At 42.4% G+C, this 70,403-nt stretch overlaps 4 protein-coding genes and 3 pseudogenes across 6 annotated transcripts; 6 read left to right on the top strand and 1 right to left on the bottom strand.

The window, feature by feature from the left end:
- Positions 1 to 7,572: 7,572 nt before the first annotated feature.
- HSBP1L1 (heat shock factor binding protein 1 like 1) lies at positions 7,573 to 10,114 on the top strand. Its single transcript, XM_077785480.1, has 3 exons — positions 7,573 to 7,662; positions 7,748 to 7,815; positions 8,681 to 10,114. The coding sequence occupies exons 1-3, from the start codon at positions 7,618 to 7,620 to the stop codon at positions 8,787 to 8,789; spliced, it is 222 nt and encodes a 73-aa protein (XP_077641606.1). The 5' UTR covers positions 7,573 to 7,617; the 3' UTR covers positions 8,790 to 10,114.
- Positions 10,115 to 10,369: 255 nt separating this feature from the next.
- On the bottom strand, positions 10,370 to 21,157 carry TXNL4A (thioredoxin like 4A). 2 transcript variants are annotated; one of them, XM_077785471.1, is made up of 4 exons: positions 20,985 to 21,157; positions 20,641 to 20,813; positions 13,202 to 13,305; positions 10,370 to 12,587 (listed from the first exon to the last, which is right to left on the bottom strand). In XM_077785471.1, exons 1-4 carry the CDS (start codon positions 21,121 to 21,123, stop codon positions 12,416 to 12,418), a joined length of 588 nt encoding a protein of 195 aa, XP_077641597.1. In that variant the 5' UTR covers positions 21,124 to 21,157; the 3' UTR covers positions 10,370 to 12,415. The 2 variants fall into 2 exon arrangements, with proteins under 2 accessions (XP_077641597.1, XP_021409039.1); XM_021553364.3 differs by lacking the exons at positions 20,641 to 20,813; positions 20,985 to 21,157 and adding an exon at positions 19,281 to 19,356.
- Positions 21,158 to 21,423: 266 nt separating this feature from the next.
- Positions 21,424 to 30,324, top strand: LOC144245915 (putative 2-ketogluconate reductase; annotated as a pseudogene).
- Positions 30,325 to 38,043: 7,719 nt separating this feature from the next.
- On the top strand, positions 38,044 to 45,393 carry LOC110483460 (putative 2-ketogluconate reductase; annotated as a pseudogene).
- A 3,785-nt stretch (positions 45,394 to 49,178) lies between these two features.
- LOC110483439 (putative 2-ketogluconate reductase) lies at positions 49,179 to 54,033 on the top strand. Of its 2 annotated transcripts, none has more exons than XM_021553370.2 (7): positions 49,179 to 49,256; positions 49,686 to 49,739; positions 50,218 to 50,602; positions 51,334 to 51,505; positions 52,493 to 52,671; positions 53,175 to 53,271; positions 53,680 to 54,033. In XM_021553370.2, the coding sequence occupies exons 3-7, from the start codon at positions 50,221 to 50,223 to the stop codon at positions 53,831 to 53,833; spliced, it is 984 nt and encodes a 327-aa protein (XP_021409045.1). In that variant the 5' UTR covers positions 49,179 to 49,256; positions 49,686 to 49,739; positions 50,218 to 50,220; the 3' UTR covers positions 53,834 to 54,033. The 2 variants fall into 2 exon arrangements, with proteins under 2 accessions (XP_021409045.1, XP_021409046.1); XM_021553371.2 differs by having other exon boundaries at positions 49,219 to 49,256; positions 49,480 to 49,739.
- Positions 54,034 to 54,354: 321 nt separating this feature from the next.
- On the top strand, positions 54,355 to 62,848 carry RBFA (ribosome binding factor A). The gene is made up of 7 exons (XM_021553384.2): positions 54,355 to 54,478; positions 55,477 to 55,519; positions 56,186 to 56,362; positions 57,613 to 57,725; positions 58,923 to 59,007; positions 61,107 to 61,177; positions 62,204 to 62,848. The coding sequence occupies exons 1-7, from the start codon at positions 54,369 to 54,371 to the stop codon at positions 62,595 to 62,597; spliced, it is 993 nt and encodes a 330-aa protein (XP_021409059.2). The 5' UTR covers positions 54,355 to 54,368; the 3' UTR covers positions 62,598 to 62,848.
- Positions 62,849 to 67,943: 5,095 nt separating this feature from the next.
- LOC110483461 (NADH-ubiquinone oxidoreductase chain 2-like) lies at positions 67,944 to 69,132 on the top strand (annotated as a pseudogene).
- Positions 69,133 to 70,403: the final 1,271 nt, after the last annotated feature.

The following is a 70,403-nucleotide window of genomic DNA, read 5'->3' as shown; positions in this document are numbered from 1 at the left end:
GATCAAGGTGGGAAAATGGGATCCCTGTAGCGTGGTCAGTGCCATCTTGGGGGGGTGCCGGGTACACTGCATCTCGCCCAGGGAGGCACAGCCAATGCCACCCCTAAGGGAGGATAACAGTGTCCGGCAAGGCGCTTGGGGTGGCTCAGACACTGCCATCCCCAAGGGAGAAGGTTTGGGGAAGTCCGTGGGGAAAAGGGAATGGGGAGCTTCACAGAAGCCGAAGGGGAAATCTACAGGAGAGGGGCCTGATGCGGCTGGAAGTCGACGAAATGCATGGATGTGAAGGGCCTCCCTTAAGATATTAACAACTCTCCCATAGCTGACATGTTGCCATCTACAATTCTGTGCCATTGGTGTCCTTTTGACCCCTTTCGGGAGCTGACCGCGTGGCAAGGGGAGGGGTAGGAATGCAGGGTCACAGGACAAAGGGGAACACGTGGGGAGAGGGAGGGGGAAAGGGGGGGAAGAAGAAAAATTGCAATTCCCCACAACCATCTCCCTCTCTCATGCACTTCACTCCTCCCTGGGGCAAAATGCTCGCTAATTACAGGACCCATTGTGTTCCACAAGAAGCTGCTGATACCAGAGATCGAGCTGGTAAAGAAGGAGTGTGGTGGGTTGATCCTAGGCAGCAATGAAGCCCCCACTGCCACTTGGTCACTCACTCCTTCCTGCAGGATGAGGAAGAGAATCAGCAGGGTGAAGCCATGGGGAGAATATCTATGGTTTACATAAAAGTCTTGTTGTGAATAAAAAGAACATAAATAAGTGATGCAAAGTCAACTGTTGGGAAGGATGGATAAATATAATTATTCACAATAGTACAGCCAGGATGAAAACAATCCTCTGTACTGGCTGGACAATACCCTTACCTACAGATAAGTCCAAAAGTCAAACGGACTGTTCCATCTCACCCCCCAAAATGTATGGTTCATCCCACACCTGTAACCCTCCCCTGAAACATCAGGTGTCTGTGACCCCATTGGCCCAAGCCTTGTTCCAGCCCACCTTGAAGCCCCCTGATAAGGGGTCTCCGAGGGGCCAGAGGCGCTCTTGGAAATTCCCCCCTCTTGGAACTTCCACCCTCTCCTAGAGCATCCTCTCTACCCCTTGTCTCTCCCCTCCCCCATCCCCTCAGGCCTAGCCACATGCTGTGTCTGGCAGCTCCAAGCAAGACCTTTCACCATCCCTAATAAACCTTATATCCTAAGAGCAGCCTTCAGAGATCTCTCGTCTCCATTCATTTAAGCCGTCCTGGAGCGCAGCGCTCTCTACAGTCAACCATCCCACTAAGAGACCCATCCCTAGCCAGTCTCCAAGCAACAGCTACTTTGGAAGAAACCTCCTGCCCGCAGCCTGGTTTTATTGCTGAGTGTGATGTTATGGGTCCAGCATGTCCCTTTTATCACCTGGGTCAGCTGTGCTGGCTGCTTCCCCTCTCAGCCTCTTGTGACTCCCAGCCTGTTTGCTGGAGGAGAGGGCAGAGTGAGTAACTTGATGCTGTGCAACCACAGTTCAGTGATGGCTAAAACACTGCTGTGCTGCCAGCGCTGTTCTAGTCACAAACAGCACCGTATGGGCCACTCTGGAGAAAGCTGACTCCATCTTAGCCACAGCCAACACAGGGTATGAAATGCAATTTGGGAGATCCTCAAGCTGGCTTTTTTGCTGAACAAGTGAGGGTGCAAATGGAGCATCCAAAGTGTCAGGAGAACTATCCCTAGCCTACTCTGACTCATTTTCTCTCCACTGTGGAATAAATAAGAAGCAGAGAAAGAGAAGAAAAATGACAGAGCAATTACAGCTTCATCATGATTCAAAATACCACCAGGTGACCTGGAATCAGTAGCATTACAGCACCCAAACTGTTTTTCCTTTTTCTGGTCTAGGACAAGGACAAAGTGCTCCTGATGGCATTTACACACTGTAGCACACACCTGGCTTGTTTCTGTTAGATAAGCTCAACATTTCTTGTACACTTAAAAACAGAACAAAACTAAATTTATGATCTCCTTACCATGAGCAAAAAGTGCAGAATGGGAAAAAAAAAACCCCAAAGACCATCCTTATTACAAGAGTAATACTTGAGTCAAAGATAATTTAGACAAGACAGAGACACACACTGCAGACTGACTTTCCCGAAACCCCAAGGAGTTACAGTTACAGGAGTTTTTGCTTCTGCTTAATACAGAATCTGTCCCAGAGAGAAAATTATCATCCACTCTGGCCAGCCCCAAAAGTGGGAGTAGCCTTAGGCCCCATGCCACTGCACCTCTTCCCCAGATGTGGAAGGCCAAATCTCCAGCGCTCTTCTGCTCAGCTGACACTTGTGCTACCTATGCTGCCAGTGTCTCTTGGCACCCTTGGCCCCTCTATGCCCTTGTAATTTCAGATACCTTTTGCTAGGCATGCTTGGAATATGCACCCAAATATTTCCTGCTGGCAAACACCGTGTGGAACACTAAATGGAGCTGATGTGGGAGGGCTTCCAACATTACCCAAGCTGCATAAAATACCTGTCATAACTCTTAGCACCTCCCCTCTGCCACAAATGTCTCACAGAAGAAGCAGGCAGGCCAATGCCAGTCAAGGTTTCAGTCTTAAGAGCATATTTGCAGAAGATATTTGTTTCAGATGAGGAAGGGCAAGCTTTTTCTTTCCCCCTCCCAAAAAAAAAAAAAAAAAAAAAAAAAAGAAGAAAAAGCAAAAAGTGCCAAAGAATCAGCTTACCACAGTCTCACAGTCTTGGCTTTTTTTATTACTGTCATTGCTCACTGAACCACATCTTGCTGTTAGAGCATGCATCCTATGCCCAATGTTTCCCAGTCTTATTGCCCATATTTGCCCAAATCAACTCACTTTTTATGCAACCATATTAAGTGCTTTCCATTAATTCAAGGTGAATTTAAACTGCCTGTACCAGGGAGACAGTCCAGTTGCCTCCTCTGAGAAAAATTGTGTCTGAAGCTAGAAGGAAACATTAGCATAACTGCAGTTTGGTCACATGAAACTTTACCCACAGTTCTTTACACCTTCTGGAAATGCAAAATGGGCATTTTCCAGTGAACCACTCCCTCCTTTGTTCAGCTTCCAGCCTCTTCAGCACAGACCCTCTTTATCAATTATTTTAGAAAAATACTCTTTCCATCATACAGCACAGCACATGCCATGTTTAATATCTGCGCAAAAAATGCACATGCTGCGCTGGACCATGAGTTCCCTGAAAGACAGCCACACCAGGCTGTGGGATCTGAACCCATGAGGTCAGCTGCCTGTCCTTGTGCTGCAGGGTCTGCCCACCCTGCCCTCATAGCAGAGGTGTTACACACTGTGTTTGCTTCAAGAAGCTCTTCTGTGCACGCGTGAGGAGCAAAGCCACCATGGGGTGGTTTTAACACAGCCCCCAGCAGTGCCAGGCATGCCAGCAGCAGGCCACCAGGCCAGAGAATCAGACCCTACTCCCTCTCCCACCAGGGACAAACACCTCCAGCTCCCTCCTGCAGCCTTTCTGGAGGGAAGCTGAGTGGTGAATATTCCTTCATCCTCACTATCCAAAGACAACAGAACAAGGCTGGAGCAGAAAAAAGCATGGGAAGCAACACCTCTTACCAGCCATGTCCAGGAAACATAGCTGGAGATTTCCGGATCACCAGATAATAATGCAGTCAACAGCAGCCAGGTGGGTGATTTCACCTGTTGTGAATTACACACAGCTCTTCACAGAGCGAAAGGATGCCACCACCACCCATCAGACCAGCCTCCAAAGCCACCTTTCTGCTGCTCCTGCATTTATCCTGGTGCAATACACTTACAGGGAAAATTACACCCTGTGTTCTGTTACAGCTACTTAGCAGTACATGATGCCCACAGCACACACTGAACATCTGATCAAGATTATCCTTAATCCTTTCAGTTTTCTTTCTATAGATACTTGCAGAAAGGGGCTGGCTGAAATATTTCACAATAAGGGGATTTTTGAGCAGCAGTGACAAATCTTTTATTACTTTTATTAAAGTTTATAAAGAACACTTTTATTAAAGGCAGAGCACCTCCATCAACGATCAGGTTTCCAACGGCTGGAATTACCCTTTTTCTCTTCAAAGATACAGAACCTGAAATTTGAACCATGAGCAAACAACCAGGCTTTTAATATTCATCTCAAATGACTTCATCTACCAAAAGAGCACCAGCTGTCAGACACCATTGACCTGAATGCCTTTTCCCCTGCCCGAGGCATTTGCATTTCACTCACCACATCTTTCCGTGCTTTTAAATAACAGCTTGTTGGTCTGCTGATGTGACCATATGAAAGGAAAGTAATGCCTTTACCACACTTTTAATTTACCAGGAAGTACTCCAGTGGAGCAAGTTTTCAGTGAACTGCATTATGCTGAATCAAAAGATAGGGTAAATGCCAAAGTTCGCTAAAAGAACCATCAGCACCATTTGGGATTGCTGCACATAAAAGCTGATGACCTAGCAAAGCCAGATCTTTTTCTAGGCATTGTGTTCCTCTGAATAACAACTGCAAAGTGACATAAGAGAAGCTACCTGAGAGGGAAGGACCAAACTCAAAGACCCAAGCCAACAATCTGTTAGCAAAAATACCCTGATTGTGCTGCAAGCACGGTCTTGTACCTAGCCCTTTTCTCTTCAGAGAAAACTTTTAGTGTTGACCATGCCTCTGCCAGGAAGAAAAAAAAGCAAACCTGCAATATTTACAGTACCGTTTGCATCCTGCCTTCTGATCTGCAGTCAAACAAGCTGCCATGTTGGTCCAGGAGCACTTGCCTCCTTGTCTTCTTCCAGGACTAAATTCCTGTTTTCTTTCTTACTACACATTCCATATTCAGCTTCTCTTTGAGATGTCCTCTCTCTGGCCTCACCTCCATTCCAAAGCAACCCTGAGCCAGACATGCTTGGAGTATACAACCAAGGGATTCCTTACCCATTGTATATTTATTTGTTGCCAAAAGGAGGAAAAGAGGTTCTGTGCAACATCCAAACAATAAGAGTAATGCATTTCTACAACAGTTCTTCTACCTTGCCACACCACAGCCTTTTACAGCATGGAAGTGAACTTGGAGCTTAGGTCTTATAAATGTTTCAACATGCTTTTATGTCCTACCCTGCTACTCTGACTTCTCCTTCCAGCAGTGGAGGGACTGGAATTTCCCTAAGAAAGAGCAATAGAAGCATGCTTTGGACACCATTTCAGCACACACTGTGAAGAGTTCACAGCACAGGTCTGCAATACTGAAATAGGATGGAAGCAGATGGTACCTCAGCCTCAAGGTCACCCCAGTTTTATTTTTACTTCATGTTCTTCATATCAAGAAGACATATTTAGACTGAAAGTGACTAAAGTCTAAGCTTTTTTCTGAAAGAAAGTAGCATAGAGCGTATTTTGGAATGGAAAAAGAATTTGTTGTCAAATCTTCTCTTTTGCTCCTTTCTCAAAACTCCTCATGACCTGTTTTTGTACTCATTGTCAAAATGAACATGTTATCCTTTTATAAAATTAAGCATCCTTATTGCAGTAAATACTCTTATGAGCACTGGTGGTTTGGTTCTCAGCTAGCCTTCTTCTTTTGAAACAAAACAAAACCAAAGGGTCTTCACTCAGCTTCCCTTAGCCCATGGGTGCTTGCCCAACATGGACTATGCTTTTAAACTATGGCTCATCTTACATCCCCCAGATTTCAGACCCTGGAAATGTATGCAACAGCTCAAATCTGAACTTCTAAAAAGCCCTGTAAAAAGGGAGAGATTAGAGAACAGCAGAGTGAAAACCAAGCATCCTAGTTCTATTATAAGTAAATACATTTTTAAGCAAAGTCTGTTTGGTCTTGCCATTTGTCTCTTCTATTCTTAGACTTTCTGAAGTTTGGAACTTTTCCATGGCTACTTTTAGCTTTAAAGACACTTATGTTTTTATTTCATAAACCCAGCTGTGCACCATTGGCCTAATTCAGCTCCAGATCTGAACTAAGAGGGCCGTTCACATCAGCTGCTGAGCCCACAAAGTAAAAGAACCAGACCTTTGAAGGGGGAAATGCATGGTAAATATTTTTCAGTCTCTTTCACGCTTTTAATTGCCTTTCCTTCATTGGTGTGCCAGCTAGATAGTATGTTTTTTTTTCTTTTGACCACACCTACCTACCTCGCAAAAATGAGGAGCTAATTACAGAAAGCCTTTATGGCGTTGTGTTTGTTTTCAGTTGAACTCTAACCTGGCCATTGCTAAAATGTGGCACTACAAAGATGTAGTGAGATTCCTGCAAATTGGTTGGTTGTATAAATGCTTGCTCCTCTGCATTTCCAGCTGGTTCTTTATCCTTGCAAACTCTTCACTACAAATAGGACTCTGTGGCTTTGTTCAACTGGGCACAAGCAGACAGAGCCACTTTGCCTCTGGGTGAAAAATACTCTTGCTTGAGAGAGATTTTTAGCTCTTCTGGAAGGAGGGAAAACCAGGAAGACCGTGGCTCTTATCAGAAGTAAAAATGCAAAAATACTACAGCTCTACTTACTACTACTACCTAGCCTTAAAGGAAAGAATATTTATTGACAAAGAAACAGGTAAGGAGCACCATTGCTCCTTATGCAACAAAACAAAAAGGCTGTATGGTTGAAGCTAGTGGCTACATACAAAAGCAAACCCTATCTACATGCATAATGTTGTTCAAATTGTTTATCTAGAAGCTTTCTAGAGCTGTAATACTGATAGAATGCTCAAGCTTTGCAAAATGTGCTTAATTTTTTTCTACAACAAGGACTACCTGCAAGAGTGGGAAGAAATAAGGCTGTACAGAGACACTACAATTATGGGAATCAGGTAGCAATGCGGAGGTTTGCGTTGATGCCAGAATTTTACCTCAGAGATTAACACACCCTCTCAAATGAGGTGGGGAAGATCACGAAGGAAAACAATTAAGTTTATTACGAAAGATTCTAAGTGGTAGGCTTACAGCAACTGAAGTAATTCCCAGCTCAGAATTTTTTTGTGGATGAAGACACGTATTTGGCATATCTAGTGTATGTAATTACTCAAAAGTCATTTACTAAGGTAATTTATTGCCCAACAGTGATATGCTCCTAACCCTACAGACACAGTAAACTGAAAACCTCTTCATTTACATCGGGCAACAGTACCAGCATCCAGAAGAAAGACATCTCTGCAATAGATGCACCGGGAGCTTTTTCACGCGGTGCAGCCCAAAAGCCAGGGATGACCTAGATGCTGGTGCTGCAAGAGGCACCATACGACTCTTGTCGATGCCTTTGATGTTGTCTCGCTCGATACTGCAATGCAAGGAACTTCAACCACCACAGTATTTTTACCACTCCATCTCACAAAACTAACTGCACGAGGGAAAAGGAAGAAAACCTTAAAAAAAAAAATTGTAAGATCTCTTAAGATCAAACCTCGCCATCCATATTTAGTTACTGCCGCGCGGAACGACGATTGCTTCAGCAAATAGAGGGCCGGCAGGTAAGGGTTTCCCGGCTCCCCTCGGAGCGCTGCGGGCGGGGCCGTGCGCTCTGCCCGCCCCGCCCCGCCCCGCCGCGGGGCCGGAGCCGGGACCGGGACCGGGGCCGGGACCGGGGCCGATGGCGGCCGCCGAGCTGCGGGGAGCCGCGGAGCTGCCGCAGCTGGTGAGCGGGACCGGCCGGGGGGCCCTGCCTGCGGGGCCGCTGCCTTCTGCTTCCCCCGGGCTTATATTCCCTTCCTCCTCCGCAGGCGGAAAATCTGCTCTGCCGGCTGCAGGAGAATTTTGAGGCTCTGACGGAGAAGCTGACGCTGAGAAATATCCTCTTTGGAACGTGGGGTACCGCGGCTGGGTTTGGAATCCCGCGGGTGGGGCCCCCCGCTGATGAGTGTGGGCGAGGTCTTTGCTTCTAACAGTGGGATGGGCTTCTTTCTTAAACATCAAATTAGCGTAAAATGTGTGATGTGGGTAAACACCTATGACGTAAAGGCACCTGACTCTCGCCCGCCTGTTTATCGATCCCTTTGTCTAAGAAGGAAGTCCTAAAAACTGTTTCACTACAAGTAGTAAGGTAGCCTCTGTGCAGCAATTCTGGCTTTCAAGTAAAATAAGCATTGAATTATGTGTAAAGATTTTGAAGGTGCATTTTAAAAGCATCAATTTCCAAAAATGCACTCAAATGAGCCACGGTTTAAAAGCAGCTGTTGGCCTAAGTATAACAAGGTGAGCCCTCAAAAGACGAAAATCAGACCTGAAGGGGCTCTGAGCTTTCTTGTCAGATGTGCTTACAGAAACTACCTCTGCTTTCTGAAGCTATTATTTATTTATGTATTTTTCAGAAACTTGACCATGTTCGAGTAGCACTCATATCCTGATTCTGTAGGTTACCTGTATGGTATCACCTAAAAAAGTTCCTCAGAAAGAAAACAATCTCTTAACACAGTTCACTCATGAGTACTTGCAAAGGCTTTTGATACTAAGAATTTGAATGCTTATCTGTCACAAAAGAACGTGGGATTGTGTTCTAACAATACCACATTGTGTGTGCTTCATCTTGCATTAACCATGAACAAGTAAAAGGCTGACATATCTGGAAAAAAGCTGCTTATTCTTCTTATGGAGGAAAAAACCTGTAAAATTGTAGAACTCTTAGTTATAGAAGTTATCTTTAACTTTTTACCAGAAGAAATGGGCAAGCACATCAGTGACCTTGAGAAGCGTGTTGCTGACCTGATGACAGAGGCTGGGGTAGAAAACAGTGATGAAGACTTGGGAGTAAAGACATTTACTTAAGTTTTTCTGTGTTTTATAAATTTCCATTTAGTTTTGAGTGATGGGCGAGTAATGGTGTTTACATATTTAGTAGACCTGCATTTTCTTGGATTTGAAAGTGTACTCGTTAAAAACATATTTAATATACCTTGGAATTTTTTTTTGCCAAGAGATAAAGAATGTGATTATTTTCACAAAAGAAAAACTGCATCTTGCTGCCTCTGTTCCAGCTGAGTGCAATATATAAGGGGGCAGTGCTAACTTACCAAGTATGTAAACTGAGGCTGTCCATCCATGTGCGTGGCTTGAAGTGTTCCTGCCCACCATTCCTGCCCCTCAGGTATGCTGACCTAGCTGAGGATTCTTGCTGGTATAAGTTTATGTACCTGTGCTTTTAAACCTGCTACAGCTTCCTAGTGTGGCCTGGAGCACATCTCTCACATGCACTCACCCTAAACACAGCAGTAAACTATTGTCAATCACTTCATAATATAAAATTTCAGGATTGTTTTGGATTTTATAAGTCTGTTGCAAATGCCAGCCGTCTCCCTGATAGATGCGCAACTCTGTGTTCTTATTATTTAACAGACAACACTGCTTCCCTGTTCTGTGGATGCAAGTGACATTGTCTTCCTGTTGTTGCACACTTTCCTAATTCAAATTGAGACACATCAATTATTCTTGTCATTGAAATTCTTACCCAGTGAAAGACAGAAATGTCTGCAAACATTCTGAAGTAATTTAGGTATCTGTTCATTCTCATGCCTTTTGCACAAGGTACGCAATAATTTTCAGAAATGCAGAAAGACAATCCACAAAGGTGTATTTAACTGTACAGAGATCTTCCTATCTCCATGCTGAATCACATTCATTAATAAATCACTATCCTACTTATTCACTCGATCTTTGCAGCACTGAAATGAGGATGTGTTCAAGGAAGATTAAGGGCAGAACAGCATAGCACTGACCCCAAGATTTTACAGTCAAGTGTCACACTGACAAAAAATGTTAAGGGAAAACAAATGTGTTTGTATCATAACAGAACCTTGAAAAAAATTTTTAACTATTGCACCAGGAAAAAAAAAATAGAAAGCTGTGTTTGTTCATCTAAGCGGACACTATTTCCTGGAGCTGAAAAAGAACTGTTGGTTTCAGAGAAGGCAAAGCCATTATTTTGCATAGAAAACTATATCCTATATATGAACTTACCCAATCACAAATATTTTCAATGTATGAAAATGTATTTATTTTAAAATTAAAACAGTAATATTTGTTGCCTTTTTAGCTTATATGTTCTTAGAATAAATCATTCTGTACTAAAAAATGGCAGCATTTGTATGCTACAACTGCTCGGTTTTTGTTCTTTTCACAAGCCCACCTAAAGCTGTGCACACCAGTGCAGGTAACATCACCCAGATATTTATATTGTGACAATTTCAGTTCTTTAATGTTACCTGTTTTGATGAAAACAGTTTATTTTATTTAAAGACCTGGAAATAGATGGGGAATTCTAGTTGCCAGGCATGTCCAGAAGAAATTGGTAGTCAGAAAACAGGCTATCTGCACTGAAGTTAAAGTGATTGTACACCAAAACACTGTAGTCTTTGCAGGGAAGATTTAATTTGAAATATAATGGAAACTTTTTACCATAAATTGAAATTGAAGCATTGCCAGGTTAACAGAATACCTCAGCTAATCAGGGCAAAATGCTTTTATTACAGCCTTCATTAATACCAAGAAATCATTCCAATTAATGCTTTAATCAGTGTAGACTTGCACGTACTGTCAGACTGGGTGGAGTAGTTGGTATGCTGGAGGACAGGCTGGAGAAGCGAGCCAACAAGACCTTGCCAAGCTGGGCAGGTGTGAGAGGCTAGCTGGCACTGCTTTGCAGGAAAGGCATCTGGAGGAAAGGTTGACTAAGTGAGCAGGGTGCCCAGGCAGCAAGGGCTGCAGCAGCACACTGGTCACAATGAGCACAAAATGGGGCCAGCAGGTAATTCCCCCTCCATTCACCTCACCAGGAGACTACACCCACAATATTCTGTCAGTTTAGGGGCTGCCCAGTTCAACAGATGCAGTGGTGTGAGGGAAGTAAAATAGCGCCACCAGGATAGAGTATAGCAGATACATGGCTTGGAAGAAATCTGTTAGTCCAGCCTTAAGAACGGACCATGGCTTCTTGCTGTCAACCAGGACACCCACAGCAGAACACAGTCTTGTTGAAGGTGGTGTACACCAGGGTTACTCAACACAGAAACACAGAAAATTCCAGCTAGGTGCAAGGAACACCTTTTTTAATTATGAAGGTGCTCAAAGCAGAACAGGCCTTCCAGAAAGGCCAAAGAATCTCCATCTTTAGAGAACAAGGAATCATCAAAGTTGGAAGACATCTTGAAGATCTTCTAGTCCAAGATGCTCAACACTGGACACAATTCTGGGCAATCTGACCATGTGAAACCTATTATGACTAGGAGGCTGACATTCCTTTCCAACATAAATTATTCCAAAATCAAGAACCACTCTAAACCAGATTAACTTCAGCAGAAATTTAGACCCTTTTGTTTTACTTTCTTCACACTTTCTAAATCCTCTACAACACATTTGGTAGTAGAAGTAAATTCTTCGTCTTGTAACAAATTGGATTTCTTCTTTCTGGAAAAGCAGCTAGCCTGGTTTGGTTTTAATTAATCTTGTAAACATGCATGTATCAGTCTAAAAAACAAACAAGTCCCCACACAATATCAACTCCATTACCATAAAAGTTGTCAGAAATGCAAATGGAAATTTCAAAAGCTATGCCACAGTGGAATCCAATCCAAGTCTCCCAAGTCCATGTGCATTTTGGTATATTATTAGGCAAACTGGAGGTCAAGTGACAGCACAGGTTTTGGTTTCCTCAGCTGCTGTCTACAGCCAGCTCCAGAAGTGCAGTTATGCTTTGGCACTGCAGAATTCACCAAGTGCTTCAAAGTGAGTGCACAGCCACCATGAAAAAGGAGTCTGGCACTACAAGTCCATCAGGCTGATGGGGGTGTGGCAGTGAGCAAAGTCACAGGAGATGTTTTCTCTGGGTTTTGCTAAATACTAATAAATGTACCTTGTTTTATTCACATTTTTAATGGATACAGGGGACTAGTAAGATATACAAGGAAATCCCAACAGAAGTCATCTTCAACATTATGGACTTGCACCCAATTACATATGTATTCATTGTCAAATTTCATTAGCTGAAAAAAATTAAGGTGCATAAGTGGAACTCACTTTATTCTTTGAAAAAACTATAGTATAGTTTTCCCAGCTATTTGTGTAATAAAAGCAACTTAAACCATTTGAAATGTTTTTCTGCAAACAGACTTTTTGTGTACAAAAAATAGGCAATACCAAAGAGACAACAAAGGAGAATCTTTAAAAAAGAAAACCCAAAAATTCAGCTACAATATTACTGCAGTAATATTCAGGACAGTTCCAGGCTTTGAGTTTTGTACTTCTCAAACAGAATTCAAATCTTTTAAATAATTCGAATTATGCTCAATATTCAAAGACTTGTACTTTTTTTTTCTTTTAATATACATATATGTACACACATACACAGAAATAAATGTAACTGAACACAGGATTATGAAAAAAGGCAGCCCAAAGAAACATCAATATCTGTATTTAGTAGAATAATCTTTTGGTGATACCACCAAACCTCGACCTTTGCGGGCTCCTCTGTAAACAGTTTCTATAATGTCAATCATCTCCTGCTTATCTTCCATTGCCCAGTTGATCTTGTTGTTATTACCTGTACCTAAATCAATCATGATGTGTTTGTTCCTTCAAAGAGGAAGAACAAAAAAACAAGTTAATATGGTATTATAATTCACAAAGAAGTCTTATACCCCACTCCAAATGCTTTGTATGATCAAAGGAAGTCCTTATAACATAAACAGGCTTGCAAAACAAGCAGTAGTCCTCTCACTTAAACTGACATTTTACTGCCAATTTTTAAAGCAAGAATAAGGACTCCAAACAACTATCTGAGGGACATTTTGAGTTCCAACATGTCCCCAAAATGGTTACTCAATGCAAGTATCCTTCAGCATATTCCTTACTGTTTGTATTTCTTTCCCACTACTGTCTATCTCCAGAGAGATGTCCATGCTTGTCAGTAGAACATTTTATCTCATCAATGTAGAAACCTTAACTCCAAAAAAACTATTACTTTTGATTTATCTTGAAAGTAAGATTGTCAAACTTGACTGCTATGTTACTATTGTTACCAGGCTAATTGGAAAACAAGCCATTTTCCTATAAAATCAGTTTACTCTTCTGTAGAGCAATGTAAATATAGGCATCAGTGTGCTATTACGCATTTGGAAATGATCTGCTGAGACACTCTATTTGACAAACAAAGTTTAAATTAGTTATATTCCATAACCATCACATACCTGAAGAAAAACATAACGGTACAGGGATCATACAACTCGTACATCTTGTTGAAGTCTGGTACTTCAGTGATATCCACAAGATAAATAACAGCAAAGTTTTTAACCTAAACAGAAGAAAACAGAAAATACAAAAGCAATATATGTTACCAATTAAAAGACACAAGTTTTCATTATTGTAACAAATATTTTCAAAATTATTAAGTCATAAAATCAGAATAAACTGCCTTGCTTTTATTGTTAAATACAAAGACCAATTAACATGAAAAATATTTTTCAATACAGCCAAGAAGTTTATTTCACATCCAGTGTCAACTGGAAAGATACTATGCTAAATCAACACCCAGAGAAACAAATGCCCTTTATATAGAACTGAGAACTCACAGTGACATGCACAGCTCTAAACAAGTAGAACAGTTGCTTTGTGCAAGCCAAGCTAACACATTTTGCCTTTGTCATCAGCTGCTTATAAACTTCAGAAAATTAATGATCTACAATGCCCTGGTGCCTGCCTCCAAGCATTTTCCCCCCTCAATAACATCCAATTTGTCTAAAAAGACTCATTAAATGAAGAGGAAACTTATAATTTAATTTAAAAACTGATAGCTTTTTTGCAAGGTGCAAAGCTGAAACTTAAGTGTAATTGCTAAAGAAATAAGACCTTGGAAAGAAGCTACTGTCCAGACAATTCTGGTAAAACTGGCTTTCATTTTGCAGTATTACTCAGATGCAAAAGAATCCCTCCCCTCTACTGTCAAAATCAATGCCTTCATCCTGCAAGAAAACCATGTCACATTTTTGTTTCCTAGATGTAGCATACTTGTCATTAAGTGGAATCAGGGGAAGTTTAGGTTTCTAAACTTAGCTCATAAGTGCACAGTAGAAATTAACACACTCACACACATTACATTCTAAGTCAGAAGTCACCCAAATTGCACAAACGTTTAACTGTAAGGTATATTATCAAATGCTTTTGCACTACACCAGGAGTGCACAATTGTGCCTCTCCATCCTCAGTTACCTCCTAACAAAATTTTGGTCCCTTCCATTTGCCTGCCCAGAATTACCAGCCTGAGGTTAACACAAAGGTCTAATATCTATGACGAATGCACTGTTCATGACAGTACTTCCCACTTGTTAATTTTGCTATCAAAAGTCTGGAAATGCTATGATGAGTACAATATCTGCCTGATGAAACAATATTTTATTTTAATTCACAGAGGAGGATTCTTTTGTATGATATGATAGATAAAATATGATAGATATTGTGATTCTGTAAGTAGACATCCTAGCAGGCACTTTACTGAGAAAATACAGAGATGTTTATTTACCAAAAAACCCTCAGAAAAGCAGAGTAAATAAATGTTTATGAACTTCTGCTTCGAGACAGTTTCAAAATTATAAAAAATAATCACATTTCAAGGACGTAAGTATTACTAGCCAAAAAAGGAAAATCTCTTCTAAAGCATTTAAAGTTTTTACTGTGCTTTTATGGAGCCAGTTATAGTCCTAAGTTCAGTCCACATTCTAATGAAAGCATCCTTGTTTAAGCCATGTTCTAAATCAGGAAGGAGGTAAAGCCTTATAAACTAAAATAGTCATAATATTAAACCCTCTGAAGGGATCCTTCACACCCATTTCAATGTTACATTAAAGACTTCTAAGAACCTTAATGGGATGTTCAGAGGCAACACAATTTAGCTGAGAAGTGACTGAAGCTACTCCCTGGTGAGCTCTGGAAGGCAAAAGACAATTGTGGGGGTTTTGGTTCTTTTTTTAGAAAACAAAACACCTGAGGAGCCATTTTCATTTTATCCTATCATTACTTCTTCCATCCTGCTGGCATTTTTAGCATCAGCAGCACACCTTCACCATGTGGGGAAATGTCTACAACACACTCAGCAATTTTCACAGAGCACACCATCTTTGAACAAGTACTTAATTTGTAATTTTCAAAATTATTTTAAGGTAAACCTAGCATTAATAAAACATTCTTAGGACCTGTTTTGTTCGGTAAAAGATTAGTCCAAGGAGATTTACATGTTGCACCAGAATACCACTCCATATGCACTCCTAAACCAAAATTTTACTTCCAAGAACTCTGTACTTCAGATAATACTGGAACAAAAAACCTTTCAAAATTAGTTTGACATGATATACATTTAATTTAGTTGAGCTGCTGCAGAAGCAAAAATGCATTGATCATCAACAGCTTACAATTTCATACAGGAGAAACAGACTATAGAAGTCTTAATTTGTTACATAAATCTTACTAAAAAAAGAAAATTGTTGGAGTCCAGAACATCCCTCTAGCTGCCCCGGATGCCTCAAGACCCTAGCAAGGGGCTCAGGGACCTTCGCAAGAAGTCAAAAACACCTGTGGCTTTGATTTTAGTCCATGGGAGAGGCTGCCAACTATATATGAGGAATTACAAGCCAGAAGGCTTCAAGTAGTATAATAGGGAAATTGACACAGAGTGGAAAAGTAGAATTTTGGGATTTTTTAGAATGTAATTCAGGGGTACAAGATGGAGGAATCTGGGTGTGCCCTAGCCTTCCTTCTTCTCTTCCTCCATGTCTTGGTGTGATGGTGACACTTTTCTATTGGTCTAGGATAGGGACACACTGTCCAACATAGATCTTAGGTATTGGTACAGGAACTGTAAACATAGTGCACGTAGTTTTGAGCATATAATGTGAGAGACACCCGGGGCTCAGAGGAGACTGCCATGGCTTCTGTGCTAGCTGGACCTCGGCAGGTCAGAGAGAAGCTATTATAGGTAAGGAAAAATAAACAACCTTGAAAACTCGGCTTCATGCATTCCAGACCTCTTCTTCAGCTGCTGGGCTAGGGGAAAAAGGATTTTCACACTGGGGGGATCTTGCCAGCAGACCCTGACACTGGATCACCTTTGCAGAGCACATATGCAAGTCATCACCAGGATCCAAGCATCCAAGACATTTAATTAAATCTTCCTTCTATCTGACCTACTTTTATAGAAGTGAAACTGATGACAGCCACCTGCTGGTAAGCTCATATTAAATCTGAAGCAGACCTTAAAGCTGGACTCATATTTAAACTCAAAACTTTAAAAGCAGTTCTGTTCTTTACCCCTCACCTTCCTAATTTCAAATTTGGCAAGATCACCACTCCAAAACAAGTTCGCTTACAAGCACATTGAATGAGGGTGTGCTTCGTTGAGTTTGGACACTGGCTGTCAAGGATAGCAGCAGGAAATGGGAATTCAAGCCTAAGGAGGACTATATAAACACATAAGAAGAACTGCAGAAGAACTGATCACCCTCTCCATGGTCTATGTAATGTTTAGGGACTGGGCAATTTAATGTGCCAGGGTGGGCAAGCTTGTCACCAAGAAGCATTTCATTTCAACACAAGACAAACCTTCCAGAGACTCAGATGTCTCTTTTTGCACAGTATTGACCATCTTTAGAGCCCGAAGAAGCAGTTCCTGTCTCAGACGCAATATTGGAGCCAAGACAGCAGCAGAACAGAGCAGCATCTGAGCTGGCTTCACACACAGACAGCTCTAATTCACAAAAAAAGCTTTGATTTAAGCAAAAGCAGTGGAACTATTTATGGATTCAGACTGCTATGGATGTGCACGGTTTTATTTAGCCTCTCCCTGCTGGGGACAGACAGAGCTGTCAGTTGGAAACCTACATTCCTGCACAAAACCAGCTTTGCTACCCTGTCAAGGCAGCAGTTGCTAACAAGTTTTCTACCTGACTTGAGAGTTGTAACTGAGGATACAGGATGGACACCCTAGAATAAGAATAAAATACAACTCTAAACATGCAAATCCAACTAAGTACAAGCAGTTGCAGTAGTTATAAGGGAGACTACACTGAATTTGTTAATATAAATCAAAAATTTCCTGTAATTTTCCTATGAAAAAACTTGTATTATTTTAGAAATTGAACACATAATAACACAAGTTTATTCTGAAAGTGCTTAACCCCATAACATACACTAAATACAGTCAATTCGTTGCAGCAAGTCAACTGCTTTCTGAAGAAATACAAAATCAAAACTCTAGTGAGACACCTTCTGGGCAGCACCTCACTTGTGCAACAACTGAAGATAAAAGCATTTTCAGAGACAGATATTAACTATTTCCGACACTCCTGGCTTCCCTTATCTGTCTTTGAATCCTAAACTTCCTCTGCCTTACCAGGCTATTGTAGCTGCTGTTCCACGGGAACAGGGTAGAGCAGGAAACCTAAGTCAAACTGCAGCATGGATTCAAAATCGTATGACTTGCTTTCACAGGCTGGGCTTCAGTTTTGCTGCTTTCCCCCCTTCTCCCCAGTGATGGTAGTTTCATAGATCAGGCTAATGAACCCACATGGCTGAACATGCTTGTAAAAAACCCAGGAAGTATATTACTGCCTAGTCACTGTTCCAGGCTGTTTAAATACTTCACAGAATTGTATCTGCCTGAGGACTCCTATGAAATCTTTACAGTGAATGGCTCAAGACTATAAAGCAGAGAAATCTACAAAACTTTTAACATCAGATAAAGATTCTGTATCCTGTCTTCATGAAGATTACATACTTTGCTAGTAAACAGGAAACACAGATGTAAGAAAAATCATATGCCATGGGACTTATTTGTCCTCTGAAGTTCTCCTCCCTGACTTCTTTCATTAACAATATCCTTCTAAAAATAAATAAATTCATTTCTACAACATGAGATTGACACTAAGATTAATGCCTAGGATGAATGACAAAAATTGTGAAGTTTCTTGAAAGTTATGTCAGAGGTAAGTAATACTCCTACTTTTTTAGTTATTAAGATTTCAGCTGCCTTTGAAAGCAAACCTTACACCCCAAACATCTAAGGAAATCTGAAACAAGATCCAAGATTCTATTTTCTCATCTTTCTAACCAGTTTCTAGACAGTGTTTTTTTCTATTTAGAAGAACAGAACACTACTTTATGGACAAATAATTCATAGGAAGAAAATACAGAAACTGAGACTAGCATTTGCAACAAATGACTGAATTGAAGGTGGCTGGCAGACTTGCATTACTGAACTGAACAGAGCAAGTACAAACCCAAAAGTCTGTACTGACAATATTTATTTGATTTTTTTTTCCTTGCTAATTGTGCTGTAACTCTAGGTATAAACTTCTAGGGGAACACAGAAAGACATTGTACTGCCAAGAGCAGTGCTGACAGCTAATAATTTTGAAAACTACAGACATCAGTAAATGGATTAACTTTGCTCAGCTTTTCATTACAAACAACCGTAGCTAAAATACCTATATGTTTCTTTCATAACTGCCTCTTTCTCCACCCCACCTTCTTCTCCTCTTTCACTTTTCATGTAACCTTACCAGAAATGCAGAGGCACAACTAATGTTTGAGAACAAGCCACAGCTATTCACACTTCTGATAATGGTTAAATAAATACACATTTTAAAAATCCTCCCTAAACCCACACTGATCCAATACAACAGTTACCTGATTTATATTCAGTAATAGATAAATCCTTTCTTAAACAAGGTGTTTTAATCTAGCAAACCAATCTTTGTATTTTAAGGGATAGGTTTTTATGAGTTCCCTGTAAAGAAAATATAAAAGTGTATTTTTAGAAAAGGTGTTTAAGGCAAAATTTGTGAACTCAATTCGTGTTTCAATCAATGTTTGATTGAAACCCTGACAAAGCAAAAAAAAAAAATTCTAACATCTTACAATTATGATTTGTTTTGACATTCAGTGAAACCTTGCTTCTTTTTCATGTAACTCTAGGGGAAAAACCCAGTCAGCTCCAAGTGGAGTACATTTCAGGGAAAACAATCTACTTTGTACTTTAACATAGCATTCTAGTTTCTTTTCCTGTGAAAACTGAAAAGAAAACCTTGTTCTCCTATCATAAAGTACAGATAAATATTACTGCTACCCAAAAACATGCTGCAGCCTAAAAGAATATTGCACCAGGGTAACAAGTGTAAAATACAGCCACATTGTTTTCAAATTTAGCCTGCAATTATAGCACGTTAACATTCTGTATTATTCTCTAGAATAAACACCTGTACAATTGGAACTTTTACTCACTCTTTAAAACAGCAGAGATCCAAACATGGCTTGTAAGCAAGAAGATGAGGTAGGATCTCCCCCTTTAATCTGCCATTTCTGCAGAGGGAGATTTTTAAATAAGAAGTTACTCTGTTCTTTCTTCCCCCAGTCACCCCTAGCTGCCAGCAGGTCTGCCAAATTGCCAAGCATCCCACCATACTAACAGTAAGTTAGTACTGTAAGTCCATACTAACAGTATCTGAGCATAACACTCCCACCAGGCTGAATACAAAACAACTGTATTAAAACATGTCACAACTCTTTACGGCATTCTAATACATCTTAACCCCTGGCTGTGGGTGTAGATTTTTAATTGTGGGGACTTTCAAGTTATTTTAAAAAAGTTCAAAGGCAAAATAAACCACAAAAACAACTCCATGTCAATCTATGCAGCATGCACAGAATTTTCTATGAAAGCAGTGAAGTTGTGGATGCCCCATTCCTAGCAGTGTTCAAGGCCAGGCTGGATGGGGCCCTGAGCAACTTGGTCTAGTGTAAGACACAGCAGAAGAGCTGGAATGAGATCTTTAAGGTCCCCTCTAACTCAAACCATTCTATGATAGCTGGCACTTTTTCCTACCCAAGTTATGTTTCTAATTCAGATTTTTTTACTTCTTTCTTCATGTGGTTCAGTTAAAGACCTGTCAATATTCTACATCTACTGCTTCGCAAATCCTTTAGCAAATATATAAAAAGGTAAATTATAGCTGATTGTGTATTCTAATTTTTCCTATCTATCTATCTATCTATCTTTCTTAAGTGACCAGATGTTTATAATCATTCAGTTTCCATCTGAAAACAGCTGTGGAGTTCAGCTCTAAAAAATTAATTCAGTCCATGTAACTCAGTGGAATGCTACTGGTGTCCATGGATAACATCACTGACAGATTAATCAGAATTATATGAATGACAGATTAATCAACACCATCCTGCACATTTTAGCACCTCACCGCTTTTAAGAGCCAAAATGAAAGTAAATTTTCAAGTCACTCAGATAGAAACCTGAAGGTATCACACATTTCCACTGTAAAGTGAGACTGCTGGGTTACTTGGAGCCGCAGTAGCACTGTTTCTGCCTGAATGCCGATGGCAGCTCAGTGACGGGTTATTAACAGGCAGCAATCTCCATTTCCGAACATCTACGATGCTCTTTTCACCCCCCAGAACACTGCAAACATCAGGGCAGTCTTTAGGAGACACTCATGAAAGTGTAACCACACAGCTTTCCCGCTGCCACCTAAAGCTGGAATACCTGTGCGGAATCCCAGTTATAAGCTGCCCCAGTCTCCAAGCAAGCCATAGGGAACACTGAGCTCAGGAGCAGAAAGCTCCCGTTTACCTTCTCGGCGATGCTGTACAGGACCTCATCCATCTTCATGCACGTGGGGTCCCAGTCGTGCCCGAAGCGGATGACCACGACCCGGTCCTCCTCCGACAGGATGGCCTGGTCGACCTGCCACCCATTGTGCAAGTGCGGCAGCATGTACGACATCCTGGCGGCCGGCTGGGAGCCTGCGGGACGGCAGGGATACACATGGAGCCGACAGCCCGGGCCCTCCCGGGGCGCCGGCGGGCGCCGAGCGCCAGCACCGAGTGCCGCCCACCCCACGCGGCCCGCCCGTCCCGCCGCGGCCCGTCTATCCCGCCGCGGCCCGTGCCCATCGCAGCCCGTCCCCAGCGCACCCCGCGGGCGCCCTTCCCTCAGAGACGGAGCGGCGGCAGCGCCGGCACGGGCGGGAAGCGGAAGGGCGGGCACGGGGCTGCGCGCGCACTCGCGCGGAGGCACACACACACACACACACACACAGACACACACACACATGCGCACGCGCACAGACACGCGCACACGCACACACGCGCACACACACACACACGCACACGCGCACACACGCGCACACACGCACACGCACACACGCTTCCGGGCGCGCTCCCCACGGGAGGAGACCCCGTCAGGGACACCCGCGTCCCGCCGCGTCCCCACGCGCAGGTGGGAGGTGGAGCCGTGCCGTGGGGATTGGTGATGCCGGCTAGCACGGAGAGGATTAAACAGAGGTGATCAGGGCCCCGATCTCCTACGCTGTGCTGCTGACCTCTGATTGTTAGTACATTCTCCTGTGCCTCCATGGGATTTGACCAAGGAGATATGCTCAGAGAAGCTGTGGATGCCCTATTCCTGGAAGAGTCCAAGGCCAGGTTGGACGAGCAGCCTGGTGTAGCGAAAGGTGTCCGTGCCCATAGCAGAGGAGCTGGGTCCAGATGCTCTTTAAGGTCCGTTCCAGCCCAACCATGCTGTGATTCTATGCTATTGCATCTCTTGGCTGTGGAAGGTTTTCTCAGTGTATTCACCCACAGCATGACAATTTCCATACCCCCAGTGTCGGCCCTGCCGTGGCAGCTGCACTGCCAGCCACTCCGATACTGGCGGTGGGGTTCCATGAGGTCTCCCGCCGCTCCAGTAATCAAAATACCACTACCGGATCACTGCGCAAACGTTCCAGTGGAAGTGGTCAGCAGCAAAACCAGCACATTCCAGCACTGGTTTCTACAATCGAGCTGGCCATTGGCATAGGCCATCCCAGACCAATCTGTTTCCTTAATTCCACAGCAGACACTAATTTGAAAGGTTAGCTTGCAGCAGGCAGGGACAAAAGTATCGTTTTCACTATAAAAATTCCCCACAAGGTGCAGCTTGGGCTGTGGTGAGCAATGTGATTTGGTGACAAATAGCTTTGCCCAACAATGCTGAGCTCTCCAAAAACTATCCAAGTCCTCCAAGTCTCGCTTTGTCGCCTTTTTAGGACGTGCGGGCACAGGAGAAGGAGAGGGAGAGGAGAGACAGTCCGATCTGGCTGTAGCCACGGGCAGAGGCAGCGGGGGCGGTGATCCCCGTGCCGGAGCTTCCCTGGGAGTCGCCAGCCCCGGCGCCGGCAGTGCCCGGGCAGGGCTGGGTTAAACGAGCGGGGCTGGGCAGGAGCGCCTGTGCCCGGCCCGGAGCGGGGCCGTGAGCTCCTGGCTCTGCCCGCTGCCGCGGGACCGAGCTGTGAAAGGCACGTCAGAAAAAACAGCCCCGCTGGGTGCTTTGGTTGTCCCTCAGGTATAGCAAGTCTTCTTCTTCAGAAAAGTTAGTGGGAGGAATTGATCCCGGATAACACAAGCTGTTAACTTTAATTGAAAACTGAGTTAGGAAAATTTATGTAGGTTTATTTTGTTATGATTTAAGTCCAAGGTGATACAGCAGTGCCAACCAACAAATTTGAGAGTAAGGAGTGCGTCAAGCTCCACAGATGAAATAAGGCAACTTCAATTAGTGCTGAAGTTAATACTTACATATATTTGCCCCGTTGTCTTAATCGAAGTCATATTTTCAAAGTTTTCTCTGCAATGCCAGGACCAGAACTTACTACACTTACCTTACATAAATCATTTGATATAAGGTAAATGTAGTAAGTTCTGGTCCTGCCATTGATTATGTGATTATGAGATTATGACTGTTTACCTACATGGAAGCATGTAGGTAAACAGTCCTATGTAAATACAAACGGAGAAGAGTCAACTTAAAAAAAAAAAAAAAAAAAAAAAAAGGGAAAAAAAAAGGAACTTAGTGATACTGCAGATGGTACTAGTCCAAAACCAAAAATGTCATATCCTTGACAGCTGTTAAATTTAGCACACTGGACAAGACATCTGATAACTGAATAATTATGTTCAGGAGCAAAGCATCAAGTCTTTCAAAACTGATTCCCTTGATGTTTGGCCAGTCAAATTTGACGTACGAATTTATTAATCCAGTTGTTATTCTTGTGTACATCGCTGTCGCAGAAGTGTCATTTACAAATAGAGCTACAGGATGTGCCCACATAGTGATGGAAGACAAACAATAAGCATTGGGACCAAGGTTGGTATCTGGAGAGCCCCCTTCCTTCTTTGAGGTTCCTTTAAGTGTTTTTTGTTTCCTGCTATCAGTGTAATTTTTTAAGATTGTATCTGGGGCAAGCAGAAGACGCAGTTGTTGTTGAACCAGTGCTGAAGGCAGTGAATGGGTCATGCATGCATCAAACAGCTGGAATGGTGGGCTCAGCGTGCTCACACACATTGAAAGATCCATCAACATGCCACTAGCCTGCTTCTAGTGCACCAGCTGGTTTGTTTATAGCTAGAGGCTTCCTCATGGGTCACCTTTCTGCTTCTGAAGTGTAGGAAAGGCTTCCAAAGTGAAAGCAAGTCTGGCTCTGCCCATCATGTGTGGTGTATTGCAATGGGTAGCGGTTGGTGATGAAAGCAGATGGAATAATACAGTGCTGCCTCATTGGCATCTACCAGTCACTTGGTCCTGTCTGACGCCCAGTTTTCCCTGCTTAACAGCAGAAGGTTTAACTGCCCTCCAGGATTACCAGATTCCGATCATTTATGAAGCTGGACAATGCCATCACAATATGACATCAACTCCTCTTTTATTCTATGCATAATTCATTCTGCAATACAAATCTAGTTTATTCTAGTAATGTTGTATGATACTCTTAAGAAATGCAGACTGCATCTGGGGAAATTTGCAATTTTGACAACTACATGTGGCTGACAACTTCAGCTGGTAAAAAAAATATTAGATGTATATAAAAACATGATCTTTGCAATTTGGTTGCACTGTTCACCTCCTTGCTTTGTTTGCTGTAGTTGAAAACCAGATACTATTATCAGAGATATTGTGGTGAACTGCAGACCTGCCCCTTCAAGCCCATGTACAAAGCAGACTGAAACTGAAGCAGAAAAGCACATCAAGGCCAGGATAAAACAGCAGTACTGGTGCTGAGCTTGTAACCATTTAATCGATGTGGTTGGGATAAGTATGAGTTTGCTCAGGGCAATGGTTGACAAAACCTTCCAACCTACACTTACACTTTTTTGTCACAGGTTTGAGTTCTGATTACTCACAGAAGGCTTTTGTGAGAGGAGTGAAGCAATAGGACACAGCTGACCAGCACTGTGTGCCCAGAATAAAGTAGCATACTGCTGTGGAAAATTGTTCTGATTCAAGTAGCAAAACATCAGATTTCCTGGACACAAGTCTAGGAGATAGAATGGGATGGAGATCAAAAGTCAGTGGAGCACAGCAAAAATAATTGTAGGAAATTAGGCACAGCTATTATTAAGATATGCAGGAAATCTTCAACTACCACTTTTGCCAATAGGAGCTCCAATTAGATGTTTGGTTGTGTGTGGAGCCCCTATCTTATTGCAGAGTGCATTTGCAGGAGTGTTGTAGAGAGGACTGGGCTCAAAACTCTCAGGGCAGAGGAAAGTTCTAGCATGAAGGACTGTGTTATCAGTGGTATCTCCTCTAGTGCTCTTCCTCACTGGTTCAGCACATAGGTGTGTTAAATTTTGCATGAGGTAAGTTCAGGTAGAGATTGGAATGTTTAAAGCACTGAAGGCAAGCAGCCTAACAGCTATCCAAGAGTGGCCCTTCATTGTGCAAATTTGTTAGATGTAAACCATCTTTGGCCGATATTTGTCAGACCTATCTGGGCCTCAGTGCCACCCTACATTGCCTGTGGCTTCACCAACCACAGCCAACAGGCAAGAAACTTTGAGTAAATTTCTAGCAGCCTGTTTCATAGCACTGCTTATAGAAAGGCATTGGTGAGTAAGCTACCAGAAAAGCTACTAGTTTTGTATGAAATCAATATTGATTCAGGAGTAACATGAAACTCTGAGAAGAACAGTTTGTAGTACTGGATTTGGATGTAAGAGTGTGGGTATTCCTTGGTGTTATAGTCTAAATCAGCTCTTGGTAAAAGTACTTGGAAGTTGTCTGACATACCACGCTAGTACCAAGTGACTGTGGATTAAAAACACTATTGAGTTCCATTTGTTTTCTGACCTACTCATGTGAATTTAAGTGATAACTTTTAAAGGAACATCATTGCTTCTTTCAGGGTGTTCTCCTAAACAAAGGAGTATTTCTTCTATTCCTCTGTTGCAGGTCATGGCAGAAGGAGAGTTGCCAGCTCTTTTGATCCTGGATATAGCAGTGTGGCTACCATGCAGGCGCGGTGGGAGAAGGGCTTTGGGAATTGGAAGCTGAGCAAGATTCATTTCTGTATTTCCCCAAGTTTCTAGAAAGTTTTGTTTCAGCATTTTTCTGTAACCCCCCTTTTCCCCTCCCCTGAGCCATTCCCATTGGACTTGACCCATGGGATGATCATTATGTCCCCAGGCTGGACACTGTCTCTATTGTCTTGACCTTATCTCTTAATTTTTCTGTATAAAAACTGTATCTGGACAACTGCCCAGGGTCTTTTTGTCCCTGTGGCATTCAGGCAATACAACCTTCTCTGGACTGCACACAAATTGACCTCTCTTCGTATCTTTATCCTGAATCCTTGTGGCCACTGTGGCACGCCGCCGCTCGGACCACACCAACCCAGCCGCTGCCTGGTAAGCCCAGAGCAGTGGGACTGCAGCAAACCCTGGTTTCCTGAGGGGACAGCTAGCCAGAGGGGTCCCGGAGGGCCGGGGAGGAACGGGGAACATCATAAGTGGCACACCAGCGTGGGGCTGTGGTTTAAAAGCACTGTTGAGTTCCATTTGTTTTCTGATCTACTCATGTGAATTTAAATGATAACTTTTAAAGGAACATCATTGCTTCTTTCAGGGTGTTCTCCTAAACAAAGGAGTATTTCTTCTATTCCTCTGTTGCAGGTCATGGCAGAAGGAGAGTTGCCAGCTCTTTTGATCCTGGATATAGGAGGAACTCATGGTGTGCTGCAAGACCTTGCAGCACTTTTGAAAAAACACTTTCACCTTATCACCATTAAGGAATTTATTGGAAACAAAGAAGAAATGAGAAAAAAAAATCCAATCTGTTTTTGTGTTTGAGTGCAGACCAACTATTGACCATGAGCTTCTAGAAAGCCTGCCTAATTTAAAGGTAATTGCAAACTCTGGGGTTGGAGTGGATCACTTAGACTTGAAAATGATCTCAAGCTTTGGTGTAAAAGTGACCAACACTCCTCACGCTGTGGCAGGTCCAACAGCAGATATAGGAATCGCCTTGATGCTGGCCTCTGCCGGAATACTAGTGGAAGGTAATGTTTTAAATTTGCTTGTTCCTAGATACTTCTTTGGCATACCTCACTTTTGCTGTGATAGAAATGATCTTTCTGAATCAATATATGGGATGCTTTTACAGGGAAAATTTTCAGAGGCCTTAACTTTTAGAGCTTTTCTCCTATGTCTCGCTTCTTTTTAGGACAACAGTGACAAGACTAAGGCTTTTATCTAAATTATGCACTTGAAAGTCTTGTGATGTCCTGTTTGGGATAATGTCTGGGGCTTAACTCTTCTCTGGTTGTTCACTGGGTGGGTTGTTTATAGCTGTGAAAGCTCAATACAGAGTGCATCCAAACTGAATGTCACCACTTTCCATTTCCCCTCAAAAGAAGCATTAGGAGCTACAGGAAGATACAAAGCATTAGTGGTCACATCTCCAACTTCAGAGGAGTAATTAGTATAAATTCTTCTTTTTCCTGCCTCTGTGATGAGTTTGTCTAAACCAGTGGGTTGTATTTCCTGAAGAGCAGCAGCATTATTTTTTAAATAAATGATAATTCTTTTGACAAAGCTGTTATAAGTTGTACCACCAGCATTAGTTTGTGTCCTAAAAGCAGGTTCTTTCCCCTCTTCCTTGCTATGCAATGCCTTTCTGGGGAAGGAAGGTGTCAGTAGAGACTTTAACAAGAAGCAGCCTCTCTCTTGAGGGACTCATGGTCTTCTTGTCACTGCTGCTCACATCCCTGAGCATGAAATAACATCTCTTTCCCAGTGATGTTTTCCCACTATTGCATCTTTTTGAACCTCAGGTTCTTTGTATAAAAGCTCACAGAGATCTGTGGCCGAGCTGGAATTTGAAACCTTCATCCTTCTCAATCAGAGAGACTGCTTTGGGTTGTGATCCTGGAGAGAAATGGTAGAATTTACTCCAGCTGAAAAGAAAAGTGAAATCAATGCTTGAAGGGTGGCTTCAAAGAAGCTATTTTTGAACTTCCAAGAAAACACCAGTTGTGGAGGAATTAATTCCCCAAGGAGTCATTCCTTCCAGTACAGTACCCAGTCAGGATCCCACTGTGTTACGGGCTTCAGGCCTGGGTGCAGGAATTGGCACCATCCAGGCCCTTATATAAACTGGTCAAAATCAACAAAGGTGTTTTGTAAGGGGTGCTCCAGAGCCCCACTGCTGTGATGGTGATAAACCCTTTCTTTCCCCCAGGCCTACATTTATGGCTGATTTATACCCATTCAACATGTATTTACACACAGGCTGTGTGTGGAGCAAGCAAACCACATCTAGTGCCCTTGTGGTGTCCTGTGTCCTGTCAGACTCTTCTTCAGACTTCTGGCAGCATCACTGTTCCTCCCAGCCAGTCTCCTCAGCCTAGCCAGATCACTCATCACACTGGCACCAATGACAAAGGCCTTAATTGCTCATGGATCTGTAGTTCCCTTTCTTTCACACTTCATTTCTTTTCAACCACAAGAAAAGAAACTGTCCTAACTGGCATGTCAGACAAGGAAAGGATCCACAGAAATTAGCATAGACACAGGAGTGAAGAGCAGGGTCTGACTTCACCCCCAGCCTTCTAACCTCATATTGCCTGTGTGCTGTGCGTCCACACATAGATCACTCCTCCAGTGTCCCACCACTCCTGTAGCCTCTTGCTCCCTCTTGCCCACATCCTTTCTGCATCCATTCTACCAGTTGTGCCCATCAATGGCTTATTGTTTACGTTGGTCTCAAACATCTCAGTTTCTGTGCTTTCTGAAACTCTCCTAGGGCTGATTGATTGTTAAACTCAGAAATAGTTGTGTCGAGTTGGGGATGTGTGCATTTTTCCTTCAGAAGAAAGGAGGAGAAAGAGGCTGTTGATGCCCACTACTGTGCAAACATGGAAGACTTGCTACAACAATCTGACTTTGTTATGTTGGTTGTGAACCTGACTCCTGAGACTTACAAACTGATTGGGAAAAAGGAGCTGGGGCTGATGAAACCCACAACTACCCACAGCTGAGGTAAGAGGATCTGAAATCACTGTTTGTGGTGCCACCTTTAAGGTCATGTTTTGTCTGATTGTGTTGATATTCCCTTCCCCTGTGGGATTCCTTAAAATTAGAGGGTTTTGGGCACTTTGCAAAAGGCAGGCTTCAGAGACAGCAAGATGGTGATTAGAGCTAAGCAGTAGCTATAAGATTTATTAGCAAAAAAAGTATATAAGAAGTAGAAAGAAAGGACAAATAGAACAATAGTCTGTGTATTAACGCTTGGGAAAAAAAACTTCCTAAGTTGCAGAAAAGTATATCTGGTGAGATATTAGGAAGGTCTAAGCTTAATAATGGAGCTCTCTGCATTGTATCGTGAGGCTTACAAGCAAGTATTGTATTCGAAAGAAGCAAGCATTGTTTTAACTAAAGGTATGTGTGCTTATAGTGATTGGATAGAGCTACAGTCAATATGCTTTTGCTTTGTGTGACTGGTCAAAAAGTTTATAAAGTAAGTTATAACATTAAGTTCTTGGTCTGTTGCCTAGATGTGAGCTGCTACCATCTTTCCATTGTCATAACCATGTAATGAGACTGATGCTAAAAAATAAACAGCTCGAGACGCATACCACAGCAGTCCTGTCCGTTCATGACTTGTACATAGCCCCTGGCCGGCGATACTCCAACCTCAGTCTGTGATATCCCTCTGTTTGAGTCATGAAGTAGTTGGCAGTCCAGAAATGTGTGACTTAATGGATCATATGCTATGTCTTCAAAGGTCCTATGGAAATTAGGGATGCTCAGCAGATGGTTGGTTCTCTTTAGCCTTATTCTAGAGACAGCGGGTTTTAGTGGAAATAACTGAACAGGGTACAAAAGAAAACATTAGGTAACATTTGGAAGAGCAGTGTAGAAAGAAAGCAGATCTATTGGCACTGAATGAGCATATGAGAGAGATTATCAGTAAACAAAGCAGAGATAAAATAGTGGAAAGTCTGCAAAGATTAAATTATTTGTCTATAATAATACAGGAAGTGTCAAAATGAGGAAAAGACTGAAACTGGTCTCATCCCAGGAAAAACCTTATGCAGTGGACCATAATCATCCTATAATTAAAGGTTAATAAATAAAATCTTTGATTTGTTTGGTTAATAATTATTAAAAAGGCACTCTATTTTCTAACAAGATAAAGATCCTGTAGTTTTTCTCACTTGACCCTGGAGACCTCCCCTCCTTATAGGTAAAAATATGTTCATTAACTCATCAGGATATAAAGATTTAATTTCAATAAAGGCGCAGTTATTGATCAAGATGCATTGGTAGAACCTCTCCAGAATAAAGTTATTAGGGCTGCAGCTCTGGATGTGACACATCCTGAGCCTCTGCCAAGGTAAAGAAACTTCTTTCCCAGTCTGTTAATCTGTAATGTTTTAAACTGTGTTCAAAGTGTGCTCATAATTTTGCTCTCCATGAGGAGACTCATTGTGTAAGGGCAAAACCTCAGTCTTGCACAATCATAAATAAACAAGAAGTTATTCCCCTTTCCCACCTCTGTTGAGTCTTTGCCAGCCTGACTTGTGGGCCAGACAATGAGCAAGATGGATAGACAAGAAGAAGAAATGTGTAAGCAAGCATCCCACAGCTTTGTGGTCATTCTGTGCTTTGGTCTGAACGTGCAGTTGCTGAGGTTCAGTTCTTCACAACTAGCATGGGATAGCAGCAGAGTAAGTTCTGTATGTAACACATTCTATTCTTTCTGTTTCTTCCAGAGATCATCTTTTATTAAATGTGAATAATGTCATTCTAACCCCCACACATTGGAACTGCAACAGTCCAAGCCATCCATATGATGGCAGAAGAAGCAATAGCAAACATGCTGGCTGTTCTCAATGACCAACCCATCCCAAGTGAAGTGTTTCCCAAATTGTGAGTGCCCAATGATGCCACTAAATCTCCTGTGTACAGTAAGGCACTATTTCTTACCACTTTTAAGCTGAAAAAAAAGCAACCTGTTCCTGCACTGTTCATCATGATGCTCCAAAACTCTCAGATTTGATCTGTTACTTACAATTAAAAAAAAATAAAGTGAAACTAAGAAAATATATTTGATTTGAGTTTATTTCATTAAGTTATTGTTAAATAGCTCATTCTGTTACCCCCCACATTTTCCCCAAGTTGGTTTTTCCCTAAGTTGTACCTTCCCTTAAAGCCGTCCTTCAAGCTATTCCCCTCTTTTCTTCTAGTCCCTTCCCTGCCTGTCAAGGCGACCCTGCCCCTTTTTCCTGAATGTTCCCTGCCATTCACCCCCTGGGCCAATCCCTGATTGAAACACCCATTTAGAAATCCCCTAATCCACCATCAATCACTGGCCTAGGTGACCTTTCCCCTCTCCTCCCCCGTCCTGATTGGCCCCACAGTGAAGATGAAATCCCCTCACTCCTCCCCTGAGGATTCCCTATTGGTTAGCTGTTTGTATCCACCCCCTGATTTGTATCTGAACAAAACCCCTTGTATACCAGAACGACGGGGCTTTTTGTCCTGCTCTTTCCACCTGGGATAGATTTTCCAAGGTGCGGATGTCCTAGAGGGTGGTAGAAAGCATTTTTCGAGAGGGTTGGTGAAAATATTAGTGCCTTGGTTGTTTCTTCACTTCCCCTGGGTGTCCCCCCACAATGTGGTCTCTGTCCTCTTCTGGGACAGAGTTGCAATGAAATTAACTGATTTGACTAATCCAGGGGACACCACAGCATCCAAATTGCTTCCTTTGTTTGTCATGATTCAGGCCACTTTAACTGAAAAGGGAGGGAGTGGAGAAATGACCCCAAAGTTCAGCCCGTTACCCCTTCCCTGTCTCCCCGAATTTCTTCCCCTATGCCAGGGGGGCTGTGCAGAGCAGTCCACTCTGTGCAAGGTAGCCAGGCATGCCTCAGTCTTCCTGGCTCTCCACAACTCTCTCGGCCCTCTAGCCCTGGCAGCACTGGCCATGCTGTCAGGGACCTGTCCCTAAAACTCCTACCCCAGTTCCTACTCCAAAAGTTGTTTGATTTGAGGTTCCTCCCTATTCCCCTTTCCTACATTGCTCCTCTGCCCCAAAGGTATACCCAGATATTCTCTCTATGCCTTGCCCCTCTACCCCACCCAGTGCTCCTCAAAATGGCCCCTAAAAGGCACAAGATAATGGAGGCCACATGGCAAGACACCCTACTTGTGCTTCTTCTCCCCAGAATCCCTTTCTTCCCGCTTTTTTCAATCCCTTCCTCCCCTTATACCCTCCCTTTCCTTTCCCCTTGGACTCCTCCTTTTCCACCCTGACTCCACCTCCGGAAACCCCAGTGAAAGCTCCACCCTTTCATGTTGCTGTCCCACCTCTTACTCCTTCCCCAGTAGTTCCCACATCCCTCCTCCTAGTTCCCATGCCCCTCCTTCCAGTTCCAGAATCAGATTCTGGAATCCAGAATCAGAAGCCCTTCCCGTCATTGCCCCAGTCACATTCCAGGGTAGGGGAAGTGTCCTCCCTGAATGGGAGTCCTTCTCCTACCAAAACAAGAAGGAGTTCTGCAAAGCCCAATAGAAATTTGGTAGGAGAAGTGAATATTTTAAGAGCTTATTAAAAGCCACCTTCTACTCTACAATCTCCTTGTCTCCTTTGATGTGAAAGAGTTATTTATGTGCCTCCTGTCCTTGGCTCAATGTATGCTATGGGAGGGTGCATGGAAAAGCACATTATGGGCCGTGCATTCAGAGCTTTTGCCAGGGAATGACACCCCCGACAATGTAATTTCTATGGACCATTTTTGCAGCAAGGGGGAGTGGACCCAAGCAAGAGATCAAGCAAGAGCATTGAATGAAAGAACTATAAGATTGATAACTGGAGCTGCTGAACAGGCTTTTAGTCGACTTCCCACACGTGAACCCCAGGCCAGCTATATGTCTACCAAGCAACTCCCCAATGAACTTTCCATAGACTTTGTTGACAGACCTGGACATGACTCATGCTACCGGACTGACACTTCTTCTCACCAACAGGAAAATAAGATACGGTCTCCTTGATCACTGTTTTTGCTAACCACCTTGAAAGATGTCTTTTTCAGGTCCTGACATTGGACAGTGATTGCCGTGGACCTACTGAGTGGGAGATTGATGCTGCAGAGATCTGACTGTAAGTACTTTGTCACTGGGGACACAAAGTACTCATCCCCAGAGACTGAGATTCTCTGATCATTTCACCATCTGATCTGGAGGGACTTACTCTCCTAGCACGCTGTATTCACCTGCCCTTCCACCTGGGCAAAGGCCAAGTCATCACCCAGGCCATTCCCATTGTGTCAGGAGTCCCAGTAGATGATATTGCACCAAAAAGTACACTGGCCAGAAGTGGTAGGTGAAGACAAGCCTATTATCTACTGCAATATCCGTCAGGGTGGTGACACCCTAGGAATGAGGGGCTTGCTTGACACAGGGGCAGATGTGACTGTTAACCCCAAAAGGAGATGGCTGTCACATTGGGAGTTGCAACCCATGGCTGGCAAGATCCAGGGCATAGGGGATGCCCAATTGACTAAAATATCCAAGAGTGTCGTGCAAATTGAGAGGCCAGACAAGCAATTGGCTAATATATGCTCGCTCGTTGCAGATTACAAGGTTCTCCTGTGGGGAAGTGACGCCATATCACAATGGGGAGTTTGCATTGAAATCCCAAAAACCCCCCAGGATTTTTGATTGTGGCCACTGTGGAGCGCCCTACCCAGAAGCTGGAATGGACCACCGACTCACCAGTGTGGGTAGACCAGTGGCTGCTGAATAAAGAAAAATTGAAGGCACTTAATGAACTTGTGGAGGAGCAATTGGCTCAGGGTAACATCGAGTCCACCTTCAGCTCTTGGAATCCCGTTTTTGTCATCAAAAAGCTGGGGAAGGGCAAGTGGTGACTCCTCCACAACCTTTGTGAAATTAACAAAGTCATTGTTGACATGGAACCCCTTCAACCAGGGATGCCTTCCCCAGCAATGCTCCCCCAAAATTGAAATTTGGCTGTTATTGACATCAAAAATTGCTTCTTCAGAGTTCCCCTTGACCCTGTCAATGCCCCACAGTTTGCCATCTCAGTTCCCACCAACAACTGAGAAGCCCCAGTGAGGAGATTCCACTGGTGTGTGCTTTCTCAAGGCACAAAGAACTCGCTGAGCATTTGCCAGTGGTACATCACCTCACTGCTGTTCCCTGTGTGTGCCAGAGTGGGGGAGGCTATCATACTCCACTACGTGGATGATGTCCTCATGTTCACCCCCAATGACATTGTACTACACAACACACTTGAGCAAGTGGTTGAGGTTCTAACGTCAGCAGGATTTTCTTTGCAGGAGGAGAAGGTTCAATAGATGCCTCCTTGGAAATATCTAGGCTTGGAGGTCACAATGAGGACCATTGTTTCTCAGAAACTGGCATTTAACAGCAATCCCAAAATTTTGGCGGACCTGCACTCCCTGTGTAGGACTTTGAACTGCACCAGGCCTTGGCGAGGCATCACCACCAATGACCTAGCCCCTCCTCTTCAATTTATTTAAGCGGGGAAAGGAGCTCAGTTCTCCAAGGTCACTGACCCCAGAGGCAAAGGTCACACTGCAAAAAGAGGCACTGGATAAAAGAGTATCACCCTGGTGCAAACTTGAATTAACTTCCAAATTTATTGTGTTGGGGAAACAGCCACACTATCATGGACTGATCTTTCAATGGGACCAGGACCAGTGGGACCCTCTCTTGATAGTGGAGTGGGTTTTCCTCAGTCACCATCAATCCAAAAACATCACGAGGCCACAGGAGCTGGCACAGCTGGTCAGGAAAGCCAGGACAAGGTTTCAGAACTAGCTGGTTGTGACTTTGCGTGCATACACTAGCCTGTTGATCTCTCAGGGGATGAGACATCCACAGAGAGGTTGACTAAATGTTTGAGCATCTCTTGAGAGAAAACGAACACTGCAGATCACTCTAGAGGATTACAGCAGACAGATCTCTGTCCATGCCCCTGCCCACAAATTATTTGCATCAAAATTCCAATTGGTTCTGAAAAACAAAAGGAGCCAAACACTGCTCAAGGCTCTAACGGTCTTTACTGATGCCTCCAGGGCTTCTTGCAGGTCAGTGATGACCTGGAAGGACCCCCAAATGCAGCAGTAGGAGACAGATGTAGAGTGTCGAGGGTTCCCCTCGAATTGCTGAATTGGCCGCAGCAGTTGGGGCTTTTGAGAGGTTTTCAGAGCCATTCAGTTTGGTTACAGATTCAGCCTGTGTTGCAGGGGTAGTATCCAGAGCTGCAAATGTAGTTCTCAAAGAAATCTAAGTACTTTTTGAGTTGCTCTCAAAGCTGATCCAGCTGAACTGCTGTCTCCCACTGAGGAACCCATTTTATGTGATGCATGTGAGGTCACACACCGATCTGCCTGGCCCGATTGCTGAGGGGAATTGGTGAGCCAGTTCTCTTGCAGCTGCCTCTGTCCAGTTATCAAGGCTTCCTGACACCTTCCAACAAGCCAAGCTGAGTCATCAGACATTCCACCAGAATGTGCCTGGCCTGGTCAAGCAGTTCAAGCTCAAGCGTGACCAGGCTAAAGCGATTGTGGCCACATGTCCCCATTGCAAGAGCACAGGCATGCCATCTCTGGGTGCTGGAGTCAACCCTCAAGGGTTGGGAAGCTGTGAAGTGTGGCAAACTGATGTCATCCTTATCCCTGAATTTGGCTGCCAAAAGTATGTACATGTCTCCATCAACACCTTTTCTGGTGTAACCTATGCCTCTGCCCATGCAGGGGAAAAGGCAGCGCACATCATCCAACACCTGTTGCAGGCTTTTTTAGTGCTAGGAGTCCCCAAAGAGATCAAAATGGCTAATGGCCTGGCCTATATTTTGAAGGCCCTCGATGAGTTCCTGCAGGGATAGGAAGTCAAACAAAACTATGGCATTCCCCACTCCCACACTGGTCAAACTGTGTTTAGTGAGCCCACCAGCCACTCAAAAGGGTCCTGATGCATAAATGCGGGAGCAGCAGAGGGCTAACACCACAGGGAGATTGTGTAAAGCCCTCTTCACCATCAAATTTTTAAACTGCTCATTTGAGAACATGAACCCCCCAGTGATCAGACATTTCTCCCCTCACAGCAATCACAGGCTCCAAGAACACCCACCTGTTCTGGTTCAGGACCCTGAAAGGGGCAAGATTGAGGGACCATGCAAATTGGTGACATGGGGATGTGGGTATGCCTGTGTATCCATGCCCCTGAGACTGGTGGATCCCACAGAAGTGGGTGAAACATATGTGCTCAAGCATCCCAGCAGGGCACCAGACAGAAACAGTGAAGCATCAGCAGTGAGTATGAAGAAAAGAGGACAAAACCAGCTTGGTGGAGAAGGAGACCCTAACTCCCTTTTCTACCCCGATTTTCCTTTGTTAAATATGCTCATGGATGATTTTGAAAATTTAAGTAGTCCTTACCAATCTTTGTTATTTCCTAGAGATGTCATCCTTCTTGTGGGTCCTCCTTGTCACTATCCTCCTGGTGCCAGCCTTGGACACATGGATTGTCCTACCATCTAGAAAGAACTTCCAAAAACACGGACATCCATGCCTTCTTAAAGAAAAAAGAATCCAAGGGCTGACTGAATAACATCTTTCAAGGATGGGTACTCACAGGAAGGCTCTCTTCTGCTATAAAGACAATTTATTAGGTTTTTTCAGTTACCATTGTTTTAGTTACATTTTCCATTTTAAAATATATTGTCTTCTGTTGGACAACTGACCTCTACTTCCACCAATGGTTTCTTGATTTGTACCCCAGTTCTGAATACCACCCGGATCCCTCTTTTTGAAAAAGAAAGGGGCAGATGTTGCAGTTCATGTTTATTTCATTAAGTTATTGTTAAATGGTTAATTCTGTTATCCCCCCATGTTTTCCCCGAGTTGGTTTTTCTCTAAGTTGTACCCTCCCCAGCTGTTCCCTACTCCTGTCATGGCTACCGGAGTCTACAGAGCTAGGCTGGGTTGCGGTGGGCTTCGGCAATTATAACTGAGCAGTTATGCATTTTGGTATATTCAGTCTATTTCAGTGAATAGCAATGTTCTGTTCCTAGTTCTTGCTGCTACATAATGATAAACAAATGCACCTGGCAATCTGTGTAATACTCTCCAGTCTGTTGAAGATGAATGAGCATTGATTCCCTGCAGAAATTTGACTGTATCCTGAAACACTTTTCAGCCAATATTCCAATATTCTATTTTTCTATGAAGACACTGAAGAAATGTTCTTTAAAGTGATCACAGGCCTAAGGTTTTCTAATTTAAGAAGAGCCCTGCTTCATTTACATGTTAAAGCAAAGCCAATTGTTGAAAAAGTGTCTTTATTTTCTTTATTGTCTTTATTTCTCACGAGAGGATCCTTGAAAGCCAAAGTAAATTCCAAGAGATTCAGTTTCTCCATACAGACAAAAATTATGCTTTTATCTTGACTGGCCATGAAAGAAAGGTAGAATTACCATCAAAATCACATGGATGACTGTATAACCTAAAGCAAAATTAGTGATCAGTCCTGACTTGCAGCCCAGGGCAAAGCTTTTTCTTACATTCTCTTTCCTATTAGCAATCAACAAATTCAGAAAATTCAATAAAATGGTTGTTACCTTCATAAAGTCAGGTAGACTTTTCATTATTTCACAACATAGTCAGGCTCCCTGAAGGGATGGTTAAATGAAGTTCTAGCATAGGATGTGTAGACAAACCAAGAGTTAGACATTATGTTGGAAACAGTGAAATAATACTAGCAAGGCAACAGAATTGCTACAGGCTTGCTCTTGCAGGATCTTCAGCCCTTGACCATTCCCCACAGCTCTTCCCAATATTGCTATAGAAAATCAAAGGTTGGTATAAATAGTCTGTCAAAAAAACCCAAAGTAACTCAATTCACAGACCCTCTTGGGACCAAAACCAGATGGTCAGAGATTCTGGAAACAAAACAAAAAAAAACAAAAAAAAAACAAAAAAAAAAAAAAATCCAAACCAAACCAAACAATTTAGAGTGCATATGTCCTTACTGGAAAACACTCGCCTAAGCATATATTATTTTGTTATTTTGGTAATTTACAATAGGCTCAGGAAAAGGCTCTGCAGGCACTGGGGTCTCTTCAGGACAGGTGGCAGCAAAAATCTCTGCAATGAAGCATTTAAAATTAGCCTAATAACTCAAAGTTCATGATGAAGCTGTGCAGTTTATTTTCATTATGTAGATTTGGTCCAACATTTTTCTAAATTACTTAGACAGGGTACTTTATGATTTCAGGCTAGAAAAGGAGATTATTGCACTTTTTTTCTGCAGACTACTGATGATCTGAAACTAAGTAATTAATGTGTTGTGTTTTGAGCATGGTAGCAGTAATACGAAATCTTAGATCACAAGGACAGAACTTGTTCAGACTGATTATGTGAATATCTGTGTATGTGTGTGTGTGTGTATGTGTGGGCACCTGTGTGTATGAGTATAATTGGTAGCATATTTAAAAGAGCTACTTGCTTGTCTTAGTTTTCTTATCTTCCTTTGTGGTTTATAGAATATCTTAACATAAATAAAATAATGAAACAGGACACATCAATGATTATTCTTTAAAATGTGTGAAAATAATAATATGTGTTTCTTCTGACACTTAGTGTCTTTCTTCTTTGTGCAGATAATGGAAAGAGGAGAACTACCTTGGCTTTTGGTAAATGAAATTGGTGGCATATGTGGGATACTGTATAGCCATGTGCCATTCCTGAAGAAACATTTCCACCTCATTACCATGAGGGAATTTCTTGAAAACATAAAGGATGTAAGGAAAAAGGTCCAAGCAATCTATTTGTGGTGGCACAGATCAGTCATCGACAAAGAGCTCCTCCAGACCCTGCCAAAGTTGAAAGCGATTGTGAATTCAGGAGTGGGGATGGATCACCTGGATCTAAAGCTTGTAGGTAGCTTTGGTATGAAGATGGCTAATGCTCCACGTGCTATTTCCAGCACCACAGCAGAAACTGGGATGGCTTTGCTGCTAGCATCTGCTAGAAGACTTGTGGAAGGTAACATCTCAATTCTTTTGTGGCTTGTAAAAAATCATACAAGATTTACCTGCCTTTAATTTGATTTTTCTTAGGATTACCTGTAGTTCATACGGTTTTACATAAAATGTGAAAATGTAAGTATGTTGGCTTGGCAAACAGAATAATAGGTATTTTAATATGTTTTATGTATAATAGGCATACTTAAATTATTATGTTAGACATACATAGCATATATTACAAGGAGGTATAAAGAAAATGTGATGGCATTAGAGTGCTATGACCAAAAGTGGGGGATGCCAAAAACCAGATGATCACTGAAGTCACAGGCTGGCAGAAGAACTTAGTTTGGGAGGCAACAATGGGGCATAACAAGATTATATACAATCATAGAAGATCCTGAGTTGGAAGGAATCCACAAGGCTGATAGAGGCATGGGCATATTCTTGGAGACTGAAATGTATTGGTGCAGAATTGGGGCATTTAAGGGGCATTAGAGAGTAATAATAGAGGCAGCCTACTCCAGGTTTTTTTAATAGTATCCTTTTTAGTTTCATCAACAATTTTTTCTTGCTATTTTGCCAAATAGACCTACCCTTGGCTTAGTTAGAAAGCCTCCTTCTTCAGGAAAAAATCCTTCAGAATTATCCTTTTATATTTACCTGATTTTGACTTGCCATCTGTACCACAGGATTCAGAGAAACTCAGAGGGGATTTGCATCCCTCTGTTTCTACCTCACAAAAGTGAGACAGTTTAAAAGGAAGATTAATTTCTTGTTTCTATCTACTTAAACCATCCCTGGTGGCATTTCTGATAGCTCTGAGTTTTCTGATAGACTGAGTTTTTTCCTGAGTAATTTTTTGTATCTTTTCAGAATATTGTGTTTTATTGTGTTTTCACAATATTGTGTTTTAAAGAAGCTGGCAATATCAGAAGATTGAAATATCAAAATGCTGTCACCTTGCTAGAAGTGCTGACACTGTGTATATAACTGTATTTTATGTGTTGTAGAACTATCCAGAATTGTGCAGGTTTAATAGGTAATTACAGAAATTACCAAGTTGTGATTTTTAAAGAAGTCACACTTTCCTTTCCAAGGAGATTGGCAGATGTGAAGAGGAAAACCAATATTTGGTGGTGTTCTCCACGTGACATCTTCAAACTCTGCATTTTTATTGGCAATGATTATTTTGTTTTCGTCATCATTGATGTATTCCTCATGATGTATTCTTCATCATTGTTGATGAGGAACAGGGCAATATTTTCATGAGTCTAAAGCAGTAATAAAATTTTTGGAGGGATTATATCAAAAGGCTTTTTGGAGAGTGGTGAGAATAAATTGGAATATGATATATATATATATATGTAACAGGAGTAATGGTACTTTAGGGCATTACCTAGGACATTACATTGGTGTTTGTAACCATTAGAAGTGTGCTATAGTAGCACAAGTCCAGACTCTTTTGCCTTGTTCCTCTGTGTTGGATTCCATTGATTTCTCATATTTTTGTGTTTTTTTAGAGTCCATAACATTTCAACTTCCCCAGGTATGGACTACTGTGAAGCTGATATTCTGGGAGTTAAAGTTGCTGGAGCTACTCTGGGGATAGTTGGCATGGGCAACATTGGGTATAAGATTGCTGTGAGAGCCAAAGCATTTGAAATGAACATTTTGTACCACAACAGGACACAGAGGTAAACATATATCTTGACCCTAGTTGCAGCAGGAATTCTTCCAGATAGCCAGCATTTTCTTTTCAAGGAATTAAGTCAGAAATATAGCAAGAAATGAGGGAATAGGGCCAAGATTAAAACAAAAGAAAATAAAAAAGAACGATTGCCTGAAATCAGACCTGTAAAGAGTTACTCAGTGATTAAACACTTTGAAACTTAATTTAGGTTTTATATTAGAAATTTCAACTTTTTCTGTGGAAAAATGGAAATCAAGCTTATGCTTTTTTATTCTTATCACATTGTACTATAGTGACAACATAACTCTATTTGTTCATTTTTCCCCCCATATTTTGAAGTTCAAGAGGGATATTTTGGAAATAGTGGCTGGAAACTAGGAAGCATATACTTGGCAAAATATGACTGAGAGCTGTTCTTAAGAAAAACTTGTTTTTTCTCAAGCCAGTAGGAATTTTAGCAAGTATTTAACTGAATTTCACCCTTTATTTCTAGTCCCTCCTAGGTTGTGTATCTGGAAATCTGAACCTTGTTAGACATTCAGCACAGGGGCTCTTCAATTTAAAGTGAGCAAGACCCCCATGAACAACTTGATGCCTTTGCAATCAGCCAAGGTGCAGATAATGAGCAGAACAAACATTTACTGCTATAAACTGTGATTTACCCTGAGAGAATTTTACTCTTCTGGGACTGGAGGGAGAAGCTGCAGTGCTAGGATGTGGCTTTCAGGGATTTTCCCCATAAGCAGACTGCAGAAGGAGGGTCACTGCTTTAGTTAGCTGTAGGCAAATCACAAGGCTGAATGAGGCCAGGAATTTTTAGCCATACCTGGCATTTCTGTTTCTTCAGAAAAACAGCTCAGCAAACTTATGTTTAAAAGAAAGTACTCCTTAAGATATTTGAGAATTTCTTCACAGACCACAAAAAAAAATATTTAAAAGAAACAAATCCCTTTATTAATTTTTTTAATGTTCATCACCCTCAACTCCCTCTGCTTAATATTTTTCAGTCTTTAAAGTAATATTTATATAAGTGAAACGGAGATTCTTGGAGTTTACTTAAGTTAACAAAATGAATTAAGCATTTATAGTCTAGCTTGTAAAGTTATGTATTGAATTTTAACCTTTTACTTAAGAAACCTATGCCAAGGTACAAAAGGGCATAAGAAGATGCAAATTTCTGAAGCTTCTTGCATACAGAACAATACCAGAAAGGACTGAAGATGCAAAGAACCCAGATAAAGAGGCTCCTCTGTCCCTAAGCCTACTGAGACTGACAGATTGTACTCGGATAAGCACCAAAGAACCAAATACGCACACAAAAAGGAGAAAAGTTCAAAAGTTCAACCATGAAGAAGACCGCGATCTTCAGCCTCAAGAGACCACCAGAGACCCCCACAGGACCACCATAGCAGTTTGCTATGGGCAAACACACTGCGTGTGCCCAGAAGGACGTGGACCTATTTAGCATGAGAGGCAAGGACAGGCGGGGCCAGGGGTTGAATATGCATAGAAAAGTTGTGCAATGTACTGCATATGGAACACCTTTGTGAATTAAGGTTTGCATCAGACTAAAGCTCAGTGCACAAGTCTTGGAGAGCGATCTCACTTGTGTCGAGTGCTGGCAATACATATCCACTTCATAATTACCCCAAGTTGTGGAGTCTATTTATTTATTCTGCATATCACTTCATAAGAGTGCTGTGATGAATTATCAATGCATAGTGCAAGAGAAATCAAAAGCCTAAAGTATATTTAAAGTACATTTACATTTCCAGCTTGTGTGCTGAATCAAGGTGCACTCTGCATGCTGCAAAACTGGCAACAGTTCTCTTCTGTTCTTTTTCCACTTATTCTCTGGTCATTGGCCTGATAAAAAACTGTGAAGTGCATTTGTTAGGAGAGACATGGGTCAAAGTTAAATTGAAGTTATTTTCTTAGTGTGACTTCTTTATTCCTAGATTAGGGAGGAGATAACTTAAAGCCATTCTCTTGAAACCAGAAGCAGATGATTGTACACATGATCTCCTGACATTGCTTCTTTATTCCCCAAAGTTCAGATAGCTAAATTTACAAAAAACTGTGAGAAATGGCAAGTATTTTTTTGCACTGTGAGAAGTTAAAACTAAAAATCTCTCTACTCTGGTAAATTTTTCTGCTGAACACTTTACTCTATGAAAGTCCTGAGGCAGCCAGGAGCCTGGCAAAGAGCTGCCTTGCTGATTTCATTAATAAAAAAATGACAGGCTTACTGGGAGTGCCAACAGGATGAGGATCACTGCAGAGCGCGCATGGGTGAGTTCTGGTGAATACCACTCCTCTGGTTTGAGCAGTGACTGCATCCTTTGAGGTGCACAGAGGATCCTGGAGAATGGACTGTATGCTGCTGTCTGCTTCAGTGCTCAAACTTAGTTCATTTGTAGACTTCATAAGAAGCCCTTGGAATCCTGCACTGGAATGGCTGATAGACAGGAGTGCAATTTATCCTGTGCTGTAAGACTTGAAGCTCTCCAGAAGGATCTAAACACTGAGCTGAGGGTAAATTCACCTTTGTTTGCCACATGTTTGCTATATGGATGTGAAAATCAGATCCTTTAGTTTGTTTGTATACTGGTGATATCATTGAAGAAAATGTTTCCATAACTGAAATGGTTTTTTCCCCACTAGTCAGGGGCAAGAGGAGCAAGCTGTCAGTGCCACTTACTGCAAAAAGATAGACAGCTTGTTCCAGCAGGCAGATTTTGTGATGCTTGTAGTGAGCCTGACACCTCAGACACACAAGCTGATCAGGAAAAGAGAGCTGGAGCTGATGAGACCCACAGATACCCTCATTAACATCAGCTGAGGTACCGTCCAGCCTGGTCTTGCTGCATTCCACAGCACTGTGCTGCATCCAGCACAGCTGGGGCACATGGCGAGGATGATCAGGCATGGCAGAAATTCTTCCCTTTCCCCTTCCCTTCTCTCTTTGCTCTCTGCTCTTTACCTGCCAGGTGCACTCAGAGACACTCTAATTCCACACCAGGTGCAGTAGTTGACCAAGAGGCACTGGTGGCCACTGTGTAGACTGGTGTTATCAGGGCTTTGGATGTCACCTCCCCAGAACCACTGCCCAGGTTGCCATCTCTGCTTATTTGTTGGGAAGGATGGGAGAGCCCTGCTGAGGCCAGAGGCATCCCTGCAGCAGGCAGGGAGCTGGCCCCTCTGCCCCTGGCAGGAGTTTGGATAAAAATGCCATGAATGTGAATGGGGTGCAGCCTAGACTAGGGGCTGGGAACAGACCAAAGGGAAGCCAGGAAACAGCAGGAGGTAGGGAAAGCATTTAAACCAAATCCTTAGAATCACCCCGTGCAGTTGCAGCAGAGCTTGACTTGCAAATTGCTTTATTAGAAAGTGCAGCTTGCCAATTTTAATGGGTGGAAGCTGCTTGAGGCCAGTGAAAAACGCCAATCACTTGATTTTTAAAATTGTAAAAGTTTAATAATAATAAAATGGTTATAAAAATTAGAGTAATAAAGTTTAGAGTTAGGACAATTACAAGACAATAAAAAGCAAAGAATTATGGACGTCCTGATGCTCTCGGACGCTAAGTCACGGAAAGCATGACTTGTGAATAAAGGAATCACCCTTAAACCAATACACTTGTTGCATATTCATGCATCCCTCATGGTTATGCATACATTCTATTCTAAACAGGAAACTGTGTCTGTTGTATGTCAACTGCTTCCTTTAATCCCGTGGCATCTTGGAGTCTGAGCAAGGCCTGAAGAAATTAGCTTCTTCTGATAAGAATCCATAAATTCCTCTCCTTTGGAAGATTTAGGTGTTCCTCGAAGGAGTATCTCATTCCTAAAAAAAAACTTCCCCCACATACATGGTCTTTATTTTAACATTATGTTGGAACCTAAAACTATATTTAACACACTGCGTGAGAGAATTAATACAGCATAACTTTCTAACATTACACATATAATATTCATTGTAATTGTTATAAATGAGAATTTATTCAGCCAGATTAAAAATAAAAATAATTTTATTAGCGGTCAAATTCTATCTAGCCAGCCACAAGGAAAGAACAGAGCCGAGCCCGGGGTTGGCCCTGGGTGTGCAACAAGGAGTCAGCCTCAGCAGAGGTTTTCTCCTATGCCCACACACCTCCATCCTGGCACAGGCGGTTTTTATAGGGAAAATTCCGTCTGAGGCCAAGATTTTAGCAATCAGTCCTTTCTTCTATTCAGAGTCCATAGGTTAATAAGAATTTCTTTTTTGGTGATGAGGAGAAATAATTTAATGTCCAGAGTAGGTGAATTCTTGTTGGGAGTTTACGGGAAGGCTTCATTCACATGGATCTGTCTGAGGATTTCCATGATATCCATCTCGGACGATCAGGACCGATGATGGCCCATCTCCCTTTCACTTGTAAATCAGTTTCCAATATACACTCAGTCTCACCTACAAAGGAGGGGGGGGGTGGGGGGTGGGGGTGGGGTGGGGAAACTAATACAACTGGCATGATTTAACAAGTATCCAATATTACATATTTCATACAAGGAATGGCGCGAATTATATTTATTACACATAACAGTAATATTTGCAAAAAGCCAATCATAAAATATGCATTTTTCACAAGGCCTAAAACTTGCTGCATAGCCAGGAGGTGTCCTTCTTCACAGGCTTCTTTCCACAATACAAGGCTGAAATACTGTAAACGTCTTGAGCCCATAGACTGCTTAGCTTCTCTAAAAAGACCACTCTACCAGGATGGTGCTTTTTGGAGTTAACTGTGCTGGCTGCATTTTGGGTTGTGGGAAGTTTGGTCTTGTTCCTGTGTGCAAATAACTACAGCTCAGACTATTGTGTAAGGTGAATGTGGCAGAAAAGTTTAATCCTCTCTTCTGGCATAGTGCAAATTGCTGCCTCATGGCAGAAGTGTGTTTCTGGAAAGAAGAGCTACTATGAAGTCTTTGCATATCCTATTATAGTCCAAAATTACTTCAATATAGGTGCTCAGATTTTCTGTGTCTAAGTGGGACTTGTAAAGTTGTACCAAATTGACTTAAAATACAGCACAAAAGCTAAAGTAAGACTCCTCTTCATTTAGATGAACAACAGTAGTTAACTATTTTTTCTTTTCTTCCAGAGATCATGCATTGTTAAAATTAAAGAACGTCATAATAACACCTCACCTTGGCATTAAAACAGACAAGGCCACCTACATGATAACAGAGGAAGGAGTTGAAAACATCCTAGCAGCCCTGAATGGTCTCCCCCTACCCAGTGAAGTGCTCCCTAGCTGATGTGTGGAAGGATATTGCACATCTTTTTATTCTTCTCTTTCTCTTTTTGTTCTTATCTTTCCCCTCCACATAAGCTCTAAATATCTTTTTAAATACAAGAATGCCCATACACTTCACTAAAGCTTGAAAGGAAACAGTTTGCCATCATGTCAGTTGTGTTTATATAGTTTCTGTTGCCTAATACAAGTCCAAAAGGCAAGTAAACCAACACCCAAAGCGGCAATGCTATGCCTTTTGTTATGTAGTGTGACTTTATGAATAGCATGATTATTTACCCGTAAAATTCACAGCAAAGTTGCCATTAAGTGCAGCCAGGATTTTGCCTGGAGCCTTATGGATCTTTACAGATCCTTTGTCTTGCAGGTGGTTGTCACGGGTGCTGGCCAAAATACGCTTAGTCCCATCACTTTAATGTACTATAATGTTACCAACTCTTGCAGTTCCAGGAAACAAGACATTGCAGCTTTTCAGGAACAGCAAATTGGCTGTCAAGAATTTCAAGACTGCCCCAGGAACCTCCCTGATCTCGAGGTACAGGTTCCCAGTACATAATCTTGAAAAAATAAGTTAAATTTATTAAAAAATAAAAGGCTAAGCAATAAATTACAGAGCTGAAAAACAAGGTTGCTATACAATAAAAGAGAAAAGAGAAAAAAATGCCTTTTCTTAGATCAATATCCTAAAACTGCAAAAAACGCACAAGGCTTTTGAACATGCAAATTTTTCTCAAGAAGTGAAGAAGTAAACAAAATCAGATACAGTACTTCACATCTATTTAAACAATTGAACAATTGTACATGCTTGGCTTTTGCTACATCTGCAGATATTTCAAGAATCTAGGCTGATTCATTTCAGAAGTGCTCCCTCCCAGTGGGACACTTCAGAAGGGGAGACACATCTGCCTGTCAGTCACTGGAGTAATGAATTGGTTTACACATAATACCTTCAATCTCATGATTACTGAAAGTGGATCCAAAAATGCAGTGGCCACATGAGAGAAAAAATGATCCATTATAGTTCACTCCATTGATTCAGGTTTTTTGAAATATTTTGATGTGCAAAAAGTACATGATCTGGAATAAAGTGCTGATACAGAGGTCTACTGGGAAAGCTGGCCTTACCTACAGCAACTAGACAGGCTGATACCAAATAACACTTAATGATAGTTTATAGTCACTGAAAACAAATGCATCATTTAGTTTGGCCTTGCCTGAAAATTTCCTGCCTTGGCTTTTTTTTTGCCTGTAATATAATACTGCCTTATAAAACTTAATGTGGACATAGGAAATGTATGCCTTTATCCAGATTCATGCTTAAGCTATTCTGTACAACCCACCTGAGAAATGTATGCATTACATTGTACAAAAGTCTTTTAGGGTAACGCAATACTTCAAAGCCTAATGCTAAGAAACAACTATTATGCAAGCACCTTATTAACACTGCAGGCATCAGCTCACCCTCACTTATTTCAGTGCTCTGTACAGTGCTGGTATATGAGAGCCCTTTCTGTAAGAGAAAACTTCCAGACAGCAACGATGTACACACAGTGAAATTCAGCTTAACACACTACATGGAGGTCTATAAGGTGGTCTACAAACTAAATATACTTAGAACATGATAGTGCACTGGTCCAACTGACATCTTATTTTCACATATGATGCTAAACAGATATAACTTCTTTAGAGCTGTATCAGCTCCTGACCTATAGCTTGAAAATGGGATGTTCAAGGTGCACAAAACAGCTATGAAAACATCTGATTTTTCTTCACATCTAACCACATAACACACGCATTTTCTTGACGTTTGATACCTATGTCCTGGATTTTTGCTTGGAGTAACAGTCCTTTGATTATTATTTTTTTGGCTCTCTGACTAATTTCTCCTTTGTTTTGTTCATTCAAATTTGTGGATTTGATATACAAAGGTAAAAACTACTGTGTTGCCCTTCCAAAGGTTTTTCTTTACCTTCAAGACTAAAATGTGGTAGGCCTCCTTCCTCAGATTCATGTCTTTGAGAGGGACTTTACAAGGATCCTTCAATCTCAGGTGAGCAGTAAGTTAAAAGATGACTCATTACAATCTTATCACCAACACAGTTTGGAAACTTTTGATGTGAAAGAGGTAATGTGTAATCATGCTATATTTGCTGGTTTGTTTTTTTTTTTTTAAGGAAGAAAATGCAAGTAAACTTAACTAAGAATCCAGTTAACATTCTGTAACTCCATATTGCTAGTTAATTAATTTTTGCTTTAAAATTTAACTGTTTGAACTTGAAATTAATGTAAGAAAATGATACTCAAAAATCATCACCAGCATAACAAGAGTAGTTTATGGTTTTGTGTAATTGATATGAATTTTTATTATATTTTATTTTATAAATAGAAATTGTGTAGAGGATTGGTGTTAAACTTGACTGTCTTTATGTTCAGCATATCAAAGTGTGCTTGATAGAATTCAAGATGACAACACTTTGTAATCCATTCTTTTGAAAAGCACAACAGTAGTCACGAGAGACATAGCAGGACCCTATGGCTGGTTATTCTATAGTGTGAAAGGAAAAAGATCCCTGGATGCCCACAGCAGTGGTGTGTCCTGGCTCCTGAGCTGCTGTGACTCTAGGAACCAGGCATCCTCCCCAGTGGATTATGACCACCTGCACAGCAAGGGGAAACACTTTAGCACAGCTGTTGTGAACTGAGAACTGAAGCTGTACTTCCCAGTCCACATCACTGGGTATGGAGATCAAGGGAGGTGATTCTTCCCCTCTACTCTACTCTCGTGGGATCCCACCTGGATTGTTGCATCCAGCCCTGGGGTCCTCAGCACAAGAAAGATATGAATTGAAGTGGGTCCAGAGACGGCCACTAAATTATGACAGGAATGGAGCACATCTGCTATGAAGACAATGGGAGAGTTGGCATTGTTCAGCCTGGAGAAGGGAAGGCTCAGAGAAGACCTTATAGCAATCTTACAGTACCTAAAGAGAGCTGGAGAGGGACTCTTTACAAACAGTGATAGGTCAAGGGGAATGGCCTTAAATTGAAAGAGAGTAGGTTTAGATTAGGTAGTAGAATGGAGAAGATTAGGAAGAAATTGTCCTTTTTGAGGATAATGAGGCAACGGAACAGGTTGAGCAGAGAAGTTGTAGATGCCCCAGCCCTACCAATGTTCAAGACCAGGTTAGTGGGGCTCTGAGCAACACGGTCTAGTGAGAGGGGGTTTGAAAATAGATGGGCTTTAAAGTCCATTCCAACCCAAACTATTCTGTGATTCTATGATACAGACCAAATAACCTTCTCAGAAAAAAATCTCACATATTCTCAGCTGAAATTGGTACATGACTGCCTGTATCTGGGATAACATCTCAGATGTCCAAGCGATTGAGCCTGCCCCAGCTGCTTAGCTCTCAAAGAGAGCTTTTGAGGGTATTCCTAGAATCATAAAGATTGGAAAAGACCTTCACGTGTGCAGTGAATTGTCACTGGTGTCTGTCGGTCAGAGACAACTCTTCATCTTATGTTAATTCATGTGCACAGACTATAATGATCAGCAGAAAGGCCAGACCACGTCCGGGTTTCAAAGTCAGTATGGAAAACACAGCGTGCAGGACGATAATGCAAAAATCCCGGCTGTACTGAAGTCACGAACAGCACAAAAACACTTCTACAAAAACACTCACTCGTGAGCTCCCCGCGCTGTCTCTCGGCTCCCCGAGGGATTGGGGCACCGTGCCCTGGCACCGCCTCTCCTCCGCCCCGGCCCCGCGGGCTGTCCGGGCGGGGTGCGGGCGGCCGGGCAGTGCCCGCCTCGGCGGCCGCTCCCGCTCCGCCCCTGCGGTGCCACTGGGGCGGCCGGCCGGCGGGGTGAGTGCGGGCGGCGCCGCGGGACCCCCGTGCCGGGCGGGGACGGGGCTCCGCGCCCACGGGCGGCGGCTCCGGGGGTAGCGCCGGGCGTGGGGGAACGGGGGCTCCCGGGGGCCTGCGTGCCCCGCCCGGGCTGGAGCGGGAGGAATCTCGCCCGTGCTCAGCCCTCCTTCGGGGCTGGATAGAGCCCGCGGCCGCCGCTCCAGCTCCCTCTTATCTTTAGTCCCAGCCCTAGGCCCGCCGGGACAGCGGAAAACGCTCAGCCCGCCCGGGGCAGGGAGAACTTCCCGGGACACCACTCCGGCGGAGCGCAGAAGGGGGAGCCGGCCCGGCGGTGCCGGAGCGATGCGGGAGCATTGCCTCCGACTAAAGGGGCGGCATGAGGGCGTCTCGGCTTTAACCTGAGATCACAACCTTGGCTCTTTGCAGAGTCAGCAGAGTGGAGAGCTGGCAAAGAACTCAAGGGGACGGAAGAAAGAAAAGGTAAAACTCATGTTCGTGGGTAACTCCAAAGTTCATAGTTGACAATTTATAGTTCTGTTACATTAAATGAGATTTTTACTCAGATAATCTCATCAATGATAATTGCTTAATATAATTGTGTAAGTGTCAGAACTTGCAGACTAAAAGATATCTTTTCACTCACATTCTTAAATTATGGCTTTAAATATTGAACATTGAACAGGAGTAACAACTATTTGCTCATTTGTTTAAGTGTTAGCATACTTGGTATGCCAGAAATGTTTTCTTATTATCAAGATTATATTGAAATTGAACATCCTTCTGAATAACATATGGAGAAGCCAAAAGACTACTGCATGTGGGAGTAGTTATCTTTAGCCAATCCTTTATCAAGTGGGAAAACAGCATGTAATTGACCCAATCAATTCCTAGTTTTTAGGAAAAAATGTGTAATGGATCACTTCAGATCATGTCCTTTTGGTTCTCTTTGCTTTTGTAGGGCATGGAGGGTCAGGAACTGCCTTATGTGCTAGTTGACTCTATAGGAGGGAGACTTGGAGTATACGAAGACCATCTCGGATTTCTGAAGAAACGTTTTCATCTCATCACCATTAAAGAATATCTTGAAAATAAGACATTTCTCAGCAAAAAGATCAGAGCGATCTATATATGGTATCACAAACCAGCTATTAATGAAGAGCTGCTCCAGAACTTGCCTAACTTGAAGGTAGTTGCAAGTGCTGGAATGGGAATAGATCACTTGGACCTGAAACTCCTCTCCAGCTATGGTGTGAAGGTATCCAATACTCCATTTATTGTTTCCACTGACACTGCAGACATGGGGATGGCTTTGTTGCTGGCATCTTCCAGGAGACTTGTGGAAGGTAATAACTTAGCTTTTCATAGAAAAGATGATTTCAAAACATGCAGAAAATGTGTGCTGATGCAAAAGTAAGCTTAACACTAGAAATACGGGAAATTGGGGAAAAGGAAGAAGTTAAGACAAATCTGTCTTGTTGACAATAATTGGCATCCTATTTCCAAACTGGCATATTGGTAAGGTAGAATTGTTCCTTCTTTGGACAGCTCTAAATTCAGGCCTCTTCTCCCTCAGCCCACAGCCACTTATTCATTGTACTTGTTTATTGCAGTCTTGTTTTTCAAGTTGCAATAAAAGGGGATTAAAAGAATATATTTTCAAGGAGGTTTGAAGCTTGTCTTTGCCAAGTTACCATGTATCTGAGTAATTATGAACAAGCTGTCCAGAAATCTGCCCACTGTCCTCTTTTCTCTGCCAACCTTGGTGTATCTGCAAGGAGACTGGGAACCAGATGACCTTACTGCTGCTTTGACCTTACCTTTGCTTCGACCTTACCTTCCTTTGCTTCCTTTCTTGCCAAAGAGAGGCTGGTTATGTTTCTCTCCTGAGCAAGAAATCAGTGTCAGCAGTCCTGTGTACAGTGCAGCATTACTCTTGTCTGGAAACAAAATGACAATATATTACTGCTCCTGTGCTTCTGCCTAGTCCTACGATAAAAAGTGTGTGTTGTGGGGGGAAGTAACCAGATGCTGGAACATCCCTTAGATTACATAATTCTTCTTTTGCTCTTACAAGGCCATGAGATGGCAGTCTCCCCTGACACAGAGTATTTCCCTGCTGACTGGCTGGGGGCTGAGGTTTCTGGAGCAACCCTGGGGATCCTAGGAATGGGGAAAATTGGTTACAAAGTGGCTGAAAGAGCCAAAGCCTTTGAAATGAAGATTTTGTACCACAACAGAAATCAGAGGTAAAGCTTGTTGCAGTTCCAAGGCAACTCTGTATTGTCACTGCTTTTATCTGTTATTTATACTTTTCACTGTGCTTTCATTTTTTACAGTATTCTTTATTTTAAGTGGAAAAGTACATACACTTGTTCCAAGATGATCATTAATTTCCCAATTTATACAGAAAGGAAGGAAGGAAGGAATGGGAGAGATATACCTCACTGTTCTCCCCATTAGCTGGGGCTCCTGACTTCTTCCTGCCATGGTGGTGACATTGCAATGGACTGGAAAGGAAAAAACTGGGAGGACTTAACTCCTGTGATTTAGGCGAGGCAGGGATTCAGACAGAGATACCTCACCCTTCCAAAGCCATGTGACAATAAATGGCCAGACTTGTCAGTCTGCTTTGCTGTCTTCTAGATGAGGTGTATGTGGACTGTGCCCCTGTGCTCCTGTCAGGCCCATTCCATTCTTTTCTTTTGTGGGAATTTGATGAGAGCCAGCCAACCTCGTCCTGATACAGCATGCCAGGTCCTGCAGCGTGTGGTTTCAGTGAATCAGCACTGATGCACAGCACAATCAGGCTGTTGCTGACATAGATTTGGGAAGATTTAATCCCTGCCCTGTCTTGTGTGTTTCCTCAGTGATTTTCACGACTTACTTAAATTACTTAATTTTCACAATATATCATTCTTGCTTTTGGGTAGGAAAAGAATCCCCATTATCAGCAGAAATTGTAACACAAATGCATTTGGTTTATCATTTATTCAATGCATTTATGTGATATTAATTTCTTACTTTCCATCCCCACAGTACTGCACATTTGTGTACAGTTCACTTGGTATTGTGGGAAATAGCTTGATCTTTATTTTTACTGATTTTAAGACAAGCAGCTAACTGCTTAGTACTACACAGCAAAGATAACAATAAAGAAACATTTTCTCTACTGGTGATTTGATATTTCCCTTGTTTCTTGCTACTGCAGTTTAATTTTGGGATTTTCCCTTCAGAAAAAAGGAAGAAGAAAGTGCTGTTGGAGCTGTTTATTGTAAGAAGATAGATGATTTGCTCCAGCAGTCAGATTTTGTGTTATTGGCTGTGAACTTAACTCCACAGACACACAAACTGATTGGGAAGAGGGAGCTGGAGCTGATGAAACCCACTGCTATTCTTATTAATATCAGCAGAGGTAAGGTGCAGAATAAACAAAACTTCATTAAAGTTTGGTGGCATGACAAGTCCTGGGAAAACCTCTAATATAGTCTGTCCCTCTGATTTTTTTCTGTATTTTTTCTGATTATTAGTTTATTTAGGCACCCATGGTCATATCTCGGTAAAATATTTAACTGTTCCCATAATAATTAGAAAGTAGGTTTCTGAAATGTTAGTGACCTTAGAGTGTTAAAAACCCATGTGTATTTATATATCACCTTTTGTTTATTTAACACAGTGTTGTTGCTCATACACATTAGGGTGGCACAGCCTACATGGATGCCTGGTGCTCTGTTTCATGCTGCTAGTTCCCTGATGCACATACCCAGGCTTCCCACTCCCACACTACCACACTCCACTGCTGCTTCTGCACTGTGACTATGGCCTGCCCTCCTGTTTGCCTGACCACTGTGCCCAAAAGAATACTGAGAGGACAGAAATGAACATGAAAATAAACACATCCTTCTTACTGTACCCCAGGTCTAGTAGTGGATCAGGATGCTTTGGTGGAAGCCCTCCAAAACAAAGTTATTAAGGCAGCTGCTCTGGATGTGACATATCCTGAACCTTTGCCAAGGTAAGACATACATTTAAGTTAAAAATAAAAGGGTGTATGTGTGATGTTCAAACTAGAGTGTACGTGTGAGTAAAATTTTGTGAGCATGTGAGAAGTTGCATAATTTTGTTAGTAGAAGTACATGAAGTATGTGCACTAGTCCTGCTGAAATCATGTCTTTAATCCTGTTCCAGCCAAATAAAATTCACACTTACTCATTTGGAGGATTTGTTGCGTAAAACCCCAAGCTTGGGGTTTTATATAAAACCAAGCTAGGCAGAACTTTGAACTCCTCTGAATGTACTTGGGTCATGCAATTAGGTTTTGTTTTATTTTTAATTATTATTTTCCCTGGTGGCCTGCAATACTGATGAAATACTGATGAATGTGCTGTGAGTGACTAGTTCAGCATTTCTTTTCTTCTTCCAGGGATCACCCCTTGTTAAAGATGAAGAATGTTATAATAACTCCTCACATTGGAAGTGCCACCAAGAAGACACGCTGGGTTATGATGGAGGAAATGGCAGAAAGCATAGAGGCAGGCCTGGCAGGTCTTCCTATCCCTCGTGAGGTGCTGCCCTAAAGCAGCTTGCATTTAGGATTAATGCCAGCAGTGCAGAAAGAGCAATTTGATCACTTTTCACGTAATTATTTCGTGCAATTTCGTGTTATGCAGATAAAATATACAAAGCACAGGTGCAATTTACTTAAATACCCAGCAGTGGTTCTGTATGGAAAACTGCAGTGTTTTGTCTTGATATTCAATGGAAAATCTCCAGAGCAGTCTTGCTTCGGTGTCATTTACTTTCCTCGCATCCCCTTACAGCTGTCCGCCGATGCAGCAGCGAGTTGAAGGACACGTAAATCGTGTCTTAGCGGGGCCGCCCGGCACAGCCACGAGCTCAGCCGGCGTGTCGGAGCGGCTCCAGCAGCAATCCCGACCTCGGGAGCGCCGGGGGCAGCCTGAGGGCGGCTCGGCCCCCGTCCCTCCTTCCCTCTTCATTCCGCCTCCGGACCGGCCGGGACGCACCCAGCAGCCGGCCGGGCCTCCGTGCCGACAGGGGGAGCCGCAGGCGGAGCCGAGGCGCGGCTGCCGGGCGGGCCGGGGCCGGGCAGCGATGTGGGCCGCCCGGGCGGCCGCGGGGCCGCTGTGCTGCCGGGCCCTGCGCAGCTCCGCAGGGCTGGGCGGCCCCAGGAACCTGCTGCGGAAAATGCTTCGCAAGGATAAGTAGGCGCGGGGCCGGCGGGAGCGGGGGCATCCCGGAGTGCCGCGTGGGCCGTGGGCGCTGGGCAAGGGCAGTAAGGGGAGCTGCGGGGCTCGGGCGCTCCCCCGGGGCCGGGGCCGCGGAGGAGAGACACCGGCCCCGAGGCGCCGATCGGAGCTGCTCGGCAGCGGCCGAACGTGTGCCCAGGTGGCCAAGAAGGCCCATGGCCCTGGCCTCTGCCAGCAGGAGTGTGTCCTGCACCGATTGTTCTGTGCTCTGCCCCCGGTGAGGCCGCGCCTCGAGTGCTGTGTCCAGTTCTGGACTTTGCCTCTGTACGGGAAAGACATTGCGGTGCTGGAGCATGTCCACTGAAGGGCAGCGGCGAAGGGCCTGGAGCAGGAGTCCTGTGACAGGGAACTGGGGCTGTTCGCCCTGGAGAGAAGGAGATTCGGGGGGAACCCTATCACTCTCTACAACTGCCTAAAAGGAGGGTGTAGCCTGGTGGGGGTCGGTCTCTTCTCCCAGGAAACAAGCGACAGGACGAGAGGAAATGGCCTCAAGTTGCACTAAGGGACATTTCGATTGTATATTGGGAGACATTTCTAACCCGAAAGAGAAGAATGGTCCAGCAATAGAATAGGATCCCCAGGAAAGTAGTGTGATCACTGACTCTGGAACTGTTTAGAAAACGTGTAGAAGTGGTGCTTAGAGACCTGGTTTAGTGCTGGAATTGGCAGTGCTGGGTTAACAGTGGGACTTGGTCTTAGCCCTATTTTCAAACCTGAATGATTCTCTGAATCTAAAGAAACCTGAGAGCTATTCTTTTCCACCCCCTTCCCATCTATGTGCAGCTTCAGCTGTGGATGGGAATCATTGTTCCCCGCACCCCAGCTGTGAGGAGAGGTACTTGCATGGGTGTTGTAGTCTCCTTTCAGGCAGGTGGAATATAAATTACACAGGAGATCCTTATTTCTCTGAGCTACTGAAAGACAAGGCTGATTTCCTTTCCTTTTCCCAAAAGAAAGAAGTTCTGGTATGACAGCCCTACCCTGGGATCACAAACGGTAAGTGCAAGCACTGAATGCAATATGTTTATTTGTGCCAGGAGGAACAGACTTGTGTTTTTGCCATTGATTCTAACTTTGAAGCATTTTCTGATGGAGAAATAGCAAGATATTGTGAACAAACAGTAGGGCTCCAGTCTGACCGTGACAGGATTGCCATTTGGCTTCCCATGGCTGTTTCCTCTTCTGTACTGATCTTTCATCCTTGCCAACATCAATGCTCTCTTGCACACTCCTGAGTGCTGATCCAGATTAAAATTTCTATGAGCTTAGTTTAATGAAAAATTTTTTAATGTTTGTTTTTTTAAACAAGCAAAGCTTTTCAGTCAATGCATGCTGTATTGAGAAAGCAGTTCTATGGAGCTTCATAACTTGCTACAAAATACAAAAAGAACTTCAGAAACTTTGACTGTAGTACACATATGTCAAAGATTTTGTGAACAGAAATATTCCTTATTGAAACACTTGATAAGTAGGACCTATATAAAACCATCACAGCTTTATATATATATCTATAATAGCGAATATATATATTTATATATATATATATAATAGCAAATATATATATTTATATAATAGCAAAATAAGAATGCACTTAGTAAAGTGCATGAAACTGTATATACAAGTGTAACTACTGTTTAATGTGTTGTTTGTTTATTTTTATAGTTCTATAAACCAACCAAGTTGGACTTTTTAATGAAAAATGAGCTTACAAAAACAAGGAGAGAAGACAACACGCGGTGCAGAGTCTTGAATACTCTTATTCATAAAGCTGTGTTAGAGATGGCAACTACCTGTGAAGTCAGTCAAGAATTTTATGATCTCAAGCTGGAAATCTGCAAGGCAAGTGCCAAAGCTACCGTTTGTGCTGAGCCACGTTTTGAGGTTGGCATGGATGTGCCAAAGGAGCTCCCCTGGGTGTTGTGATGTGTGCAAGAGGAATTTTGCTGCATTGCTTCTGATGTGGAAGAGTGCAGCAAGATCAGGCACTGGAATACACAGCTTTGCCACTGTAGTACCTGGCTTAGGAGACCTTTGCCACTCTAATGCAAATGCAACTCAGACCAATTAAATGGTGATTCTCCTTATATGACTTTTTTTTCTGTTACTCAGACATAAACTCTTTGTCTTGCCCTTTCAGGAGGAGGAGCTTGGTTTTACCAACATAAGTGTATCTTTCCAAGATTGTTCTTCTTGCAGCTGTGTGACAGTTGTCACCTGCTTGTGTCACTCCCCAGCAGAAGACTAAAGTGATGCATGAGATTAGTTCAAAAAAAAGGCCAAGCCTAAGAAAATGTCATTGTCAAGCCAGATCTGAGAAAGAATTGAGATTTGTATGTAATTGTATCTAGTGGTATCATAAATTGTGGATTTGAAAAGGATGTTAGAGTTCTGATACAGGAACTAAGTCAGTCTCTGCATTCTTGTTTGTTGTCTGCAGTCTATCTTCTACATTTGCTGTTCTGTAAAGATTAAATTATACCACTGTTTGGCTTAAAAGCTTGGTGGACTTTGCTTTGATATTAGAAGCATGGAAAATGGTACCTCATGACAAAAGGGTTGTTATTAATGACTAAAATAGATGTTTTTGCCAGCTGAATTAATTCTGTTGTCAGGCAAGTGTTCAAAACTACATGGGCAAGATGAGTGTTTTGGCTGTATATGTGCAGTATCCTTCACAGAGTAGTTCTGTCTCTCTAGGGCTTTGAGGATTGCTTGTCTCAGATCGCATGTTTGCATGTAAAAATGCTGGCTGGTGTGGGCAAGACAGTTCTTTCAGGAGGCATTGCTGTAAATTAAACAACTTATAACATTGGAGAGGGAAAGAAACAGACTTCTTCCTAATACAGTACAGATTTTACAGCTGCACAGTGTTTGTGCTGCACTGGGACATGGCTGGGCATAGATCAATCCTGATTTACTAATTAACTCATTCTGGTCTGATACCGTCACTTCTCTTGTCAGAAGACATTTTCTAGTAGGCTTTCTGCAATCCATCACAGACTTTGTTGCATATGAGGTGTGTGTGTGTACATATATATATATTTATATACATATATATAATTTTAAAGACAGATTTGCCTTTTCTATAGGTGTCCCTGTCATCCAACTTTTCAGCGTGCCGTGTGTACTGGAATCCTACTTCCACTATGGAGAAGGAAAGTTACGTTGAAAGTGTGCTGCGAAAGAGTGCTCCACGTATACGGTACTGCTGTGGGATAGACCCCTTCCTACATCCAGAGCCATTTCTTAAGTACTTCTGACAGTCTAGACCTGACCTGTTGGGATGCTTTAGGTTTTTAGATACTTGGAGTAGAGCATCTCCTGTGATGAGCCTCACAGGGAAGGGTGGCTGTGTCCGACCAGCTGTGTGAACTTTTGTTGGAGCATAGCTGGCTTTTTTGGCTTCTGTGCTTTCCCAGGACAGGAGTGGGCTGAGCAGAAAGCAAGAGGAGTGTGGGTGAGGTCTCACTCCAGTATCCTGGTGGTGGTGGCTGGACAGGCTGTACAGGAGAGTAGTTCAGGACAGGATGCTGTACACAGGACTGACAGCTGCAAGGATCTCCTTGCAGATTCACTGAGAAGTTCTGATTGCTAGGGATGATTTGGGCTTCCAGAAGGGATGAGTTATTACAGAAATTCTCCACAATACTGATACCAAAAAACCCCCCCAAATTGAGAATGCTATACCATATATTGTGATGCTTTTCCCCATTTTTCCAACACAGAGTCCAGTGATTTTTCATGGTAGCATTGAGATTTTTGTTTCTTCCCCCCCTTCCTTGGCCTTCCCTCTGCTATCCAGCCAGTCTGTTGGAAATTCAGGACTTCACCCATGTGGCAGGTGGCATAGAAGCATACTTATAAAGCTGTTTCCTTTCCCTGTTTCCCTAAGCTGTGTAATTCCTGCTCCAGCACAATGCTCTCTTCTATTCCACAGCTTCCACTCTTTAAGAAGGAAAGTTGATGGCTAGGAAGAAGAGAAGTGGACCCCTGTCAATCCTTCCTGCAGCTAGCATGTAGGATAAGTTGTCTTGCCCTGCTGTGAAGGCTGTATCCCCCACTGCTCTTATCCCTACAGAGGGGATAAGGATACCAGATAAAGTGGGGAAAGACTTGTGCCAGCCTATGTATACCGATATGGACAAACCTGCTATCATCAATACTCAGCTGGACCTGTAGCCAGTAGTTTTTGTATGCCATGCATTCGAAGTTGGAGCTCTGCGGTGATATATTGTTTTGCATCAACCTGAATAGCTCATCATCAGGCGTTTTGAAAGTTTTTGAAAGTTTTGCAAGCCATATCTTTAAATGTGCAGTACTGTTGGATTTAACACCTTTTGCTTGTCATGGAGATGATATACTGATAACTCATGCTGGTGAATGCTGTGTTTTTTGCCAGGTATCTTCTGAAGAGTCAGCAGATTGTAGGAAATGTACCCCCAGTAGTATTTATAAAAGACAAAGAAGCTGCAGCTGTAAAAGAGGTAAATATAATCTTTGACTCAATGTACAAATATAGTGACTTAAGAGAGAGCTGATAATTTAGTTGCTCTACCAATTTACTTTAAAAATCAGTCTTTCTCTATAGTTGCAAAGATTGTTTTAACAAATAATCTTGAGTAAGATTGATGCCTATATAATATGTAGAAGAATTGTAGGCAATATCATTAGGCAGTGAAGAAATTTTAAAGAATTACATTACCATTTTAAGGAATAATACCGGGTTACCTGGTGTATATGATTATTGAAATGAGGTGGGAGGAGCTGTTTTCCATATTTTAAATGTTAGGTGCTTTTAAGATTAAATTGGATAACCAGTGATTTTTTATTGTTATTTTTCCCCATATCTTTTCCATCTGTGAATTCTTAAAATGTTTGTAGGAAGTACAAATCTTTGCATAGGGGATATAGGCTTATTCATACTAATTTTTTACCTCACTTTTAAAATTGTCTTTACTATTTCATGTTTTCTGTCAAGGTGTTGGTAGTTTTAACTAGTTGACATGTTTCCTAGGAGTTTGTTGTCATTGGAATTGTGAAGCAAGATCTCTAAAATAGTGAGATTTCCAGAAAAGAAAGATGACAGCAATGAGTAGAATTTGATGAGAAACGTGTCCTCAATCTGTTGATGTGAACAGGAGTTGAAAAGAACAGGTTCATGTTTCTGTGCCCTGAAGTGCCTTATTATTTATAATAGTGTTACTTCTACAGCCAATTACTGATAGACCCTTGTGGGCTCCTGCAGTGTGCATGAACAGAGCTGGACGGGATAAAAAGAATTTCAGATTCTCTAATGCAATGAACTTTCTAATGCTTGAACTTTCTGTGATCAGAAAAGTTCTGAGTTTCACAGAAGACAAAAACCTTCTTTATATTAATTCTGTGAGGGAATGACAGTGGGGAGCAGATATGTTAGCGTTCAGGAACACGCATAATCACGGAATATGATTATATGCTGGTGCTTTTATTGAGAGCTCTGGGGATCAGGGGTCCAGACCCAAATCTGACTCCGACATGGCTTTCGAGCTGAATGTATTTTATATTCTATCGTTATATAACTTACATATTAATTATAAAACTTATCTTGTTCTATTGTATACATTGACATGAGCTTCTCATGATCTTTCTTAGGTCCCTGACCACAGTTTCTCATGATTATTCTTATGATTAAACAGTAATTATATTTAATTACTAAACAATCATCACATCTAACAATTATATCATTTATCATGTACTAGCTACACAGGTGCAGTTCTAGCAAGTACAAGTTCTTCATGTGCTTAGGGTGTTTATTTTTCCAGGGCCTACTAAGCTTATTTTTCCTTTTAACCCTAAATCCCCATGATTTTAAAACCCTTTTACTATCAGATAGATGGATCATTTTCTCCCACTTCGCAGTTCATCAGATTTATGTCAATCACAGATTCAAATAACACACTGAACTTGGTTTTTAAGTATTGTAAGTAAAGGGAAAAAATATCCAATTAAACTCCTAGAATAATACAATGGATTAGAAGGGAATTAATGTAAAGAAAAGCTGAAATGAAATTTCAAACAAGAGAAAATTTTTACAATTACATATAGTCCATAAGCACAGTATATTATAATGCATTAATAATATTTAGCACTCACTGGTTAGATGCCATGTTAAAAGGGATTTGGGAACTCCACAGTTGCCTATAAGAGAAATGCAAACTTGCAGAAAGGGAGAAGAGGTGAAAAAAATATCAGGAGGTTATGAAAAAGGATGTTATGAAAGAAGATTTTCAAGACTGAGGTAAGAAGAAATAAACCAAAAAATATATATGTCAGACAATCCCTAGCCAAAGGCTCATAATTCACATAAGGCAAAAAACTTCGTAAGGATCTCTGGATACACTATTGGACAAAAACATTCCAGGCAAGAAGTAGAAGCAATTCCATGTAAAAGAATGAAAAGGCTGTTTTAAAGTGTTTTTTCTAAATATTCCAAACATAGAAAAGATTATATTTGCTGTTGGATACTTGTCTGTTTTTTGTGTAGACTGGTACAAAGTAGATTTAAACAGGATCCTTAATATGTGTGGCCTTCATGTGTTTACAGGTCGAGGACTTACTGGCAATTGCTGATTTTGGACCTCCAGAAGAAGAAGAAACACCTCAAAATGATTCAAGGTGGGTCTTTTTGGTTCAGAATTGTACAAGTGTTCGTTTTCATCTTTGTTGGCCAACTTAAATTGGGTATTATTTGACTTAAGAGTAGGTATTTTAAGTAGGTGTGTACATTGTTACTTGCAGACCTGATACTTGTTCTGGTATTAATATTTTAGTTTTTATGAGTGAAATATATGTACAACTTCTAAGATTTCAAGACTTGATATGTTGATGATAATCAAAATGTTAAAAATGCTCAGCAGTAGTAATATTTGTTTTTTGCTGGTAATTGTCTCATGAGGATGAAAACGGCATTTACCAATACTGCTCTACTTGTCCACTTTTTTCTGATGTAAGTTTGGTTTATTACACATGGATTGCAAGTTTACTGACAAATCTCCCTAAATTAATTTAACATTCTTCTGTGAGGGAATTTTAACCATTGAGAGATAGGGCTGAACAACCTATTGGAATAGTGGTTCTGTGGATTGGATGCTCTCAAAGCCTTTGTACCTGTGTGCTGTAGTCTGTTGGTAGAAAAGCCTTCTGTGCCTCAGCATCTCACAGGATGGTCCATCAGGTGTGAATCAGAAATAGCTTCCTGTGGGAAGTCATTCCTGTGACAGATTCCCCAAAGGGCACTTAACAGCTTCCTCTGTGTCTTGGGGAAATAGTCAAGTCCAGCATAAGGTGTCACATCGTTCTGATGTGTTTTAGGCAGAGGCTGCTGCTTCTCACTTCTTGGAAGAGCTGGGAGAAGTTCCCTAGGGCTCCCAGATACAGTGCTCACCAAGGTACATTTTTTCTCAGGACAGACAGTTTTGTCTGACATATTGTTTTATTGGCTTTCTCCCATTAAATCTGTTGACACAGACTGTCCTTTGACACATGATATGGTGGTATCTCTTCCTTCATAACATAGGGAACACAGGGTGTTAATAAATTTAAACTGAAAAGTCCAATTTATTTCTGTGTTACTCAAGTTGTCAAAAATAGAAATATATGTGGGGGAAAAAACCAAACCAATACTTGTTTTCTTTCCCACAGTAAACTCTTCCCTTCAACAACTCAATCTTCATATTCACCCATGAGGTCTAATCTGTTTGGTGTTGATCATGAACTGCTGAATAAACAGATAATGGACTATAAAAAAATGGAAGTGTCAAGACATATAGAAAACACTGCCTGGACAGAGAAGCAGCAGCAGCAGCTTTCTAAGATTCAAAAGAAAATGAAAAAGAAAAAAGCAAAGAATCATCCTGATGATGACGACATTACAGCACAGAAACACTTGCTGGACAGATACGAAGCTGATTATTGGGATGGTTACACTGAATCGGCCTCAGACTATGAACTACAGGATGAATTACTGGAAGAGGCGAATGGATTGGAGGTGGATGATGACAAAACTTTAACTCAGCCTACTGGTAAAAGGACATGAAGTAAAAAAGCCACTCCCTTCAAAATGAAGGCTGCCAATAACAACAAAAAAAACCAAAAACCTGTCATAGCTACTGAAAGATTTATTTTGTACATGTTTACCATTTCCTCATTCAAACTAATAGTTTGCCACATGTAAGCCGGTTTGCTAGCACAAAGTATGTAAGAAAAACTGCCATTATTGATATTCTGTTAAGCTTGCCATTATGTTGATTAATCATTTCCAATAAAATTATGGTTTCTATATTGCAATATTTCTTTTATTTTTTTTTTTTGTGACCTGCATAAAAGTTACTGCCTGTTATTCTGATATAAGGAAGGAAGAGGGAAGCAAAATAATGACAGTGGTGTTCAGCTTCATCACACAGAGACGAGGACAGGGTCTTCTCTAGAGGACCAGTCTAATGGGGGACACTTTCTACAAAAACATCCCAATGATGCCCAATAAAGTTACAACCCTGAAAGAAAATAAATTTATAGTTTTGCAAGGGGAACTGCATCAGAAAAAATTTGAGAACTGCTCATCCATTGGGTAAAGTCAGGCAAAACATTGTGACTTAGAAAATGTATTAACAGCTTGAAAAGCAGATAAAGCAACAGGGAAGGATGTTCCAGAAACTGAGATCTGAAAACGAATAGGGAATAATGTAAAAAGTGAGAATAAAACTGTCTGACTCAAAGCAAATAAATAGCAAGAGTGTATAAAGTCAGAGGCTTCAAGCTTCAAAGAAATTACAATGAAAAGGTAGTAAAAGAGAATTCTACCAAAAATACAGAAAATTTAATTCCAGTAGTTAATGGGAAGGTAAAGAAAATCAGCAAGGGGAGGTTGCCCTAGAATGCAGCAGAATCACTGAATGGTTTGGGTTGGAAGACCTTAAAGATTATCTAGGCCCAAGCCCCTTGCCATAGGCAGGGGCACCTTTTGCTGGAGCATGTTGCTCAAAGCTCCATCCTACCTGACCTTGAACACTTCCAGGGATAGGGCATCTTGGACAAGCTTCTCGTGACAACATGTGCCAGTGCCTCACCACCCTGATGGAACAATTTATTCCTTATATCTAATCTAAATCTACGCTTTTTTAATTTAAAACTTAGGACTTGTCCTATCACTACACTTAAAGAACACTGCAATCATCAGTCATAGTCAATGCAGATGCATAAAAAATGTCAAGTTTAAATAATTTAGTATCTTGTAATAAGGTCACCTGCCCAGCAGAAGGGAATGGAGTGGATGTGGTTTTTCTGGGTTTTTGTAAGGCTTTTGGTACTGTACCTCACAGCATCCTTTGGGACAACTTTTCCAGCTGTGGGATGAGTGGACTCATGGTGCACTGGGTGAAGATCACGTTGAAGGACAGAGCTCAAGGGTTGCAGTGGACAGGGCCACATCTGGCTGGTGACTGGTCACCAGGGGTGTTCCTCAGGGCTCCATTCTAGGCCCGGTCTGTTCAATAGATCTCTCAGTGATCTGGATGCAGAAATTGAATGCACCATGAACAAGTTTGCTGATGATTCCAAACTGGCAGGTGCTGCTCGCACTCCTGAGGGACAAAAGGCCTTGCAGAGGGATCTGGGTATCCTGGAGTATTTGGGCAAACATCAGTGGCATGAAATTAAACAAGGATAAATGTCAGATTCTGTACATAGGAAGGAGTAATGGCAGGCAGAAGTCTAAACTGGATGAGGAGTGGCTGGAGAGCAGCCCTGCAGGAGGGATCTGGGGGTGCTGGCTGGCAGGAGGATCAACAAGAGTCAGTAGTGTGAGCCTGGGCAGCCCAGGGGGCAAACCACATCCTGGATCAAATACAGCTTCACCAGCCACTTCAAAGAAGAGATTATCCTGCTGTGCTTGGTGTTGGTGTGGCCTCACCCTGAGTGTTTTGTGTGCTTATGAGCCCCATAATTTAAAAAGGATGTGAAGGTCCCTGAATGAATCCAGAGAAGGCACCAAAGTTGTGGAAGGGGCTGGCAGGGTGTTCTGTGAGGAGCAGCTCTGGACACTGGGTTTTCATGTTTGGAGAGAAGGAGGCTGAGGGGCAGCCTCACTGTTCTCTACAACTTTCTGAGGCAAGGAAGGAGAAAAAGTACCTCTTTTCCCTGGGACCCAGTGCCAGGTCATGTGGGAATGGCTCAAAGCTGTGCCCCGCAGAAGAGGTTCAGACTTGACATGAGGAAGCATTTCTTTATCCAGTGGGTGATCCAACCCTGGAACAGGCTCCTGAGAGAGGTAGTCAATCCCCCAAGCCTGTCAGTATTTAAAAGACATTTGGACAATGCCCTTAATACCATGCTTTTTATTTTGGCTAGCCCTGAAGTAGTCAGGCAGCTGGACTTGATGATGTCCCTGGAAGGGGGATTTAGCAGTAAAGTGGGACAATCGAGCCCTCTTTAAGACGGCCCTGGGGCACGTACATACCGCCCATCACCCTCCTCACAGGCACCCCCCCCCCCCCCCCCCCCAGTAAATTAATAAGCTATTCAGCCAAAGATGGGGTAAGTCTTAACAAGGTAAGTGTACCAGAAGGTGTACTTAGACTACCAAGACATAGCTTAAGCAAAAGCATTCTGCTTACACCTGAAAAATATCTGCTAACACCAGATTGTCTTGATGCCAAACTCTAGCCCAATCGACATGACCTGGAATAACAAAGCTACTCCCTACACCCAACTAAAGCATTTACTAGTCCCAGTATAGGCAATAGAAAAGACACCACTGGAGTGATAGAGACTACATACCATAAGGGAAAGATGAAATAATAATGAAAACTAAGCTATAAACAGCAAAGATCAACCCTTGTACCTTTTGCATCATGGTCTAGCAAGAAAAGCCAAGCAAAATGAATTTAAGTTTGCCACCCCGAAACCCAAGCGAGCTACTTACAAGCAGCTGTTAGAGCGAACCCGTCTCTGTGGCAAAAGAGTGGGATGACTTGTTAGTAGAGGTGAAAAGCCAGTCGAGCTGGGTGATAGCTGGTTACCTGTGAAACTAATCTAAGTTCACTCTTAATTCTTCTCCAAGGAAACTCACAAACCCTAATGAAGCAAATTAAGGGCTATTTAAAGGAGGTACAGCTCCTTTAAAAAAGAATACAATCTCTACGAGCGGATAAATAACAACATACTAACTTACTGTGGGCCCTTAAGCAGGCACCAACAAAGAGTGTGTTAAAGCTCCGTACCTAAAAAATATAAAAACCTTATGACTCCCTCCCCACTAACAGGCTAACCTATATACAAATAGGAGAATTAATGCTAGAATGAGTAACCAGGGTCCTCCCTCTATGACAAGCTTACATCTATACATTATTAACAAACCACCAATATACGACAAATCAAACAAGAAGAGTATTAAGTATCTTGTTAACCCGACAGAGGAGTGTCCATTAAGAAAGATTAAAACCTGTAAAAGGAACTAGGTAAACCCATCAAGGCCCAACTGTTTACAAAAACATAGCCTTCAGCAAACCAACAAACAAGTATTGAAGGTGATGCCTGCCCGGTGACTCACGTTTAAAGGCCACGGTATCCTAACCGTGCAAAGGTAGAGCAATCAATTGTCCCATAAATCGATACTTGTATGAATGGCTAAATGAGGTCTTAACTGTCTCTTACAGGCAATCGGTGAAATTGATATCCCTGTACAAAAGCAGGGACAAACCCATAAGACGAGAAGACCCTGTGGAACTTCAAAACCAACGACCACCTTATATCACATACACACCCACTGGGTTCACTGACACATAAGAGATTGGTACGTGTTTTTCGGTTGGGGCGACCTTGGAGTAAAACAAAGCCTCCAAAAATTAGACCACAACTCTAGACTAAGAGTAACCCCTCAAGGTGCTAACAGCATCCATACCCAATATAATTGATCAATGGACCAAGCTACCCCAGGGATAACAGCTCAATCTCCTCCAAGAGTCCGTATCGACAGGGAGGTTTACGACCTCAATGTTGAATCAGGACATTCTAGTGGTGCAGCCACTACTAAGGGTTCGTTTGTTCAACGATTAACAGTCCTATGTGATCTGAGTTCAGACAGGAGTAATCCAGGTCGGTTTCCATCTATGATGAACTCTTCCCAGTACAAAAGGATAGGAAAAGTGAGGCCAATACCACAAGCAAGCCTTTGCCTTAAGTAATGAAAACAACTAAATTATGAAAAGCTATCACACCCCTCCAAGTCCAAGAAAAGGACCAGCTGGCGTGGCAGAGCTTGGAAAATGCAAAAGGCTTAAGTCCTTTAACTCAGAGGTTCAAATCCTCTCCCTAGCTTCAAACCAACCCCCATGACTAACTACCCCCTCCTAATTAACCTCATCATAACCCTCTCCTATGCTCTCCCAATTCTAATTGCAGTAGCCTTCCTAACACTAGTAGAATGTAAGATCCTAAGCTACATACAAAGCCGAAAAGGCCCAAACATCGATGGCCCGTTCGGACTTCTACAGCCCCTAGCAGATGGCATCAAATTATTTATCAAAGAACCCATCCAACCATCAACATCCTCTCCAATTCTATTTATCGTAACACACATATTAGCCCTCCTCCTAGCAATCTCAATCTGAATACCACTCCCCTTGCCATTCTCCCTAGCAGACCTAAACCTAGGCATACTATTCCTACTAGCCATATCAAGCCTAGCAGTGTACTCCATCTTATGATCAGGATGGGCCTCCAACTCAAAATACGCCCTAATCGGAGCACTACGAGCAGTAGCCCAAACAATCTCCTACAAAGTAACCCTAGTGATTATCCTACTCTCTGTCATCCTCCTCAGTGGAAACTACACCCTAAGTACCCTAGCAGTCACCCAAGAACCCCTCTACCTCATCTTCCCATGCTGACCCCTAGCCATAACATGATATGTGTCCACACTAGCCGAAACAAACTGTGCCTCATTTGATCTAACAGAAGGAGAATCTGAACTAGTCTCTGGCTTTAACGTAGAATATGCAGCAGGCCCATTCACCTTATTCTTTCTAGCCGAATATGCCAACATTATATTAACAAATGCACTAACCACCATCCTATTCTTTAACCTAGCTTCCTTAACTCCCAACAAGAATTATTTCCAGTAGTAGTAGCAACAAAAGTACTCCTTCTATCAGCAGGATTTCTATGAATCCATGCCTCCTACCCATGATTCTGATACAACCAACTAACACACCTACTATGAAGAAACTTCCTCCCACTCACATTAGCCCTGTGCCTATGACACATCAGCATACCAATCTGCTATGCGGGCCTACCCCCATACCTAAGACAACCGGAAATGTGCCTGAATACTTAAGGGTTACTATGATAAAGTGAACATAGAGGTACACCAGCCTTCTCATTTCCTAACACTTATAAAAGTAGGGATCGAACCTACACTAGAGAAATCAAAACCCTCCATACTTCCTTTATACTATTTTCTAGTAGCATCACCTAAACAAGCTATCGGGTCCATACCCCGAAAATGATGGTTCAACCCCTTCCCCTGCTAATAAACCCCCAAGCAAAACTAGTCTTCATTACCAGTATCCTATTAGGCACTACCATTACAATCTCAAGCAACCATTGAATTATAGCCTGAACTGGGCTAGAAATCAACATACTTGCCATCCTACCATTAATCTCAAAATCCCACCACCCTCGGGGCATCGAAGCCGCAACCAAGTACTTTCTAACCCAAGCAGCTGCTTCAACCCTAGTATTATTCTCCAGCATAACCAACACATGACACACCAGACAATGAGACATCACCCAACTAACTCATCCAGTATCCTGCCTAATCCTAACCTCCACAATTGCAATAAAACTGGGCCTAGTACCCTTCCACTTCTGATTCCCAGAAATACTACAAGGCTCTCCCCTTACCACTGTCCAGTGGTATCTTATCCACAGCCATAAAACTTCCACCCATAACACTCCTCTTTATAACTTCACGCTCCCTAAACCCCACCCTCCTAGTTACCATAGCTATCCTTTCAGCAGCCCTAGGAGGATGAATAGGACTGAACCAAACACAAACCTGAAAAATCCTAGCCTTCTCATCCATCTCCCATCTAGGATGAATAGCCATTATCATTACATACAACCCCAAACCCACCCTCCTCAACTTCTACCTTTACACACTAATAACTGCAGCTGTATTCCTAACCCTAAATTAAATCAAAGTCCTAAAACTATCAACCCTAACAACTGCATGAACAAAAGCCCCATCATTAAGCTCAATACTACTACTAACCTTACTATCCCTTGCAGGACTGCCCCCTCTAACAGGATTCCTCCCAAAATGACTCATCATCCAAGAACTAACCAAACAAGACATAGCCCCAGCAGCCACAATCATCTCCCTGCTATCCCTACTAGGGCTATTCTTCTACCTCCGACTTGCATACTGCGCAACCATCACACTCCCCCCACACACCATCAGCCACATAAAACAATGACGCATTAACAAACCAACCAACATTCTAACTGCCATCCTAACTTCCCTATCCATCACCCTCCTCCCAATTGCTCCAATAGTCCTCACCATTGTCTAAGAAACTTAGGATCACTTAAACCGAAGGCTTTCAAAGCTTTAACCAAGAGTTAAACCCTCTTAGTTTCTGCTAAAGTCCGCAGGACATTACCTACCCTGCATCTCCCAAATGCATCTTGGGCACTTTAATTAAGCTAGGACCTCACCTACTCACTAGGCAGATGGGCTTCGATCCCACGATGGTATAGTTAACAGCTACATGCCCAAACCAACAGACTTCTACCTATAGACCCCGGTGCACAATTAATGCACATCAATGAGCTTGCAACTTGCTATGAATTTGACCACAGGGCTGATAAGAAGAGGAATCAAACCTCTGTAAAAAGGACTACAGCCTAATGCTTATACACTCAGCCATCTTAGCTGTGACATTCATTAACTGATGACTATTCTCAACCAACCACAAAGATATCAGAACCCTATACCTAATTTTCGGTGCCTGAGCCAGAATAGTGGGTACCGCCCTAAGCCTCCTCATTCGAGCAGAACTAGGTCATCCTGGGGCCCTCCTAGGAGACGACCAAGTGTACAACGTTGTTGTCACAGCCCATGCTTTCGTAATGATTTTCTTCATAGTTATACCAATCATAACTGGAGGGTTCAAAAACGGACTAGTACCCCTAATAATTGGAGCCCCAGACATAGCATTCCCACGAATAAACAATATAAGCTTCTGACTCCTCCCTCCATCCTTCCTCCTATTACTAGCATCTTCAACAGTCAAAGCAGGAGTCGGAACGGGCTGAACAGTGTACCCCCCCACTAGCCAGAAACCTAGTCCATGCCGGAGCCTCAGTAGACCTAGCTATCTTCTCACTACATTTAGCAGGTATTTCCTCAATCCTAGGAGCAATCAACTTCATCACAACAGCAATCAACATAAAACCACCCGCCCTATCACAATACCAAACCCCCCTATTCGTATGATCCATCCTAATCACTGCAGTCCTACTACTCCTATCACTTCCTGTTCTTGCTGCCGGGATCACAATACTTCTCACAGGTCACAACCTAAATACAACATTCTTTGACCCCGCAGGTGGAGGAGACCCAGTACTATACCAACACCTTTTCTGATTCTTTGGTCACCTAGAAGTCTATATTTTAATCCTACCAGGCTTCGGCATCATCTCCCACGTTGTAACCTACTACACAGGGAAAAAAGAACCGTTTGGTTATATGGGAATAGTATGAGCTATACTATCCATTGGATTCCTAGGATTCATCGTCTGAGCCCACCATATATTTACAGTAGGAATAGACGTAGATACC

This window comes from Lonchura striata, chromosome 1 (assembly GCF_046129695.1).
Source record: "Lonchura striata isolate bLonStr1 chromosome 1, bLonStr1.mat, whole genome shotgun sequence".
NCBI lineage: Eukaryota > Metazoa > Chordata > Aves > Passeriformes > Estrildidae > Lonchura > Lonchura striata.
This window is presented reverse-complemented; position numbering and strand designations above follow the sequence as displayed.

Excerpts from the sequence above, each read along its gene's own strand:
- HSBP1L1 (XM_077785480.1), top strand. The coding sequence starts at position 7,618 with ATGGCGGCCGCCGAGCTGCGGGGAGCCGCGGAGCTGCCGCAGCTG. Across the intron at positions 7,663-7,747 it reads CCGCGGAGCTGCCGCAGCTG|GCGGAAAATCTGCTCTGCCG; the intron begins GTGAGCGGGACC and ends CCTCCTCCGCAG. Across the intron at positions 7,816-8,680 it reads GAGAAGCTGACGCTGAGAAA|AGAAATGGGCAAGCACATCA; the intron begins TATCCTCTTTGG and ends CTTTTTACCAGA.
- TXNL4A (XM_077785471.1), bottom strand. The coding sequence starts at position 21,123 with ATGTGTGTGTGTGTCTGTGTGTGTGTGTGTGTGTGTGTGCCTCCGCGC. Across the intron at positions 20,814-20,984 it reads GAGGGAAGGGCGCCCGCGGG|GCTCCCAGCCGGCCGCCAGG; the intron begins GTGCGCTGGGGA and ends GCCGTCCCGCAG. Across the intron at positions 13,306-20,640 it reads TGTACAGCATCGCCGAGAAG|GTTAAAAACTTTGCTGTTAT; the intron begins GTAAACGGGAGC and ends TCTTCTGTTTAG.
- LOC110483439 (XM_021553370.2), top strand. The coding sequence starts at position 50,221 with ATGGAGGGTCAGGAACTGCCTTATGTGCTAGTTGACTCTATAGGAGGG. Across the intron at positions 50,603-51,333 it reads TTCCAGGAGACTTGTGGAAG|GCCATGAGATGGCAGTCTCC; the intron begins GTAATAACTTAG and ends TGCTCTTACAAG. Across the intron at positions 52,672-53,174 it reads TCTTATTAATATCAGCAGAG|GTCTAGTAGTGGATCAGGAT; the intron begins GTAAGGTGCAGA and ends ACTGTACCCCAG.
- RBFA (XM_021553384.2), top strand. The coding sequence starts at position 54,369 with ATGTGGGCCGCCCGGGCGGCCGCGGGGCCGCTGTGCTGCCGGGCCCTG. Across the intron at positions 55,520-56,185 it reads CTACCCTGGGATCACAAACG|TTCTATAAACCAACCAAGTT; the intron begins GTAAGTGCAAGC and ends TTATTTTTATAG. Across the intron at positions 56,363-57,612 it reads TCAAGCTGGAAATCTGCAAG|GTGTCCCTGTCATCCAACTT; the intron begins GCAAGTGCCAAA and ends CCTTTTCTATAG.